Source organism: Nuphar pumila, chromosome 15, assembly GCF_984573655.1.
Source record: "Nuphar pumila chromosome 15, dmNupPumi1.hap1.1, whole genome shotgun sequence".
Classification (NCBI taxonomy): Eukaryota; Viridiplantae; Streptophyta; class Magnoliopsida; order Nymphaeales; family Nymphaeaceae; genus Nuphar; species Nuphar pumila.
In genome coordinates this window covers 74207316-74279404 of record NC_143263.1, presented here as the reverse complement: position 1 = coordinate 74279404, position 72089 = coordinate 74207316, and the positions used below count along the sequence as shown (strand labels likewise).

Sequence of the window (72089 nt, the reverse complement as noted above, 5' to 3'; positions counted from 1 at the left end):
ATCTTACTCACAGACATGCAATTAGTTGCAAGTTTAGTCTGACTTCGAAGATTTTCATAGTCAGAACCAAGACCTGCCAGAATTTTAAAAACCTTATCTTTCTCAAATCTTTTTTTATTCTCAAGGAGGTCACCGGTAGGAGGGCGATATTGATGCAGTTCATCCCACATCCCTCTAAGTGTTTCAATGTACACACTAAAAGGCTTGCTATAGATTTTTAGTTGAAGTTCATATACCATCGCAAAATTAAACTGCTCGTTATAAATCTCTTTAACCGCATCTCATATTTCTTTTGCGGTGTTCATAACAAAAAACTCTTGGCTATGGGTGGTTTCATCGAATTTAACCTCCAACTCATAACCATGTCATTCTCGGATTCTCACTTCTCATAGGCAGGATATGAAACTTTCGGCTTTACATTTTTTCCAATGATATATCCTAATTTGGATCTACCACTGAGAAAGTTTAATAGCTTTTGCCCAACTGAGGTAGTTGGTCTCAGAAAATAGCGAATTTGTGATTTTAAACAAATGATGTTGTTCAGAACAACCAACCTTACTGTCGACCGAACTTCCCGAAGAGTTGATATTGTTGCCAGTCATAATGCCTCTGTTTTCTTCCATAAGCGCCAACAATTATCGGCAACTTCAGAGAACCTTCTCTGATACCATGTCACAATTTGTAAATGGTGGAGTGCCACAATTTATGCACAACCCCTTGTTTCCACGTTGTGATTTGCAAGTGGTGCAGCATCACGATTTATATGCAACCCCGTAAAACCACATTACGATTTGCAACAAGATAGACACACCCATTACGTGGTTCGGCAATTATGCCTACATCCATAGACACTCAACTAATATTATTGCCTACGAGCCTGGTATATATAGGGTTTTCAGCCAACTTAAACAGGCAATCTTATCTTAATCGATAACAGAAAGGTAAGGAAGAACACAAAATCTACACTTGCTAAAAAGAAGGGACGTTTATCCATGCGATGACATGGAATGTCTGAGAGAGATCAAATTGCAGGAGTGTGCTATAACAAGAATGCCAGAGTCCATCGGGTCTTTGACCAACCTCTTAACATTAGATGCTACAGCTTGCAAGTCACTTGAGACTTTACCTGATTCTGTTGGAAATGCAAAGAATCTGAGGCAGCTTTTTTTAAGTTTTACAGCCATTGAAGAGGTGCCTGATTCCATTGTGTCATTGGAAAAGCTCGAGATATTATCAGTAGATGGTTGTGATAATCTCAAGGTTATAACTTCCTCCATTGGATTATTGAGAAATCTCAAGACTTTATCAGTCTCAAGGACACATTGGCATTACGGAACTCCCTGAAAGCCTTGGGAACTTGAGTAATTTGAGACGTTTGGATATAGATCTTAATCCTGAGCTCAACATGGTTCCTTCTAGTCTTTTTCAACTCAGGTCATTGGAGAGTTTGAGTGTTGTTGAATGTAACTGGCTGGAGGGGGTAAATGGGGATGATTTTGGTAATTTGTCTTCACTGAAAAGACTAAACTTAACTGGTAGTAATTTCTGCATCTTACCTTCAAGTTTGCATTGCCTTTCTCAACTTACGGAACTCATTTTATATGACTGCAAAAGGCTTCAGTTTGTCCCTAAACTTCCCACATCATTGATCAATCTTACTATAACAGACTGCGTTGCTTTGGAAATTTTCTCAGACGTCTCAAACTTGAGTTCCGTGCTAATATTGGATTCAGATGGATGCAAGATGCTTGCTGATATTCCTGGCCTTGAAAATTTGAAACGCTTAGAGCAGTTGAGCCTTAAACATTGTATCAGACTTTCTGATGCTCTAAGGAACAGTCTTAAGGTACATTTTCCTTGTAGAAAACAAAATTTTCACTTGTTTTACTCAAAATTTTCACTTATTTTACTTGAAACAATCTAATGGATTTACCGTACAGTTGCTTACTGATTAAATTCATGCTGGCATTCTTGTTCAGGAAGCAGACTTTGAACGCTTATCCCACTTCTCAATTTCCGGATGTATGAGGCTTTGTCAGTCTACAGATCCACAACTGTCTTTTGTTCTTCCTAAAATGTTCAAAAGCAGAATGCTTCACTTGAATTTGAATGGAAGCTTCAAAAGGGGGAAGCAAATAGCTGCTCATATTGAAGTCATGACAGAGCCATTGTCTTTGAGACCACATGGCAACATGCTCTTGAGATGGATGAGTACTGCAAAATTACATTTGAAGAGGACCATGAAATATATGGACACACAAGAAGTGGGCATATGATGATGCACATAAGAATGGAGGGGATGACAGGAGGTAATATCTTTGTTGACCATAAGCTGAGCTGAGTTTGAGAAAAAAAACTGACAGGTGTTCTGATCTGTAGTAGTAGCTGCAAGTTGTTCAGTAGACAGTGAAGGTAGTTGGTATGTTTTGATTGCATTTAGCAAGATACTAGTCATTATTGGATCCTGCATGTTCTGATACGGCCTAAAGCAAAATGCAGTTTGCAATGGGATATGGCCCAATGGCTTCTTCATACATTAAAATCTACTTCCAGCTTCTCCAGTATAAACTCCAGACCTGGCTCAACTTTTAATTGCTACTACTTGAATAGCTGCTACAGCTTCAGAATGTGTAAGATTGTAAAGCATGTCTACGTGATATTGAATAGGGATTCTCAAGTGGGCTCGATCTGGAAGCTGACTCATGTTATGAGATGTAGACAATGTTTGAATGTGATTTTACCAGGGTGTTACTGAATATGGTCAAACACAATTCATTTTACAGATTCTTATATGAACTTGTGGATTCTCTCGACTTCTAGCTGAGTTTCTTATTCAGTTGTCTGTGATCCTCCCATAAATTTGGATGCATATGATGGGACCTGACTTGAATTCTTTATTTCGATCTTATGTTTCAAAATGGATCTGGTTTCAGCTCAAACGAGATTGACCAATATTTCGTTAACTGCTTTCAACCACAATATAGCTGTCACAAAAATTCTTCATATTGTGAAAAAGTTATCATGATTTAATCACACTGTTTTGAGGAAATAATAAATTCACAACAATTCAAGATATGTCCTACTTTAAAGATATTGTGATTTCATTGCTATATTAATTCTTAAAAAAAAATATTCATAAAGGATGATCACTCGTTACCCTGTTTCTTCAGATTTTTTTCTCTTTTCTGTAATTAATTCTTCCTACCTTAATAACACTTTCTGCACTTAAAACATTTTATATTTTATGTTTTCAATAGGCTTTCATAGGTTTTACATATTTTCTTAAAATTTTAAATTCTAAACAGGCTTAAGTTTTTCCGTGGTCTTTTTGGGGCACGGAGATGGATTGTTTAGAGAGATTGGTACAATGTTGAGACTAGATCAGCAATCTCCAAGGCATAATCGGTTTGGTCATGGTAACAAGTAGGGCTGGTAAACGAGCTGAACATGTTGAGCTCAGGTTGTTCGCGCTTGGCTCATTAATTTTAGATGCAGGTCAGGTACATGTTCATGCTCATGGATTGCCTCCCGATTTTAAAAATTGAAACCAACTTTCTGATTGTAAGACCTCTCAAATTCATAAGTTTACTTCATGAAGTTTGCTAAAATGGAAGCATGTCTGTAGATAGAGAGTGCAAACCTACTCAAATTTGCAAAAACTATTGCAGACCCCCCAAGAATATAAAAACTAAAACACATGTTAAATATGATGACCTCCAAGTTTGCAAGTTTACTTTGTGAAGTTTTGCTAAAATGAAAGGAGATTCGCAAATAGAGAACGCCAACCTGCTCACATTCACAAAACTATGCTGCAAACCTCTAAAAAGTTAGAATTCTCAAATTAGATTGCAAACTTCCCCAAGTCCACAAGTTTACTTTTCAAAGTTTATTAAAATGGAAAGAGATTCCCATATAGAGAATGTGAACCTGGTCATATTCACAAAACTATCTTGCGAACCTCCAAACAGATGAAAATTTCAAACTACAGGAGATTCAAGTGTAAAAATGTGGACTTCTCGAAGTCTGCATGTTTATCACGTGAATGTTAACGTTAGGCAAAATGGTTCTAAATAAGTAGGGAATGAAAGGTTTTAGGCATGTGAAGAATTTTGACATATTTCCTATCATTTGAGAAAATAACGTGTTTTGACCTTGCAACAAGGATACTTTCATGGGCTCTGGATTGTGGTCATGCCATTACAAGTGACAAACATCCCTAGCCAAGAAGGTAGGAGCCCTTGTGCGCAAGAATCCTAATAGTTTCTCTCTAGAAAAAACAATATGCGACACAATCATGTTCTTGGACTTAAAACACTTGGTGGTGGATCCCATATTGCCACCAACATTGGGCCAGTTTCATCAACGCGACAATAGTGGGTCTGCCCCTTGTAAGAGTTTCACTCTATAAAGAATGGAAAATGATCGTATTGTACATTTTAATCTAGCATGTTTGAAAAATGCTTCATAAATTTTGAAATCTGTCAAATGTCAAATTTTGCAGGTTCATGACTTTTTTAAGGATTTTTACCTTTTTGATATACAAACTTGAAGAATTTTGCATGTCAAATACTCAATTTTTTTCATAAATCTGCATAACAACCTCTATTCTCGTATCTATATCTCAACCATCCAACATCAAAAACCAATATTTTCATAGCGGTTGAAAATCTAAGACATATATCTTGAACTTTATTGTTTTGAGTTAGAATCGAAAACCCTTCTAGGGTTCTCATTTATGAGATATAAAACAAGAACAAAAAATTATTCTACAGATTGTTACAATCAAAGAGTCTGTGTTCTAGAAAAAGTTTCTCCCCAATCATTTATCAAATGGGCATGATCTTATTGTCGTTGGAAAGCTAACATCTTAATCTTTCTCTGTTAGTTTTTATGTTTCTTCGAATTCTTGGTACAAGTATTCATAAAATAGCATAGAATCACTGAGATAGGCGCATATGCCCCTGTTTATCTTTTGTTTTAGGAATGTTCTTGGGCTTATATCTCAATGCTCATTCATCTTTTTGTAGTGAATGAAATATCATCAGAAAGATATTTTCTTTTAAAATCTTTTTTTTTGTATTTTTTATGGTTAAAAAATCAGTGTTAAGATAAAATATTGTTGATGTGTTTGCCGAAAATAGTCGCCAAAAATTTTGCCGAGGGAGGAAGGGTTGGGGACCATCGGTTAAGGAGCAGAAAAAACCCTCGGTTATGTGAAAACATGTGTGGGTTGTGTAGAAAAGGTTTTAAAAAATAAAACATCGCATTTAGTGTGGCAATTTTTGTACTGTAATGCCACAATTTTATCAAGTATAGACAAGATTTTGAAGATTTTTTCAACCAACAATGCAAAACTCTTGAAGATTTGTACTATAATGCCACGATTTTCTTATCTAAAAATGAATTTTGCATAACTGCATGTGAAATTTGTGAATTCCACAAACCTTTCACGAATTTCACAATGAACAACACAAAACTCTTGACGAAATTTACTGGTGGCACAATTTTCGTACTATAGAAGCAAAATTCCTTTTTAGATGCAAAAATTGTAGTACTATAATATGAAAATCATGACACCACTTGTAAATTTCGTTAAGAGTTTCATATTGTTGGTTGTGAAATTTCTGAAATGTTTACAAAATTTTTGAAAGGTTTGCGAAATTCACTAAGTCTCACATGCGGTGATGTGAAATTCCTTTTCAGAAGTGAAAATCATGATACTATAATTCAAAATTGCTACACTGTGCAGATTTCGTCAAGAGTATCATGTTGTTGGTTGCGAAATTCATGAAAATCGTGACACTAGAGAAAAGCATGGAACTATAGTATGCAAATTGCAACACTAAATGTGATATTTTGTTCCTTACAACCTTTTCTACGCAACTCAAGGCTATTTTAACATAACCTAGGGTTTCTTATGGTTCTCGATCGGTAGTTCCCAAACCTTTTCCTCCCTCAAAAAGATTTGTGGTGGCTATTTTTGGCAAAACACACATCGATGATACTTCATCTTGCCACTACTTTTTGACCCAGAAAATGAAAAAAGTCAAAAACACACTGAAAGTGATAAACTTTATTGATCCAACCGTATGCAAGGACCTAATGTACTTGTAACTTTTTTCTAATGGAAGACTCACCAAGGCATTGGTAGACACGAGTGCTACATACAATTTCATATCGCAGAAAGAAGCAGAATGGTTGGGACTATAGTGGGTGAAGAAGGAAAGCCACATAAAAGTGGTTAACTCTGAGGCAAAGGCTATCTATGGTGTTATTAGGGATGTGCCGATGTGAATTCATAACTGGGCAAGAAGAACCTCGTTATCAGTTGCACCCATGGATGATTTCAAAGTCATCCTCGAAATGGAATTCTTGATAAGCAATAAGGCAGTGTTGATGTCTCACCTCAACGCTGTTAGTTTTGAGGGTGAGAGTGAGCCCTACATGGTTGTTATGATACCGATGAAGCCTCATGAGTGCTTGGTGTCCGCGCTTTAGTTGAAAAGAGGCATGAAAAGTGGCGATGAGACTTTTCTCGTCACAATCGGTGCTACTGATGAGGTGAAAGAAGTTATCAATGTTACAGAGGTAGACCAATATTGAAGGAGTTTGATGATGTTAAGCCCGCTGAACTGCCAAAGAAGCTACCTCCAAGACGTGAGGTAGACCATCAGATCGAGATAGTGCTGGGTGCTCGGCCACCCGTAATGGCTCCATACCGTATGGGAATTCCTGAGCTATAAAAATTACGTAGACAATTGGATGATTTACTGGAAGTAGAGATCATCCAACCATTCAAAGCCCCCTTTGGGGCACCCATGCTATTTTAGGCAAAACAAGATGGGTTGAAGCGACTGTGTGTGGACTATAGGGCTTTAAACAAAATGACTATGAAAAATAAGTACTCGCTTCCCTTGTTCGTGGACTTGTTCGATCAGCTTGGTAAGGCAAAGGTCTTCTCTAAGTTAGACCTGAGATATGGCTACTAGCAAGTCAGAGTTGCAGAAGAGGATGAGCCAAAGACCACCTACGTGATGCGATATGGGGCATTTGAATTCCTTGTTATGCCATTCGACTTTACCAATGCCCCCTCCACCTTCTCAACCCTGATGAACAAGATTTTTTATCCACACCTGGACAAGTATGTCGTTGTGCACCTAGATGACATAGTGGTGTATAGTGACTTGATCGAACAATATATGCAGCATTTTCAGATTGTGATTCAAACTCTGAAGAACCACGAGCTGTATGTTAAAAAGAAGAAATGCATATTTGGTTAGAAGGAAGTACAGTTCCTTGGCCATAGCGTTAGAGGTGGTACACTGATGATGGACCACAAGAAGGTTGAGGCTATTCAAGCCTGGGAGCCACCTTCCAAGGTTCCCAAATTATGATCTTTCTTGGGGCTTGCAAACTACAATCGGCACTCCATCAAGGGTTGCTCATAAACTTTTGTTGCACTTACAAATTTATTGAAGAAAGACAGACCATGGTTATGGTCTAATGCATGTTAGAAGACTTTTAATGGGCTAAAGCATGCCCTAATAGAGGAATCAATGTTGAGGTTGCCCTACTATCGATAACCATTTGAAGTGCAGACTGACGCATCTGACTTCGCCATTGGAGGGGTGTTGCTCCAAGATGGACACCCCATCGCCTTTGAGAGCAGAAAGCTAAATGATGTCGAGCGTTGATATACCATGCATGAGCATGAGATGCTAGTAGTTGTGCACTACCTATGCACTGGAGACATTATCTTTTGGGATCAAAATTCGTTGTGGGCACTGATAATTTTGTGACAAGCTACTTTCAGACTCTGAAGAAGCTGAGTCCAAGGCAAGCACATTGGCAAGACTTCCTGGTAGAATTTGATATGGTTCTTGAGTATAAGTTTGGGAGGACCAATTTTGTCGCCGATGCCTTGAATCGAAAGGCGGAACTTGCGGCCTTGCTCATTTGGGATGATAGTGTGAGTCAACCCACGAGTGACCTTCTGGAGCAAGGTTGAGAAGCCTTGAAGAGTGACCCTACGACACGACAACTGATGACTTTGGTAAAAGGAGGAAAAGCGCAGAGATTTTGACTATAAGATGACTTTCTCTGCACAACGGGCAACCGCTTGTATATTCCTCGACAAGATATCATGCGAAGCCGCCTACTTCATGAGTACCACGATACCACTTGGGCGGGTCATCCGGGACAACAGAGAACAATGACATTGTTGGAACGTGCCTTCTATTGGCCATATATGCGTGATGATGTGGATGCATATATGCGGACTTGCTTGATTTGCCAACAAGAAAAACCTATCAATCAGATACCTGAAGGACTTCTAGAACCTCTACTCGTGCCAAGCCCTCCATGGGAGTGCTTAACTATGGACTTCATCTTGAGCTTGCCAAAAGTTCAAGGTTACAGTTCTATCTATGTGGTTGTAGACAGGTTCTTGAAGTATGCTACTTTCGTTCCTACCCCTGCCACCTGCTCGGTTGCCGACACGGCTAAACTGTTCATGCGAAATATAGTCAAGCATTAGGGAATCCTAGAGAGCATTGTCAACGATCGTGATGCCCATTTCACTTACAAATTTTGGCGAGAAGTGTTTTGCTTGATGTAAAAAAAATTGTATTTTAGCACAAGCTTTCACCCCCAAAACTGATAGTCAGAGAGAGAGGATCAATGACATGTTGGAGGAATACCAAAACACTTTGTCAGTGCCAACCAAAGAGATTGGGTCGATCTGTTCAATGCAGTTCGATTATGCTATAACTAGGGATGACAATACACCGGGGGGGGGGGACAGGTTCTCCACCCTAGTCCCGTCTCAAGATTAGAACCTCCATCCCCCGCACGGGGATGGATTTTAACCTCCACCCCCGCCTTCATCCCCATTTCATGTCCTCCATCCCTGGTTCAAATGGGGATGAAGTGTGGCGGGGCCCTGTTTCCTCATAGTCTATTGCCATCCTTTAGAAGGACTGGGGATGGGGCAGGCCGGGGCTATGCGGGGATCATGGTGGGGATGGGGCATGGTGGGGAAAAGTGTAAGTCCATCCCCGCCTCCACCCCCAAACGGGATGGATTTTAACCTTCATCCTTGCCTCCATCCTTGTTTCATACCCTTCATCCCCGATCCAAACAGGGCAAGGCGGGGCCCTGCTTTCCCCCGGTCTACTGCCATCCCTAGCTATAACCCCCAAAAAAGCGAGTCATCCAGCCATAGCCCATTCGAAGTTACAATCAGACAGCAGTTGCAGACTCCACATTTCCTTGTTGCGCGAGGGCGTAGAAAAAAGTCTTATGCATACCAGTTCGTCAGGAACTGGCAAGATCAAACATAATTGGCAAAGGCATATTTTAACAAGGCAATCAAGCACATGAAACAATGGGCCGACGTGAAGCGTTGACCAACATAATTTCGGGTAGGTGACAAGGTGCTGGAGAAGCGCTTTTGTGATCGCACAACTATCTTTCAAGGCCACCACTAAGGACTTATTCGCAAGTATGATGGCCTCTTTCACCATCATCTAGCGTGTGGGAAAATTGGCATACCGGTTGAACTTGCCAACAAACTTTCAAGTGCACCCAATATTCCATATATGCAACCTGAAGTCGTTCAATGAAGACGAAGGTGATCCTCAACGGGGTATGCCTCAACGTGCTCCTGTCATGCAGCACACACCTTCAACCATCAACACTTCAGGCAGAGAGCTAGAGATCAACATCAACCACTCCAACAACTACCATGGAGAAGTTAAAAAGTACTTAGTACAGTGAAAAAATTTGTTAGAATGTGAAGCCACTTGGGAGAAGGTCAGCAACATGTTCCAATATAGACAGCTCGTAGAAAACTATCATGAACAATTGGCATTGAGGACGGTGCCAACTTAGGTGGGGGAGCGTGTTTTAGACCATCACATTTTTCACTTTTTTGCTTTGATGTATATACCTCTTTGGCACTATTAAATGCTCCATTAAGCCTTACATCTAAGCACCCCGTGTATTCGGACCCTCTTTTCTCCAATTGATGTACTTTGCTTTTGAATATCTATAAAGAATCTTTTTGCATCCTTGCCTCTTTGTACTCTTTGTGATTATGTGGGCGTGCATCCTTATTTCAATTGGTGCGCATGTGTTGTGAGTTGCTTATGCGCTAAAAAGGCATGCTTTTAGTGTTTGTGGTTCACCAAAGCTACGTCACAGGGGCCTTCGCTTCTAAGCCTGTGACATGCATGATCCCATCAAAGAAGATAACCCCCAAATCACATTGAATAAAGAAAAAAAAAGGTTGATAAGAAGACCATTGCTACTATTCACTAATGATTGGATGATGCGGTGTTCCACAAAGTGTCAAATAAGCCTATAACTATGTCTTTATGGAAGAAATTTCATAATTTAGGGAAGGATCGTCAATGGCAGAGCATAGTGATTATTTTGAGTGCATTTTTCGCAATCACATCAATCAAATTTGATTTTACACTTAAAAGATAAATTAAAGTAGAGGATGTTAGCTTTCCAACACATAATTATATCTCAATCTTATAAGCAGATAAAAAGATATGGCCAAAAGAAGTTAACATATCGAGTTTGTTCAAAGATTGACGTTAGCCAGTCTTGAATTGCAGCTATAAGTAATAACACATAAATTATCGTTAGTAGCTCTTGACTATCGTTAGCAGTATATATGTGTCGTTATCACCATGTGTTGTTAGCAGTTTATTTGGTCCAAAAATGCATATTATTTGGAGACAATCTTTCTGAACCTTCCATCCTCATTAAATCTAGACCTCATTGTGGAACCCTTAGAAACCTATCTATCTATCTAATCATTATAGTTTTTGAGCTATTAAGTTAAAAAACCTCCAGCCACAGAGAAAGTCTATCCAACTATCAAAGAATCAGACTTGGCCACATCATTCATGAATAGAACTGGTTTTTGATTTTAAACCAAATTTTGATTTTGACATGAGGTTAATTTTCTGTCTGTACCTGATGGAGTTGGTAATTGTTAGAGGTTAGTTTGGATCAAGTAACTTAGTAGATTCAAATAATGGTTAGCCTTTTCATATGTTAATGGTTGGAAATGGACAAAAAGCCAACAATTTTTTTTTGAAAGGCATGCGGGGGTTAGACAGACCCCTACCAGTTATACAACTACACCATTGGGTTTTGAACCTGCAGTGTCCCAGCACAAAGTAACGTGCACTAGATGGATGTGATGAAATAACGTTTGATTATTCACTTCAAAACTAAATTCATACCAAAGAAGGGTCGGCCTTTGTTTGTTTAAAAGCTTTTGACTCCCTCTAGGAAATTTGGTTAGGCCACTAGGGATGGTAAATGAACCAGTGACTCTGGTCGATTCTTGTGTTCAGTTTCAAAAACTTTCAGTTGAATATTTTGATCAATAGAGAGTGATATGATTGATTCTACTGGATCTGAGTTATTGTTGGGAAGAATACTTTTGCATTTGGTTGAAGTTTGAAACGGGGTCTGTTCAACATATTATTAGTTTTTCTATAAAGAAGTGTTAAAGATCATTTTCTGAATTTGTTTTTGTTAAAAGAAAAAATAGAAAGGATGATCTACATCTGACTCAAAACGCACTCAAGCATAGGCAATAATTAAACCTTTGCTATTGTGTCTAAGGTTGGTAAACGTGCAAGTCATATTTGGGCTCATCTTGTTTACCAGTGGATTCAACTCGTGTTTGTGTTCAGCCTAGCCAGGCTCAAACTTCACTTATCCTTGAATGAGATGAGCCGAACATGAACTGGCTAGTGTAAAACCATTTCATTTTCTTTGTACATATAATATATATTTTGAGCATATTCTATACATTGAATGATTAAAAATACGAAATCATGTCTCACATTATTTAGAAAATATCATGACATTGTTTAGAAAAATTTTAAAAGCACATCTAACTTTTGACCTATTTACAAAACTTGTGCCTGAGTTAAAAAATAATTCTCAAAGACACGCCTCTCTATCATAACTGGCTTTTACCAAGTTTAAACCACGGTTTTGCATGATAAAATTACTCTACTATCTTTTTTAATTCCAGTAAAGTGAACTCTCCACCTTGAAGTCTTATTGCCAAAACCTAGATTGTGTCCCAATTGTCACCCATAGTAGGTATTTAAATTCAAATATGGGTTCACAAGTCCAGCCTACAAATCAGGAAGACAAATCGATCGAGCCAGCCTACAAATCAGGAAGACAAATCGAATTCAAATTCAAGCTTGAGTAGGTTCACAAGTCCAGTCTACAAATCAGCATAGTTGGGATAAACACACAATAAATGAAACGCTAAGGTATGTTGCGCATCACAGTAAAGTGCGTCAATTCATTCTTTTCAGTAGGGTAGATCTAAGGTTTGAAAAATGAACAAGTGCCCATGAACGTCGAGTCCAGCCATGGATGGAAGAAATGGAAAATAAAAAGGAGACAGTGATGGTGATAAACATGACGTTTTATGTATGATGAAAGATGGATGATGGTGATGGTGATATTGAATTTGGGACGTGTCCTCCACACATTTGTGATCCGTCGTGGAGATTGCTCAACCACAATGAAATGAATAAACAAATAATAAGGAAAATTACTTCAATGCCTCGTAGAGAGAAAGATAAGATATCACAATAATAGGCAGGTTGACTAGACAAATCAACCTGCACTGAACTTGAACATTGGGCCAAAGATAATGCCATCCCATGGGTCTCGGATCGTGATCTCCATGTCAAATGACAAATTGCAGCATCCCTATCCACAAAGGCAGGAGCACAAGATGAATCATAATTGACAATTGTGGTTTTGTGTGAAAGGTTTTAATTCTTTTTCTGGTAAATAAACCAAGCAGTTTGTGACTCTTCTCGGATTTTTTGTGTTCTGTTTCAAAAACTTTCAGTTGAATATTGTGATCAATTGATACTGATATGATTGATTCTATTGGATCAGAGTTATTCTTGGGAAGAATACTTTTGCATTCGGTTGAAGTTTGAATTGGGGTCTGTTCAACATATTATTAGTTTTTCTATAAAGAAGTGTTAAACGTCATTTTCTGAATTTGTTTTTGTTAAAAAAATTTAGAAAGGATGATCTTTATCTGACTCCACGTTGTTCGTTTCAATAGGACTTCTCCACAGTTCATGAAGTTGAATATAGGTCCTTGTCTACTCAATTAAGCCCGAATCTAACCTGTTTTTCATTTCTCTATGTCCAGTCATTTCTGATAGGTGAGTTGAAGATTGAAAACGGATCAAGCATCGTTAATGGGAACTGGGTTGTTGTCCCGCTTGAACGGGTCAGTGAGAATTGCTTACAGATTCATTTCTTGATTCTTTTTCTGGTCATTTCACATTTTAAGTTTCACATGTTCCTTAAAAAAACATATTTTCTGTTTTTTGCTTCATGATGTTTCTCATTTTTTTTCCATGAAGGACCGGAAAACCACCCTCGGGATCATAGACCTAGTCTGCCACGCTAAGCCTGCCATACTTACGGTCGCTTTCTCGACGGTGTAAAACTGTGGCACATCCCTTGCCAAGGGAGTTACCCAGCTTTGGCTGAGCAAGGGATAAGCAAGGGCTTACCTTTTTACTTTTATCCCTTGCCATCGTTAATGCAACTTTGGGTTGGTTTCATGATTTGAACATAACAGATTTGATAATCTTTGGTCAAGATTTCTCAAATTTGAGATTCAAATTTCATGCAAACCTCAACTGGAATGGCTTTTTATATGAACGCCAAAAACACTCAAAACACACTCAAGCATAGGCAATAATTAAACCTTTGCTATTGTAAGGCAGGTACGTAAACATGCAAGTCATATTTGGGCTCGCCTTGTTTACCAGTGGATTGAGCTTGTGTTTGTGTTCATCCTAGCCAAGCTCAAGCTTCGCTTATCCTCGAATGAGATGAGCCAACATGAGCTGGCTAGTGTAAAACCATTTCATTTTATTTGTACATAGAATATATATTTTTTGTATAATTTTTTCTACATGGAATATATATAGAGTTCATTTTGGTCTTGTACTGAGCACCCTTTGATTAAAGCTCTTTACGAATTACTAGTTGCCAACACCTTAGTCAGTAAGCGATGGAGGGAAGAAATGGAAAATAAAAAGGAGACAGCGATAGTGATAATCACGACGTTGTTTTATGTATGATGGAAGATGGATGATGTTGACGTTGATGATCCTGACGTCTCTTTTTGAAATGGTCTAAGATGCGTCTCCATTGCATAGAGGAGAATAAGTCAATATTGAATTGGGGACGTGTCCTCCACACATTAGTGATCTGTCGTGGAGATTGCTCAACCACAATGAAACGAATAAAAGAGAAGAGACATAACAAATAATAAGGAAAACTACTTGAATGCCTCGTAGAGAAAGATAAGATATCACAATAATAAGCAGGTTGACTAGACAAAACAACCTGCACTGAACTTGGACAATGGGCCAAAGATACTGTCATCCCATGGGTTTCGAATCTGATCGTTTCGATGTCAAATGACAAACTACAACATCCCTAGCCACAAAGGCAGGAGCCCAAGATGAATCATGATCCACAATTGTGATTTTGTGTGAAACCCAAGATGAATCATGATCCACAATTGTGGTTTTGTGTGAAAGGTTTTAATTCCCAAGATGAATCATGATCGACAATTGTGGTTTTGGACTACTGTAGATGTAGCAAATGTGTTTGTCCATTTTACTTAGAACTTTCCTAGTGGTTTTAAAACAAATTGGCTTGCTAATTCATGCTCAGGAGGCAAAGTTTGAATATTTATCTTACTTCTCAATTTTTGGGTGTTTGGACCTTTGCCAGTTTAAAGATCAATGGCTCCCTTTTATTGTTTCCCAAATATTCATATGCAACAGTCCTCAATCCCATGTGGTAAGTGGGGTCCTGTGTCAAGCTAATTAAAGGTCCAAGATGGAATCCCTCTGTCACATGGGGCAATTGTTGTTCTGGTAGGGGTCCGCCTAACCCAGCTTGCCTTTCCAAAAAGAATAAATAAAAAATCCTCAATTGCAGATAACTGGAAAATTCAAAGATAGGCAGGATCTAGCTGTTCATATTGAAGTGGTGATGGACAACCATTTGGTCTTCGAGACAACTTAGCCTTGAGCTTGATGAGTATTGCGTAGTCACACTTGAAGGGAAAGATGATATACTCATGCATATAGGTAAAGAATACAAGATGATACATGTATCAATCGATGACTCCATTATAACAAGAGGCAACATCTATATGACTAACTTGGAAAGTTTTTGAGGTTTTGCAAGGAAACCATGCTGCAGTGAAATGAAAATGCATCCTTGCTCATCAATGAACCTTAACAGGAAGAAGCTTGCAAGGGTTTAGATTTCAGATTGTGAACCTTCTGGATGGAATTCCGCCCTCCCCTTGGATGGACCCTAAGATGAAGCGAAGCTTACACCTATTAGCATTAGTTCATCTACCAATGAAACTCTTCTTTTATATATATCATCGTGCCATGAACTCCACTTTCCTAATGGGGTGTTTGTTACCCTCCCACCTAAGGAAAGCCTCTTTTCTATGAAAGGGCCACTTTGGAGGGAGAGTGCTTCCCCATTGGGGGAGGTATGAACCCATTTTTTAAAGTGAATCTTATCACATATTTCTCATTGAAAGAGACCCTATTTTTATAAAATAAACCTTCTTTCGTAGAAAAAGGGCATGAAACAAATGCCCCTTAATTGTTGATATTACCTACTTTAGCATAGTGGTTGTATTTTTTTTTTCTTATTTTACTCAGACTTTTGATTCACACTCGATGTTTTTGAGAAATGTACAAATTCAGTCTAGTGAAGAGCTGGTTTGATGATCAGGAGATGCAAATTAAACAAAAGAAAGATTTTGCCAAAACGGAGTTGCATGTTTCTTTCTAGGAGAAGGTGGTAATATACAACCTAGAACCAGGTTGGACTTTGGTTTTCAAATTTTAAACCCAATCGGATTTTGATAGGTGAGTTGGTAGATGGACTAACAGGTGCTTTGGTCATAGACTCACAAGTAGGGGTGTCAACCGGTCAGATTTGGTTCGGACCTAGGAGGAACCAGACTTGGACCCAATTTCTGAGTATAGTATCAGGTCCAGACCCGAGTTTAGTCAGGTCCTAACCTGAGTTTAATCATGTCCATTATGAGAGAAATCATACCCAGTCCTGATAAGAACTGCATGAATCAGATCCAGATCATACCCATTAAAATAATATATATTTTTATCATTTTTATATTAAAAAATTACAGGTCTTAATGGGAACTCGGGTCGGGCCTGGGTATGGAATAAAATTTCACACACTATACCCAAATTCCTGTATTAATCAGACTTTCGGGTCTTAATCGGGTCATTTTATTTTTCACAATACCCGGACCCTATGGGATTTGGTTCGGGACGGGTCTGGGTAGACCCGACACATTGGCAACCCTACTCACAAGTGGGATGAGCCATTATGCTTGCAAAAGTTCAAACCTGAGAAAGTTGGACCTTGGTTATAATCTTGTGACCAAAAGTGTGGATCACATTTACAACTTGCACTTTCTCATGTTTACAAGAACTGGAGGAAGTGTTGTGCTTGAGATTTGCATTCACATGATCTTGAGAAAATATAATTTTAATAGGGCATTACAAAAGTACCCATGCCGACATCTTAGGCTTAATTTGCAGTAACATGTCCAAATAAGCTAATCACGTCAAAACTGATAATGGATTCAGATTTGGTATTTTTTTTTTGAAAGGCAAGCCAGGGATCCTGGGCCTTTAGCTTGACACAGGACCCCTCTAATTACCACATGGGATACCACCTCGATGATCAGATTTGGTATTTATAATCTAGGCTTAAGACCGGATTTGATTAAGCCTGATATGTTCAAACATTTCTTTACTATAACCCTTTCGGACAAGTTTTTTATGCTTCCAGATTTGGATGTAAATCGATTTGGAGTTATGATTGAGGGTTAAAACGAGATCCATCTCATATTAATGGGTCTGATAGTGCGTAACTGAATCCGGGTCTGATAGTGCATAACTGAATCTTGGTCATCCACATCTCAAATTAATGGGTGTGGATCGATGAGCACTTCTCCGGCTATAAAGACCTCATTTGCTCCTGTTTATAAATAATAAAATAAAAAAATGCCTAGCTGGCAAACCATGTCAACAACCTCACAAAGGATTGAGTAATGTAGTGCAGAACTGAATCCGGGTCATCCACATCTCCGACAAACATAATTGAGTAATGTAGGAGTCACATGGAGTATGGGCAAAATTTTAATAATTGAAAACAATTTAGACAGACTGAATGAGAAATGAAGAGAGTTATTGTCCACAGCTGGTGACTGACAGATACCATATAGTAGGCCAGCCATTTGTCGGCGGGTCACCAGTCAGAAATAATTGATAAATGATATTAGTGATGGTAATAAAAAGCCCGACACTACAAACATAATTGAGAAATGTAGGAGTTACATGTACTATTTTATCAAGTCAAAGCATTTTTTTCATCTGTATCAGTCCAAATGGTCCCTCTCTCTCTCTCTCTCTCTCTCTCTCTCTCTCTATATATATATATATATATATATATATATATATGTTTTTTAAATTTTAAATAAAAAATCATTTGTTTAATAGATCTTATGATTGATTTATACAGAGGAAAATCGCTTCTGCTTGTTTTTGCTATTTTGGGGTTACTAGTATCGCAAGTAATGGTTAGTTTCAACGAAAAGAGTTGGAAAATAGGAAGGTTTAAGATAAAATATTTTTTTTATACGAAGGACTTGCATGATCCCGTCAAAGAAGATAACCCCCAAATCACATCGAATAAAGAATAAAAAAACCTTATTAAGAAGACCATTGCTACTATTCACTAAAGATTGGATGATGCAGTGTTCCACAAAGTGTCAAATAAGCCTATAACTGTCTTTACAGAAGAAAATTCATAATTTATAAGAGAAGAAAACAATAACAAATGAGATATTTCTCATTCAACAGCTACCAAACACGAATAGGACTCATTGGCACCCCTATCCTTGTCTAGTCAAATAAAGTTAGTGGGACCTATGGAAAGAAAAAGTAAAGTGGGGATTAGATATAGAAACAGAGTCGATCCAGTATGAAACTTTTATAAATTTTGGTTGTTTCTTCGGAACCCGATCTTACTATGTATTTAGTTGATCCTGATCCCATCCATTTTCATATCTAATGGAAAATGTCACTACAAAAGTGAGTACCGATTCCATAAGTTTTTGAGCCATGAATGATACCACCAGGGAATGAAGGATCTGGTGTTGAGAACTCGATGTTCAAGAAGACCTTGTTGCACCTCGTAGGAGATGTGACTCTCTGAAAAGACAGAATCGAGCTGACTGAAAAATACAGAAGAAGTAATGATAAGACTTTGAGAAAAAAAAAACATGATTTTTGAAGAAAGATGCAAGAAAAAAAAACAGGTTGGAAATTCGAGATCCAGAGGAAAGAAAGGATAGAAATCACTTGGAGTTTTGAAGAAAATAGAGAAATTTTCTGAAAATCGTTTTGGGTTTGAATAAAACAGGGATTTTAGACAATATATGAAAATAGATGGAAAAATTAGAATTTTTTTAAAATCGTCCAGTATTTTAGAAAACTTGTGGAAAATATAAAAAAAAGAAGCTAACATTCAATCACATCCTGTACAAACAAGTATGCACATACAATATTCCCTAAAAGCTTACTCTAAATGCACAAGTTTTGAAATAGTTGTTGGACCCTAATCCTAACTCTAAGGCTCAGATCATCTGTGTCCGATCATGTTATGTCGATATACTCAAGCCAAGGCTCGATGTACGTGACATACAATCAATTTCTCTGGTTCTAGGTTCATGTTTTCCAATATCCTTGAGCGCGTGCCGATATACTTTGAACTATGACCCTTGGTACATGGCAGAAGGGTTTTCACCCAAATAGGTAGCCCAGTTGTGAGTCTTTGTCCCAAACTATGGTTCTGGAAGAAAGCCCAACAACGTGGTGGCCAGGTAAAAGTAGGTGGGGTTGCTTCATAAATATGAGCACATGCAAGAAAACAAAGGGCTCTAAGACCTAAAGAAGTAGAGTTTTTAAAAAATTTGAAGAAGCAAACATTGTTTACATACAAATCCTAGATTGAGGAGTGTTGTATTTTGACCTAAGTCTATGTGAGCATGAAAATTTCTGCCCCAATATGGTCCTACCAAACCATACCTAGTCTTTATACAGTCCATGTCAGCTGGGTTTGAATCTAGGCTCTTAGGTTCACATGATATCATAAAATAAAAGCTGACATTCCATAGAACATGATTTTGATAACTTGAACAAAGCAGACCAATAGATTGATTAGGCGAAGACAGGTTCCATCACGGTTGTCAAACCTGTTATCATCGCAAAATTTTACTTTTGCAAGTCAAACTGACATTTGAAAAAAAAATTGAAAATAACTCACCTCCGTTTTAAAATGCGGGATAATTTAGACGAACGGGACTCGCCTGTCGATACGAGGTTCAACCATTCTTGGCGCCTTTACCAGGGGTAATTGAACCAAGGATCAATCAAATGCTTTGCTTTGCTCAACTTATCTAAATTGATGTTCTAATTCCTAAATGCACAAAAAATCGGGCATGTGCTATGAATTTTAGAAAATGCAGGTTTGAAAACACAATGTATGCTTCAGAGATTTAAAATACTTGAAGAATTCTTGGAAAATATGACACTTTGAAAATCGTGAGCCTTGTTGAAAGAATATTTCTGAAGAAATAGAAAATCGATTTCTGAAGAAATTCAAGTGTTTTTAAGAAAATCGATTTCTGAGGAATTTCAAATAACTTTGGAAAAACTTGATTTCTCTAAATTCAAACTTTGAAATAGAGAATATAAATTGGAAAATCGAATTTTGAACTTTGAAAAAGACTTTGGAAATCCCTTGAAAATTCAGAGTTTTGAGAAAATCATTTTCTGAGAAAAACTTAAAAAAAATTTGAGAAAACCAATTTCTCTGAATTGGAATTAGAATTTTCAAATTGAATGAAATGAATGAATGTGGATTTAAAAGTCATGATTTTGAGAAATTGAGAAAATATTTTGTATTCTTGAGAGATGCAGTGCATTTTGAAGTTAGCCTAAGAGTGTAGGCTGAATGTGGCTAATATGAAGATCATAAATTTGTGTCTCATTTGTATTCTGACTATGGCCAAAAATACGAATTCCACCGAGTTTGTCAAATCCCTAAGAGCTTGTGCACATGTCATTCGTATATACTATAGTGGATTTGTGAAAATATGCATGAATTAACATATATCAGATATTGAAATTTGCAGAATTAAACTATATGCAATGCTCCCAATTCTAAGCAGGAATTGAAATTCTTATTCGAAATTTAATTTCATTTACTTCACTAATTGATTTTAAATACAGAAAAATAAAGGAAATACATCTTTGAATGTCTCTGCAAAACTATAAAACTTGTTAGTGAAGATATTTTGGCTTTTCTAGATTTATCCAGTAATATTTGGAAATTACTGCATTTTGCTAGATATAAGCCTTATTCTATATTTTTCCTGATATAAATATAATAAAGAATAATGTAAAATTAAAGGAATAATAAAAATAAATAACTTTGAAATTCAGAATTTAGAGAAAATGATAAAAATACTTCTGAAAACAAGACTATGATCTTGAAATCAGGGTTTTTCAGAAAAATATTTTGTAAAAATGGGATTTTGAAATCCAAATAAAAATAAATCATACACAAGATGATATAATATGATTGAAAATGTGAAAAATCAAAGTTTGGAATTTCAAAATTGAGGTCAAATGACCAAAATGCCCCTGATAGCAAGACTATGGCCTTGAAATTAGGTTTTTCAGAAAATATTTTGGTAAAAACTTTGGGTTTAGGGTTTAAATAAAATCAAATAATAGCCAAATCGAATATGAGGCATCCTAGCACTATTCTAAACATGACAAAACCATAAAAACATGAACTTATACACAAAAAATCAGAAATATCATAAAAGTCATGATTTTGTGAGTGTTTCGGGATCCTCCAGGCACCTTGTTTTGCAATTCAACTCATCCAAGCATCAAATGATATTCAACATTGATAAAAATTAACATGTGAACTTGTTATAACCCTAAAATTAAATTGAAAACAGAAAGATCAAATTTTGACATAATTTCAATCCAAAAATTGCAAAAAACTCTAAAATATGCTATTTTTACCTACAAGCACGTACCCATTTTAGAGTGAGACCCAAATAAAGGGCCAATCTACCTTGAAAATTTATAAAATTTTATAGAAAAATAGTAGACAAAAAAAAAAAGAATATCCATTTTACGGATAGAAAAAATCATCTCCGGTTAGAGAGATATTGTTCCGGCAATATTTGATCAATTATAATGAATATAAAATCCATTAAAACAAATGCTTTCGGTTGAAAATATAGAGAAAAACAGCAGAATACATTAAAAAATTCTAGGATTTCAGCAATGAATAGTGGACACGCATATAAGGAACTTACCCTTTTACAGATTATTGATTGGATCTCTGGTTAGAGAGATACAATCAACACAAGTTGAGTTAGGGTTTTAACAAATCATAACGAGTTCTAAAACATGGATCTGACTTTATGATAGAGGAAAAATGTAAAACAGTCACAAAAAATTACAATAAAATTACAGTAAAAACTAGACTCTAACACGAAGTTATTGCAATTTACAGATTTTAAATCGGATCTCGGATGACAAAACTAACACAACTGCAAGTCATACCTGAACATGAATAATGATTTTTAATCAACAGGAATCCCGATTTGACTTGGTATTTTTTTAACAGAGTTTGTAAATCCCAAAACCTATGATTTTTTTACAGAGACTCACTGACATATCCTTGGACCATATATAAAAAAATCAGAAATTTCTAACAAATATTTAAATAGGAAACAACATGTTTTTTACAAAACTAGAATCAAAACACATAGAAATCTAATGAAACACTAAAAAAACATGATTTAATAATGGAAAACAATAAAAAATACCTAAACAGCCAAACAAAATTTATTTTAATGTTGAAACATATGCAATAAATATTAATATGATAAAAAATAAAAAGAAAACAGGGAATCCATGGCTGAAATTAATTTTACCTTTGAAATAATGAATTTAACCCATTTAACGGGTAAATCTCATGTTTCATCGGTTAAGAACATGAAAAACAGAAAGATAAATGATTCTAATGGATTAGAATCTCGAAAAACAGCACTAAATAAGGATAGATCATCTTCTTCAGTCAACCTTGGGGTTCTTGGATGAGAATCCATGGTTACAACCATGAAGCCAATGGTGAAATCCATGTTAAAACATGGAAAAATATTAAATAAAGCATGAAAAAGTTTATGAAAACCTTACCTTAGCTACAATGGAAGAAGGAGAGGTGCTGGAGAGAGGAGAGAGAAGCTCCAAGAATTAGGTGTGTGAAGAATAAGGGGTCGACCCCCTTGTGGACTCTTTATATAGAATTTTTTTTTTTAGGTTTTCTAAAGAGTTTTAAAAAAATTAGACTTCTAAAGGGGGAGGGGGGTGTTTTTTCTTAATTAGATTTGACCTTTTGACTTTCCTAATTAAGCCCCTAATTAACTTAAGACTTCTAAATGACTTAGAAAACCTCCAAATGTGGCGCCACCTAATGTGAGCCTACATTGGGTTTTTAAAGCCTAATTTTTTTAAACTTTGAAAATCACTAATTAAAAACTAAAATAAAACAGAATTTTGAAATCACTTTGGACTCTCCTAAACTGCTAACCTAACTAGGACACTGACTAACCTTAGTCTAACCCTGACCTTATCAAATGTGGCGCCACTCACTGTGGGCCCCACTTAAAATTTCAAAAAATGATTTTAAAACTTGAAAATGAGAGGTTTTTCAAAAATGATTTAAAAGTAGACTTGAAATTGAAAGTTTTGAAATGACACAGAGTTCTGACTAGGTCACAACTCCTCTAGATATGGCGCCAAACGAGTGGGCCCCACACCAGGGTTTTGAAAAATTTTAAATAAAGACTGAAGATAGCTTTGAAAAGGGGTTAAAATCAACAGATGAAATTCAAAGTTTTGAAAATAGAGTTCTAAGCGAACTGGAACTCTGGGCTAAAGTCTTGAAATTTTAGGACTCTGAGATTTGAGATTTTGAGAGTCAAATAAAGAATTTTTTGAAAGATTTCCTCAGAATTGGTAAAAATAAGTCAGAAAATACAGTCAGGGTTAGAGTCCTAACTCAATTAAAACTCTGAAATAGAGTTCTGAATCAACCAGGATTATGCAAAATGACCTAATTTTTAAAAAAACAAAGGGAAATGAATGAAAATAGAAGTAAAAATAAATTTCAGAACATACTCCTAACTAGATTAGGACTTTGGGACAGAGTCCTGATAGGACTGAAACTCTAGATATTTTTGGTATTTTCTGAAAAACAGATGAAATAACTTATGAAAATAGTGAAAATAATAACAAGTATTGAAATCAAACAGAGTTCTGATCCAACTGGGACTCTGGAGACAGAGTCCTAATTGAACTAGGACTCTCAGAATTTTGGATTTTCTGAGAAAACAAATGAGAGGATTTTGAAAACATGTGAGAATAAGGTGGAAATTAAAGTCTGGTTCAGAGTCCTAATTCGACTAGAACTCTGAGAATTTTTTATTTTCTAAGAAGCAAATGATAAGATTTAAACAAAACTTTTGAAAACCAGTGAAATTGAAGCGAGAAAATAAACTTTGGATACAATCCTAATTCGACTAGGACTCTAGAACAGAGTCCTGATTCGATCAAGACTCTGGGATAAAATCCCAGAATTTTAAAATTCTATGATAAAGGTGTTACCATTTTAAAATTTGGAAAGATAAATAAAGAGATTTTGGAAAGATTCTCTCAAAATTAAAATCAACGTCAGAGTCTTGATCCAATTGGGACTCTTTGAATAGAGTCTTGGTTTGACTAAAACTCTGAGTTCTTGACTTATTTCAAGAGATTTTGAAAGGTTTGATTGAAAATGGCTAAAATAGCCACAAAAGATAGAGTCTTAATCCGACTGAAACTCTAAAACGAAGTCCTAATCCGACTGAGATTCTTGAAAAAGAGTCTTGATCCAACTAGGACTCTAGGATTTTGGCCAAAATGAAAGATTTTGAAAGGTTTTCTCAAAAATAGGTAAAAAGGTTAGTAAAAGGTAGAGTTCTGATCCGACTAGGACTCTGAAAAAAGAGTCCTGATTCAACTAGGACTCTAAGATTTTGACTAAAATGATAGAAATATCCAAGGAATATGACCACAATTAGTTTAAAATTAGAATGGAGTTTTGAAAAGGCTAAAAAAGATAGAAAGACAGAGTCCTGATCCAACTAGGACTCTGAAATTTTTGAGAAATTTGATAAATGAAGAAATCCAGAAGCGACACCACTTAAATGGGTCTCATCTAAAAATTAAAATTAGTTGAAAATTGATTCTAAAATAAATCCAGATTGCTTTTCTTAAGAAAATGTCTTTGAAATAAGAAATGCAAAGCCCTGAGGGTTAACCAAATAGTAAATATTGTTTTAAAACGTAGGTTTTTGAAATAGATTTTGAAATAAATGTTTAAGCTCGAATCTAGATTTAATATTTTGAAAACAGGAGTTCTGGATCTCAAAAATGAGATAAAATGTGATAAAATGCTGAGAAATGTTGAGAAATAATGAGAAATGTCATGTGAAATAAAAACTTTGGAAAAAGGATTTTAGGTATTGGACCCCGATTGACAGTTGTACTAATTCAGAAAGTGGTAAAATTGATAAAAATGGGCAAAATGATTTAAGAAATGATTTTTGTCTCTATCTGGCCAGAGTGACACTGAAATTTGCATTTTAACTAGTTTGAACTAGAATGAACTGAATTCTAGGATTTCAGAACTCAAAGGGACTGACAAGACCCTGACTTAATTGAACTCTTAGACTAAATTGTCAAGAAATACTGTCATTTTTAGAGAAATTATGAGAAATGGTCACTGGAGTGAAGTGAGTTATGGACAAGAACTGAGTTTGAGCTGAAACTGGAGCACTTGAACTATTGGTGAGCTCAAGTTAGACTCAGGAAAATAAGATTGACTAGAAATTACTGATTCTGAGACAATTGACTTGGATTTGAGTGAGAAATGAACTCATTTTTAAAGAAATGGTCCCATTTTGGCAGGAATGGTCAGAAATGAAAATGATTTGCTCATTGTGAGCTCAGGTGAGCTGGAAATGACTGACATTCTAACTGTTCTGGACTTAAAAATGAGCTTAGTTGACTCTGACTGGAATGAGTCGAGGATGACCTAAGGGTAAAATGATAATTTAACTAGTAAAAAAATGAATAAAATAGTAAATTTCTAAAACAGACTCAGGTTGAACTCCTACACTGATCTACCAGGGTTGGCATCTACACAAGGGGGGTTGTCTGAGAATGGATGAGAGAAATTTGAGGTGTTTACAGACCTATGAAAAGAAAAAGTAAAGTGGGGATTAGATATAGAAACGGATTGAATCCAGTATGAAACTTTTATAAATTTTGGTTGTTCCTTCGGAACCGATCTTCCTATGTATTTTAGCTGATCTTGATCCCGTCCATTTCCATCCCTAATGGAGAATGTCACTGCAAAAGTGAGTACCGACTCCATAAGATTTTAAGTAATCACAACACATCCAAACCAAATACTTACCAGCCTTACCAAGTCTATGGCGCCAAAAGCTGTGGAAAACCAAATCTCTATTGCTTTCTTAAGGAACACCTAAAGGCCTTCTTGATTTACAATGATTTTGTGGTTCAACATAAACAAAACGGCTATAAGCTATGAATAAAACGGAAAATGATAACTGAAACAAAACAGCTATAAGCTATGATTAAAACGATAATAATAACTGAAGGTAATGTTCGTACTGTTTACATCATTGTTATTGATTATAATGTGATCCCTGCACATCCCTTGCATTATTGGTCTTATAAAAATACACTGTTTTTACTTTTATCCCTTGCTCTCGTTATTGCTCTAAATAACATCATGACATTATTTAGAAAATTTTCAAAAGCAGACCTAACTTTTGACCTATTTACGAAACTTGTGAATACATGTCTGAGTTAAAAATTAATTCTCAAAGACACGCCTCTCTAACAAAACTGGCTTTTACGAGAGGGTGGTGTATGTTCGCCTCCGATGATTCACTGAATCCCACGTCTGTGTTCGGGGGATCGAATGAGTGCCACGTATTCATGCACATGGGGCTCGTATTCCCGTGTATGTTGACATAACTTTGCATCGGACTCTGGTGCTGTTGCAAAGACTTAATCACCCTTGCTTTTCCTGCCCTGAAATGACGGTTCGAGGAAATGACAAAAATATCCTCCATTCAAAAGTTGTGAAACGATGGGTCGATAAAAAGACAAAAAAGTCCTCCATCTAGAAAGTTTGATGTTAACCATTGAAAGTGGAGACGTTCCCTATTCATTAAACTCCTGCGCCTTCTGCTGTAACAGTTGCTCCCATTATCAACCAAAACTTTGCCTTCGTCTCCAGTCTAGTTTTCCGCCTTGTTTTTTATCCTGTTGTACAACACATTGTCGCCTTCTCGTGCCTGCCTTGCGTTACAAAACATTCCAGTGTCTTCTCTTTATTTTTGCTGTCGTTAGGCATCATGGTAGAAAGCAATGATTCACAAACATTCCTTCCAGTGCCATTAAGGCAGCATGAGTAGCTTTTCATCTCATCATGCGATCGATGAAGAAGGCATGTCGTCATGTGTGCCATTAAGGCATTGTTTGGTTATTGCAGGTAGATCTTGTTCTTACGAAGGTTGGAAACTTATCGATATTTGTAAGACGCTGAGACCTATTGACAAGAATGCTTGTTTGCAGATGCTAGGAAGGGCCTTTACCCCATCAGGTATCCTACATTCATTCATCGTATGCATTGTATCTCAAACCGTTGTATTAGTAACAGACTCCCGTTTTTGTGAGATACATTTTTGTTAGTTAATATCGATTTGTTTGCTATTATGCTCAAGTTCTTCCTTATCGATTTGTAATTTATTGTGCGATATATTTATCGACCTTTTAGATAGTATGGTTTTGTATCGTCGAGTTGTAAGTTATTATGCTGAACTGCCGTATCGATTTTCAATATCTTACAAATCGCTATACATACGATATTTGTAAGACGTTGTGACCTATTGACAAGAATGCTTGTTTGCAGATGCTAGAAAGGGCCTCTACCCCATCAGGTATCCTACATTTATTCATCGTATGCATTGTATCTCAAACCGCTGTATTAGTAACAGACTCCCGTTTTTGTGAGATACATTTTTGTTAGTTAATATCGATTTGTTTGCTATTATGCTCAAGTTCTTCCTTATCGATTTGTAATTTATTGTGCGATATATTTATCGAACTTTTAGATAGTATGGTTTTGTATCGTTGAGTTGTAAGTTATTATGTTGAACTGCCGCATCGATTTTCAATATCTTACAAATCGCTATACATACATATCGTTTGTGTAAGATATTATATTTCATGTAATATGTATTTGTAAGATATTTGTACACAGACTTTGAAAACATGTGGATGCAGAAACACATCGTTACACGAATGGTGGGTCGATTTTCGCATGCATATCGCTGCTCTCTCAGCGACTTCTATTGAACTCGCTTTAGAGCCTCGTGGATATTATGAGAGTGTTATCGTCAACACACATGTACGACATGTGTATTTTATTGGCATGGTAAGCGATAAGTCGATGCTCAGTATAAGCAAACATCAAACTGCACTTGATTTGATACTGTCATGCATTAAATCGTTGCTTTGACTTGCTTAACCCTAGTGGTATCCGTTGTTATATGCATCCTGATTAAATCGTAGTAAAACTATGTTGCTTGCTAACGCAAATTGATATATTGCTTACAAAATATTCCACTGTCTTATTTTATTTGTCGTTGTTGTTAGGCATTATCGAAGAAAGCAATGATGCACAAACATTCCAACCAGTGCCATTAAGGCAGCGTGAGTAGCTTTTCATCTCATCATGCGATCGATGAAGAAGGCATGTCGTCATGTGTGCCATTAAGGCATTGTTTGGTTATTGCAGGTAGATCTTGTTCTTACGAAGGTTGGAAACTTATCGATATTTGTAAGACGCTGGGACCTATTGACAAGAATGCTTGTTTGCAGATGCTAGGAAGGGCCTCTACCCCATCAGGTATCCTACATTCATTCATCGTATGCATTGTATCTCAAACCGCTGTATTAGTTACAGACTCCCGTTTTGTTAGTTTATATCGATTTGTTTGCTATTTTGCTGCAAAACACAAATTGATATATTGCTTAAAACATTGTTGAGCTTATCATCAGGTTGTAATAAAGACGATGTAGCTGAATCCATCGAAAGATCTAGAGAATTGAATATCTATACTTCTGACGCAACTGAAGTATTGAACATCTGCACTAACAATGCACATGAAAAGAAGGGTGCAGGCATTAGACCCACTCTTGACTTGAATGTTCCAGCGGAAGAAATGCAATTCAATGATGAGTTAGACTACCATGACAGTGCACATAATAAAAGTGTAGGCCACGGGAATGTACACGGAAGTACACTTGACTTGAATGTTCCAGGAGAAGAAATGCAATTCAATAATGAGGTAGATTTTGATGACAGTGCACATAATAAAAGTGTAGGCCCCGGGAATGTACACGGAAGTACACTTGACTTGAATGTTCCAGGAGAAGAAATGCAATTCAATAATGAGGTAGATTTTGATACCGTAGGAACTGGGAATGTACATGGAATTACACGTGACTATGTTCCTGTAGAAGGAATGCAGTTTAATAACGAAGAAGATGTATATAAATTTTACAATGATTATGCCTTAAAAGTTGGCTTTAGTGTGAGAAGGTTTTCTTGGTCAAAAAATGCACAGGGTGTCTTGGTTAGAAAGACATATGTCTGTTCCAAGCAAGGTTGGAAGAAATCAATGGGAAATCCAACAAGGAGCATGCCAGAATCAAGATGTGGATGTCAGGCGAGATTGGTTTTGAGAAGACATCTGAATGGGAAATTTGTCGTGCGTACTTTAATCAGTGATCATAATCATAATTTATCTGCATCATTTATGACTGTTATGCTAAGGTCACATCGTAAAGTAACTGTAGCGCATGCTGCAATGGCTGAAATAGCCGATAGCGCCGGCATTGCACCAAGGAAGACATACAATTTGTTTACCCGCATAGATGGTGGTCGCGAAAATGTGCCATTCACTCCTTTGGATCTAAGAAACCACTTGAGAAGGAAGAGGACAGATAACATGAAGAACGGAGAAATATGTTGTTTGGTTCGCTACTTACAGAATAAATCAAGCAATGAACATGGTTTCTTTAGTGCAATTCAAGTGGACGAAGATGAATATGCTGTGAATATGTTTTGGGCAGATTCAAAGTCTAGAGTAGATTATGAATGCTTCAATGATGTGCTTGTGTTTGATACTACAGTAAAGATTAATACTGAACAGTGGCCATTTGCGTAGTTTGTAGGAGTGAACCATCACGCACAGAGTTGTATATTAGGCGGTGCTTTTGTGTATGACCAGACCAAGGAAAGCTTTGAGTGGTTGTTCAGAGTATTTACACAGGCAATGAACGGGAAGCATCCTGAAACTATACTTACAGATGGTGATCACGCAATTGCGGCTGCAGTGCTTCATGTGTGGCCAGATGCACATCATCGCCTATGTTTGTGGCATATCTTTCAAAATGCAGCAAAGAACATAGGACGCATATTTAATCAGAATACAGGGTTTGACAAAACGTTTACAAGGTGTGTACTTCATAGCGTAGACGAGGTCACATTTAAGTTAGATTGGGACAAAATGATTAAGACATACGACCTTACTGACTGTCTGTGGTTACAAAATTTATATGCAGAAAAAAAGAAGTGGGCATTGGCATATGGAAGACAATACTTTTGTGCAGGTATGATAAGCACACAAAGAGCCGAATCTATGCATGCCACCCTTAAGAAAACTCTGTATTCATGTTTAACAATGTTTCGTTTCATGGAACAATATGAATTATTTGTAGACGGTCTAAGACAAAATGAGCTTGAACATGACGTGAAATGCTTCAATACACGACCTCAAACTTTTGGCATGGAAATATTGATGCGACCTGCAGCTCTGTATACACTAACTGTATTTGAATGAATCAAGAAAGAGGTGTTGCATGTCATGAATTGCAAAATAGAAGGACTCGTGCAAACCGAGAATATGCACAAATACCAATTTTTTTGTCAGGGCGAAAAGCATCAGGAAAGGCAAGAAGCACATGTCACGTACAATGTTGACAACGGAAGGGTAGAATGTTCGTGCAAAATGTATGAATTCAAAGGCATTCTATGCTGTCATGCATTAAAGGCACTCAATCAAGAGAAGATACAAGAAATACCTGAGTCTTACGTAATGCGAAGATGGACCAGACGTGCGAAGATTGAAATGCTCGTTATGGACAATGCGAGTAAATCTGGTGTTGACGAGAAGTGCCACATAGCCTCACGTTACCAACAACTGTGTAGGTCATTCATGCATGTTGCTGATTTGGCATCGAGAAGTGAAGAAGGCTATGCATGTGTGAGAAAAGCTGCAACGGAGTTACTTGAAAACGTAGAGTTAATTCACATTAAGTCAGTTGCAGCGAATGAATACCAGACGAAGATAACGGGATCGAAAAGAGTTGGTCAAAATCATGTTTCGCTTGACACTCCTGAGAAGTTGCACCGAAGCGTAAACATTATCTTCAACAAGTCAGTAGTGAACGTTGTTGATTATGATGGACATATTCATGAAGCGAAGGGTATCAAAAGAAAACCTGCCTCTGATCGCAGTCGTTGGAGGGCAAAGGGTGCAGTAGAATTGGTTGGCAAGAAGAGGATTAAGAAACAACCAACCTGTAATAAAAAACAACAAGGCCCTTGCAATGAACAGGTATGTAAAACATTATATTGCTTCCCATTGCGAGAAGCTTGTCAAATAGCTAACTCGTGTAATGTCCATCATGCAGCAATACCATGCCGAAGTACCACCAAACGTTCAAACCTACATTCCTCCCGACCAGATTTTCGGCAACGATCGCTACAGTTTTACAAGTCTTTTGGTATGTAATCAATGTTGCGAGGAGGTATGCATTTCTTGTGAAACTTAATTCAGTGTCTAATATTTTCTCTTTCATGACAGGCTCTGATGCATTCGACAGATAGGTATGGGACACAGGAATCTCGTGTGGGCCATTAATTTAGTTGTTATGCCTCTTTGCATGCCCCGATCTCCACAATGCCGGATTTGTTTTTGAGTTTATAGTCATTTGTCACTGGCGACTTGCGGTCCGTGGTTGGATCTGCTTAAATCGATAGATAGCGATTTTTTGCTTTTGCAGGAAGTCGATTGATGACATCACTGTATGGCGATTTGTGATTATCGTTGATTAGCGATATGTGGCATCGCAGCGTAGTGATTTGAGTGTATTGTTTGAATGTCGATCAAAGCGGGATGACAAAGGTTGTTCAAGTAAGCTTTTTTCGGCCAATGAGCAAGGTTGCGTTTCATTTTATGATCTAAGTATGCTATCACCTGCGCGGTTAAAAGCCTACTTGGATCATAAAATGAAGCGCAACCTTGGTCAATGCCCCAAGAAAGCTTACTTGAACAACCTTTGTCATCGCACTTAGATCGACAGTCGAACAATACCCTCAAATCGCTATGCTGCGATGCCACATATCGCTAATCAATGATAACCACAAATCGCCATACAGTGATGTCATCAATCGACTTCCTGCAGAAGCAAAAAATCGCTATCTATCGATTTAAGCAAATCCAACCACGGACCGCAAGTCGTCAGTGACAAATGACTATAAACGCAAAAACAAATCCGGCATTGTGGAGATCGGGGCATGCAAAGAGGCATGACAACTAAATTAATGGCCCACACGAGAATACTGTGACACCTCCAATTGCCTTTTGAAATCATTATTGTTATCCTGTGAAATATTGTATCCATATATTGTAAATAAAAGGCTACTCAATGTGTGTTTTTAGATCTGTGGGGTTATTATCAACAAACGTTCATTATCAATTTATGCTAGTATTGTTTAACACCGCAAATCAGCGTTGACTAACACCATTTACAAAGGCCGAGTATTGCTGCACAAATCGCTAGTCAACGATAACCACAAATCGCCATGCAGCGAATATGAAGTCGAATTACTCAGTTACAACGGATAACAATAAATGTTTGATTTGTCGTACAGTATTCATTGATCATGTTGGTTGAGCAGTACATCTTTTAGGTCATAAATAGTCGCACGAGTACTAGAAGCTGTGTTTGTCTTCTACTTCGTGAACCAGCAACAATCAAATCGACGGTTCCTTCATAAACCAGGTGATTCGTCCTCCAACATACAAACTTACACAGACGAAGACAGCTACACGACCAACAATGGCGAATCATGGGTATATTGTCTACACATCGTCTACATTTTCATCAAAATCCGTCTGTTTCATGCCGTTTTTTGCGATTTGTGTTTTGTGTACTGTATAATGTAATTTCAATATCGTTCGTTGCAATGTCCGCATTCATTTCAGTCGAACATCCACCGATGAAGTTGGGCAAAAACTTAGTCAATCACTCCTGGAGGACATCAACAGAATGCAGAGTGAATTCGCACAATACAACATAATCAGTAATTTTGTTAGTATGAAACTAGTAGAAGTTGTCTATATACGTAAGTCATGTGTACGTCCGTTAACAACAACATATTTGCTGCAAACAGACTATATCCAATTTCGTCAGTTATATTAAAAGCAGTGCACCAAGCCAGATTGTAAGCGTCGTAAGCCCGTATTTCATGGTATATTGGTGTTATTTTATATTTTTTTTCGTTATTGATTTAGTCCAATTGATTCGTATGTTATCGTTAGTGTTAGCATTGTTTGGGTTTGCAGACTATCTTACGTTGTTTGCCATACTCTAGTGGATTTCAAGACGGCATACCTTATTGGGTTAACGGTAATCACTGCAGAGACCTTTTGTCAAGTGAAAAGGTAAGCAAACAAACCTACAATGCAATATTACAGCATAACAAGTGCTAACATCATTTTTTTGATCTATTTGCAGATATTGATTCCTACACTATGGCAATCTGAAAAGCATTGGGTCTTATACGTGATGGATTTACGCGAAAAACAACTATGGTGTTACAATTCGTTGGAAGTTGACAGTGGTTTACGGCTAGACATTTCCCATCTCGTACGTTTCAATATCTATGTGAGGAACAAGTCGTGTACTGGGGTCATGAATTTACTGTCGGTCGCATTATTCTCAGATCGGTTTCCTCAAAGCCATTTTGGGAGTCGATGCTAGCGAGTGGATCTATCGCACGGCATACAATGCTCCTTTACAAGATAATGGCGTTGATTGCGGGGTATTTGTAATGAAGTACATTGAAGCAATATACAATGGTGCAGAACCCTTTTTCGATGCTGTATGCCATTTCTTCGCCTCTGTTATTGGGGATTAAGTGCATGTCTATTGCTTCTACTTTACAATCTGTTTTTGCAGGTTGATATACCTGGATTCTGTGAAGAACTCTGCAAAAAATTGATGTCCTTTCTAATTGCGGAGGAGAAAGTGAAAGAGGCCTTGCGAGCATCTAAAAGGCTTGTGATTGATAAAAAATGTGCGCTCAACCGGCGTGGTTGACAGTCGATGAGTGAGACTGCGATGTATTTTAATGAACAAAGACTTCTAATGTTCGAAATGATAATATTCAACATCGCTATGAAATGTTGTATGCTTAAACATCGCTTTATTGCTGGCATATGAAAAAAGTGGTGAATAAGGGCCATTAATGTAGCTTTCGTATTTTACGAATAGTACAAAGCGATACGCTTAGTGGTCTACCGTCAACTATACTGCTACCACCATGAAAACTTGTGAAAGAATTTGAAAATTTCTTGAATTTTAAATGACGTTTCCTTCAATTATGATCTTGTAGACATGAAAAAAGTATAAATGGATACGACAACTGCGTCAAATACACAGGAATTATCGATTTCTCGGTTCCTTATTCGCGAAGCAAAGTGGAAGTGTGTGTTGTGTCATTCAAATATTAATGAAACGTCCTATCACCCTCCGGCAGTTTTCAAGTATATACGTCAGTTTCATTAAACCAAAAGCAAATCTTCATTAAAAATGCACTCCGCATTAATGAAATTGAACAATGTGGGGGCTATTCCAAATATTAATCAATGCGATTGGACTGAATTTTTCGATCTCAAATAAATCCAAAAGTACATACACACGCGTCCCAAGAAATCGCCTTAGGCGTACCTTACCTTAGGTTCAGCAATACAGCGATTTCTGAGAACAAACCTTTCTTATTGATACGTTCACTGAATGCGATTTTTAGAAATATCTATCTCCGTACAGTATTTTTCATTACTGAAGAACAACTTCTACCAGCATTGGTTATGCGCATACGACACAAAACTATTTTTGATTACGCATAAGAAATTGACTTAGGTATACATCAGTGTACATTTGCGTAGGTTCAGCAATACAGCAATTTCTGAGAACAAACCTTTCTTATTGATAAGGTCACGGAATGCGATTTTCAGAAAGATATTTCGTCGTACAATATTTTTCATTACTGAAGAACAACTTTTACCAGCATTGGTTATGCGTATACAACAATGGTGGAGCTCCTGCTGGCAATCCCCAGCGCGACTGCACCGACTGAGTTGTTGTTGAGGAGGAGGGCGAGAATGGTGATGGCGAAGCTCGTTAGGTTGTACAGACAGAACAATCGATATGTTTCACTTCACACATTTTGTCTGCCGTTCTTTTTAAACTCAAATCAATTGTTGGCATATTTCGTAGCGTATTTCTGGCATATGATCCTGCAACAAAACATGTAATGTGAAACCAATATATAATAGGAATAAACAATAACATCGGATACAAAGCTCATACAGCGTGGAAACAAAGTTCTTCTCCATTGTATATTGCTTCAATATGCTTTATTACGAAGATGCCACAGTCGACCCCATTACTTTGTAAAGGTGCATCGTCAGCACAGAGCAACATCCACTCGGCAATGTCGACACCAAGCCCGTTAAGGAATCCCGCCTGTGATAAAGGGATAATATATTACAGTCCGGTCCACCTCGAAAAGCTAAGATTCACCTATGGGCACAAGCATACCAAATGCATAGCGTCGCGTTCTACGCCAATGTGGCAGTCCAATGAGTTGTAGCACCATAGTTGTTTTTCCAGAAAATTCATCTCGTATAGGACCCAATGGGCGGGATTTTGCCAGAGTGTAGGAAGTAAAATCTGCGAATTGATAAAATAGTTTTTCATGTTAAGCAGACATATTGTGATGGGGATGTTACGACTAAACCTTGGAGAAGAGGTTTGTTCAATTACCTTTCCAAATTTTGAAATGTCTAGGCACTCATCATCATTGTTCCAACAAGGTAGTGCATCTCTGAATCTAATGCTGTATGGCTTTTGACGGACGTACATCTGTTGCACGAAATAGTAAGATTTAACCATCAAGAAACGTGAGTACATCATAAAAGCAAACAAAAAAACAACGGACCAGACATACCATGAAATAAGGGCTGATGATGCGAACTGTATTGCCCTTTGGGTTGCTCTAGATGTAATTGACAAAATCACACATTGTCTGGTTGCACAAATTTACGAACTTCAAAACATACAAACCGAAACGACCTATAAATTGATAGTGGTTAAATACTTACAAAATTACTGATAGTGTTCCCAACTACAAATTCATCTTGCATCTGCTCGATGTCATCTATGCACTCGTCAGGGCGTTGTCGCCCAACCTTGCCTATGGATGTTGAACTGTGTGCACCATGAGCGTGGTATTCAGGATTCGACATTGAAATTATTGTCTACAGTAAACAACAATAGTCCAAATACGACATGAAAAGGCAAATGTTGACTAAACCGCTCAGGCGTTACAAAAAATATACGTCTTAAGCGCTAATGTTGGTACTGTGGATATGGTTGTCTTCTTCGTTGGCGCCGTGCCTGGCCGTTTTGCTCCCATCGTCCTCTCCGTTGTCGCCGTGCCTGGTCGTTTTGCTCCCATCGTCCTCTCCGTTGGCGCCGTGCGTGGTCGTTTTGCTCCCACCGTCCTCTCGGTTGCCCCCGTGCCCGGTCGTAGTGCTTCCATCGTCTTTGGCGCCGTGCCAGGTCGTATTGGCCCAGTAGTCGTCTTCTTGGACGCCATGGCTGGTCGTACTGCTCCGATTGTCCCCTTCTTCGGCGCCATGCCTGGACGGAGATATCGATGGCACCTTTGCAACGCAGATACGGAAACGCCGTCCTCAGTCAAATACAAAGGTAAAGTCCTTTTTCGAAAACCCTTTTTCGAAAATCCTTTTTCGAAAACAGCCCGCTAATTAAATAATTACGTTTTAAATAAATAAAAATACGTCGTTTCACATGCCGCCCTTTTTCCGATAGCCGCCGCCAAATTAGATGATTGCTTTCGAAGTATTCAAAAATACGTCTTTCCACAAACCGCCCTTTTTTCGATAGAAATAATTAAAAATACGTCGTCTCACATGCCAGACTTTTTCGGAAACACCCCGAAAATTTAATTATTCACTTTTAAATAATAAAAAACCCGTCATTTGTCGGTCGCATTATAACAAGCTTTTAGGTATGAATAATCTTTCACGATTATTCTATTGATTATCGTATATGGATACATCGATATATTCATGCAACGACATACCATTTTTTTATCGCTATTGACTGTTATCATTTACTCCGTCAGAACTCGTTAAATTATTGTTCACGGCTTACATCGTCAATCCTTAATGCGATATTCTTTTGAGGCGGAGACAAATACAGCGATTGCTAAACAGAAATGATATATCTTAGCGATGCCAGAGAGGTTAGGCAATGCCACGATTTTTGAACAAACATCTATTTTCGATTAAAGTTTATTTATTACCGAGATCCACAGACGAAAAGATGTAATAATAAAGAATTAAACAATAAAAGAATGTCACGTTACTACAACTCATTATACAATTACAACAATAACATAGCGTGATAAAAATGAAAAACTACGATTTATTCCGAGGCACTTGACGAATCAAATGAAATATCATAGACTTGTCTCTCACTTTTTATTTGTGCACTGTCTATCCTGCGTGGCAGCTTCGTTGCGAGACCTTTATTAAGAAAACTGGTCATCATCTCTACCACTGAGTTCAATTGAATCCCGATAGTGCTTAGTTCTGTCCTTAATTTCTTATTCTCCCTCTCCATAACTTTGAACCTTGCGGCAGAGACAATGTTCTCTTTTAGTGCAAGTGTTCGCTCTTCCTCGCGCTTTCTTACTGAGGGCCCAGTCGTAGTAACCGGAGAGAGACGACGTTTTGGTTGTAGAGGCTGGGCTGCAACATGAGAAGGGGCAGTTGGGAGGCATGGGTTCACAATTTTTTCAATCTTCAGATTTCGCCGCATTGGTTCCCAATACCTTTCGAAATAGAAGGGATCAAATTGTCGTCCTTCACGTGGTTTCGAAATAGAAGAGATCAAACCACCTGAGTTCCAATTTAATAATTCGTCTCTGTAGCGATCGGGCCAATTCACGTTCCTGCCCCCACCACTATTCATCTTCCTTCTCACTTCCAAAGGCTTATTTGGGATAGACTGCCCCAAGCCAGATTGTAGAAGAACTCGACTACCTTGCTGCAACTCGGCATCAACATTGCAGAATAGCCACAAATCGCGGTAAGACAATCTAGCTGCCGCAGCAATAACGTTTTTGTCATCGTCCTCCCCATCTCCATAAGGTCTCCACAAAACCTGTACATTGGTAATTCTTTTTAATAATGAATGACAAATATATTAACATTTATTTACGCATGATATGGCAACAACGATATGTACTACGGAAGACAATCCTGCAGCGATGGATACTTAAGAATGCTGAACATTACAACGATTTATAATACTCAATGGTAAATGCTGACGCGATTGTAAACAATTTTAGAACGTTTACCTCATTTAGTTGCATCCCATCTAAAATGAACTTAGCATTATAAACTGCGATGTTTATTCTAGCCCAACGATCGATCTTTGGAAAACCACAAATCGAAGGGCCACAACGAGGACACAATGGGATAATATGTTCCAACGCCCAGGCCTAACAAAAACAATATTATTAGTAACACCACAACCTGAAATGAGATTGTTCTACAATTACTAAGTATGTAATCAACAAATACCTGAACAAATGGCCAAAATCCACCAACTGTTTTCGTACCGTTACTCGCACGGTGGAGTTGACTGTACAAGTGTGCGAGCATAGCGGCACCCCAGGCATAGTTGTCGACTTTGTCTAAGTCTGCCAGGTACTGCAGCCACATGGAACTTATTCTCGAACCAGAACAATCGGAAAATAATGTAAGACCAAAAAAATATAGAAGGAAGCCGCGCAACTCTTGGTTAGCTATTTCAGATGCACAAAAAATGAGACCTTCATTGATGTGGAATTTATTCCACCAGAAATACATTGACTCCATTCATCCATCGACATTCCTAACAGGGCCGTGCATTTCTCCCTTGCGTTATAGTTTGAATGCCGTAACAGGACAACACTGCCATCGCACTTAAGGCCAATGATCCTCGCCACATCTTTTAGAGTCATGGTGATCTCAAAAGAATCAAACTGGAATGTGTTCGTCTTATCATTCCATTTATTTACCAGGTGGGTCATGGTATTCCAGCAAGTTTCAAAATATTGCTGGTCCAAAAGGCCACCGAAGTGCATATTTCGTAATCGGTCCTTCTGATATGCACTCAGCTGACCATACCACGACAGAACTACAGGCCATTGACACCGACCTCCGAGCTTTTCACCTGGTGCTCTTCTTCTCCTGTGAACTCCCTGTAACACAAAATAACATATTATTCCTACCAATTATAATTTAGTTCCATTTGTACTTATCAATACTATTCTACTAACCGCTATAAATAATATTGGTTGCAGACAGACTATCACAGTAATCGCTATACATATTAATACCTAACACAGTAATCGCTATACCAAAATCGCTAAACATATTATTAAATCTTCACAGAGAACGGATATATTTACCTTGGTCGCTATTTTCTCCTGTTCTCCCTCCAACCTGGGACTTTCTGGTGGGTCCACTGCCACCAATTGATTTTCAATCTCAGTCTCTACCGGCTCCACCATCGCATGCCTTTCTCTCCCCTTCCTTTTCTCGGCCTCCTTCTCCATCCTTTCTCTATCATTCCTTTTCTCATCCTCCTTCTCCTTCCTTTCTCTTTCCATTTTCTCCTCCTCCTTCTTCTGTTTCCTTTGTCTCTCCCTATTCTCCTCCTCCTTTTTCTCCTTCTTTTCTCTCTCCCTTTTCTCCTCTTCCTTCCTCTGCTTCCTTTCTGTCTCCCTTTTCTGCTCCTGCATCCTTTCTCTCTCCTTTTTCGCTTCCTCCTCCTTCTCCTTTCTTTCTCTCTGCTTTTTCTCCTCATCCTTTTGCTTCCTTTCTCTCTGCCTTTTCGCCTCTTCCTCCTGCTTCTTCCTTAACCTTTCCTGCACTTCCTCCTCCTGCTTTTTTCTTTTCCTTTCCTTTTCTTCCTCCTCCTTCTCCTGCCACCGCCTTTCTTTCTCTTCCAGTTCTTGTTTCTTTCTTTCCTGCAATTCTTCCTCCTGCTTCTTCATTTCTCTTTCCTTCTCTTCTTCCTCCTCCTTCTCCTTCTCCTGCCTTTGCATTTCCTTAGCTTCCTCAAACTCCTTCTCCCTCATTCGCCTTTCCTTTTCTTCCTCATATTGAAGAATATTTTGTTCCTTCTCTTCCTCCTCCTTATTCATTTGCCTTCGCCTCTCCTCCTCTTCCTTCAGTAGCCTTGCCTTGTTTCGCATTGCACTACGCTCCAAGTCTCTCCTCTTACATTGTGCCGCAGTTTCATCCACTAAATATCTAACATACCTTTCAAACTCCTCCGCATTCTTCTTCCTCTTTTCCATCACCTGTGCGTTAATCCTCCGCCTTCTATTTATATTCTCATCAATATTTCTTGCCTTTGCTTTCTCTTCGTCATCCTTGTTCTGCATCTTCCGTTCTTCAGAGTTCTTCCTTTGGTTCGCAGCCTCGATATCTAATGGATAATCCTCCGCATAATACGATTCCAAGGCTTTTTTCCTATCTTTATCGTTCTCAATCTTAAGTATATTTTGGTATCTTTCAAAAACCTTAGATAGATGGGACTGGCGGATCACTTCTCTAATAGACAACCCATAGAACGACGGGGTATCTCTAATCTGATTAGGCGCAGACATTGCTAACCTGCACAACACATTACACGATCATCATGATTAGAAATCGTCGGAATATTTGTGTTCATAAGAAACAAATCGTTGTATAAGAAGCAAAGTTCAGATTGAAGAAAGAAACCTTACACGAAACTCACCGAAACGATGGGAATTTGGATATTCCAACTGTAGAGTAAGCAGTGGTAAGACGAAAACAGATGCTCTGGAACAAAGAGAAAGGATGCTCCGACGACTCCAGATGAAAGCAAAGAATCTCCGGTAGAGTGCTTAGAGCGAGAATGGATTGTTTCGAACTATTTGAATCCTACAACATAACGCTTGCTACATACGCAAACTCTGCAGAACGTTTTGGCGCGATAACGATGGAGGGTAGTTTTGTCCTTTTCACGAACCGACGGTTCAGTTTTCTAGAATGAGGGCATTTATGTCCGTTCGAAGAAGATGAAGCGAATGACGGTAAAGGATACTTAAGTCTTTGTTGCGGCACCAAATTACGATGTAGTATGATGCGGACTGTCATCGGGAACCATGCCGATCTCGATCATATACGTGGCGCTATTTGGAAGCCCCGAACATGAGATCTCAGTACCGGACCTGTTCGGGGGGGGGCATATAACCTGCTTTGGGCTTTTACCAAGTTTAAACTACGGTTTTGCATGACCTCTCCCCCTTGAATCAAGTGCCCCCATCACCCGAGTGGGATCGCGCACATGAATCAAGAGAAGGGATGGGGGTGGATTTAAGGTTTGAAAAATGAACAAGTACCCATGAACGTCGAGTCGACCCATGGAGGGAAGAAATGGAAAATAAAAAAGAGACAGTGATGGTGATGTTGATGACAAACTACAGCATCCGTAGCCACAAAGGCAGGAGCCCAAGATGAATCATGATCCACAATTGTGGTTTTGTGTGAAAGGTTTTAATTCCTTTTCTGATAAATATGGGCTCAGATTTTGTTAAATATGGTCCAATCAGATTGAGATCCGAAGATAGAGGTGGTTGATCTGACCATCGACTAGCATGAGGCGTCCGCCCTGTAAAAAGACAAACTTCTAGGCCCTCTATGGCTCTCTCCTCCATTATAAAACCCAGACGGTGAGTGGAAACTCAGTACATAGAGAAAGGATTTGTTTCCATTTCTCACCCTTTTCCTGTTATTGTGAGAGAGCATCCTGTTATTGTGAGAGAGCATTAGTTCTCGCTAACTGATACCAAGCAATGGAGGCAGAAAGCAGTGGAAGAGGAGAAGGGTCATCCTCATCAAGGGAGGACGGATGGGAGTTTGATGTATTCATAAGTTTTAGAGGATCCGACACCCGCAAGGGTTTCACTGGTCATCTCCATAAAGCCTTAGTAGACAAGGGTATCCGTGCCTTCTTAGACAGTGAGGACTTGGAGACGGGAGAGAGGGTGGATGAGCTGTTTGGGTACATCCGGAGATCTAGGCTGTTTGTGACCATCTTCTCCAAGGGCTATGCAGATTCGACATGGTGCTTGAAGGAGATCGCGAAGATCGTGGAGTGCAGAAGGCTGATCATTCCCGTCTTCTTTGATGTAGAACCAACCCATGTTCGTAATCAGACAGGACCTTTTGAATCAGCATTCACAACTTACCTGAATAACCAGAAATTGGAACAAAAGGAGGCCAATGGATGGATGTATGCGTTGAGGAGAGCTGGGGAAATTTTCGGGCTCAGAAGGCACCAAGAGAACAAAGACTTGGATCAGAAGGAGGTCAGTGAATGGAGGTACGCATTGAGGAAAGCTGGGGAAATTTCCGGGTATGATCTACAAACACACGCAAATGGGTGAGTACACTCTCTCTCTCTCTCTCTCTCTCTCTCTCTCTCTCTCAATGCCTTGCTGGTCAACGAGCCTACCACGTGGAGCCCTGTTCAGGTTAGGCTGGTTTTTGCTATATCGAATCAATCCCGAGCTTCTGACAAGTTGAGTGTTTAACAAAAAGTATTATTTCCATATTTTCTTGAGAAAAATATTATTCTCCACATGAATACATTAGAGAGATGGAACACCCACCGACTTGCTTCCACGCCGCATAAACCAACCTAGTGCGCTACCAATATATATATATATATATAATAATGAGTACGTTTTAAATGAAATATACTAGATTTTTTTAGTTTTATTTGTAAATTCTGACCGTACAGATGTGATCTATGTATTTGATCTTGTAGGGATTAACTCTTAAAGTGTTAGATTTCGACAGATGGATAGTTTTTATAACATTCAAAAAATCAGCGGTTCAAAATCTTTGTAAATTTTTTACACTCCAAATATCATATTTTCAATTAAAAACACATGATACAAGTCTGGATTCGACCATCCCCTACACATTTATGGGTTCGGAACTGCAAGAAAAAACACCAGAAGAGAACAAAACCCCATTTATAACGAATCCATCTCTCTCTCTCTCTCTCTCTCTCTCTCTCTCTCTCTCTCTCTCTCTCTCTCTATATATATATATATATATATATATATATATATATATATAGGGTAGCACACTAGGTTGATTTATAGCTGGAAAGAAAGTGGGTGTTGCATCCCTAATGTATTCATATGAAAAATAGTATTTTTCTCAAGAAAAATATGGAATATATATATACACGATGGAGTGGTTTTGACTATATATATATATACTTCATGATTGAATCTAATGATGCTAGTGGTTTTGACTCAATCTAACCTCATGTATTCAACATGCTCTATTTAGCATAAATCGACTATTAGATCATGTGTTTTTTGGCAAAAAAAATGTTTTTATTAGTCAAGAAAAATCAATATATTCATAGGCACTGATTTTTAGATCTCTGAAAATACCTTTGTATTATATATATAAAAGGAGAGAGAAAGAGAGACACCGGAGGTGGCCAATGGGCCAACTAATAGAGGTGGCTGAGAGAGAGATAGAGAGTGTTGGATAAAGGTAATAGATCCATTGTGTAGGGTCTCACAAATGGAAATTCGAAAGTCAGAAGATAGTGGGTGCATAAAAACACCATTTTTTAGGCCAAAAGTACATTTGAAGTGGATCTGATCATTTGGAGATAAAAAAGTCTATGTTTCATGAAATCCATCTTTTGGACAAAACCTCAAGAATACATTGGTCAAAATTGGGGTGTTCACCAAATAACATCCATATAGCTAGATTCAAGACAAAAGAACAAAAAACCAATGAAAATCATCCTTAGATCTATGTAAATCAAGTGTGGACCACCATAGAAGCAGTCATATATATATATATAGCCTATCGTCAGCCTACCAGCCTTTGAATGTTTTTTTTTCATGTTTTCCTTAAATGTGTGTGTACATGTGTTAACGTCAGCCTATCGTCTTGATTTTATACGAATTGACTTTTCCATCATCCAATTCCGACAAGCCGGTAGATTTTTATAATGTTTAAAAATAAACATTATAAGATTTTCATAAGTACTCAATGCTTAAAACTCATGTTTTTAATGAAAAATAATATCCAAATATCGACTCCTAGCAAATCAACCATGTTGAACACATGCCTCGCCAGATTTGTAAAAAACATGAAAAATCTTTTGGCTAGAAAAGTGGTAGCCAGCTGCCACTTTTGTTATATAATATAATCGATTGTAGGTACAAGCTAGTTGGAATATCACAATGTGGATTGTTTTGAGTCAATATAACCTCCTAGATGTGTTTAGCATGCTGGCATTAGAGGGGAACATCTCACGGATCAGAAAAAATATATTTTTTTAGTTAGGAAAGACTGGTGCATTTATAATGATTGATTTTTTCATCTACTGGAGAAACCTATACACATTGGATTTCAGAGATTCAAAAGTCAGTTCTCACTAAAAACATGTAGATCACATCCATAGGCTCACTTGGACCCAAAAATAAAAAAAAGTTGGTAAGTTGTCTGTAGATAGAAATGCCTGTAATATATATATATATATATATATATATATATATATATATATATAGAGAGAGAGAGAGAGAGAGTGAGTGGACGAGGAAACATCCAACAAAATATCGGAAGCGTGGTTGTGTACCGCACATAAAAAAAGGAACATTTAGCGGTGGTCTTTGACCAAATTAAAGACTTGGCCAGGCAAAAAGGTCTTTAGCGATGGTTGTGACCCCCTCTAATTAATTGTATTGCACAAAAAAATAGTGCCGTTGATCGTGCGGTGCCCTTGCTTCGGACGTAACAGTGGATGGAATGTTGTCCACTATTACCATATATATATATATATATATATATATGGGGTTACTAGAATATGAGAACTACCGGGTGAATCTAGATTTTCATGGACTTTTTATTCTTTTCACTAAAATCTAACCACACAGATGTGATCCACATGCTTGGATTTATAGTGACCAGCTCTTGACTCATCCAATTATGATGCATAAGCATAATTTTTTAAGTCATAAAAATCAGCGGATGAGAATTTTTATAAATATTCAGGTAACCAAAAATTATCTTTTTTGAAAAAATATACTATCCAACAGTTGATTCCTAGCAAATTCATCATGTCAGAACAACTGCGTGGTGAGATATGAAAAGAAGTGTTGGAAATGCTTAGTTCTCACAACATATATATAAGAAAGGGGGACTGTCCAGCCAATGGGAGGTCCAAAATCTACAACGGATGATAATCGATGGTGTTCGTTCTCTAACAATCAAGTTTTTCATCGATCAGACTTTACATATTGAATTTTTATCATTCATTTAGTGAGTGACATGTTTTGGATTGTGAGTTTTCAATGTTTAGATGTGTTTTTTAAAGTGCTAGAAATCAACAACCCACAATACTTTTTATTGTAATGTTTTAAATGCATTGTGAGCGGTCAATTTTCACATTTTGAAAAACATATTTATATGTCATAAAGTCTGTGTAAAGCATATTTCTTGCTAAATAAATTATAAAGAACTAATATATAAGGTCTGATCGATTAGATGCTCAATCCTTAGAGAAGGGGAGCAGTCCCAATCATCGTTGGTTGTAGATTTTGGACTTTCATTTGGTTGGACGGTCCCCCTTCCCTATATATAGCTAGGGCCACCAGTGTCATGAGCCTATTTCCTTCAATGTGTGAGCGCGGCGGGATGATCCCTCCTCACCGCCGCAAGCCTACTTGTCAGCTCGTTTGCCGGTCGCGGAAGCTTGTAATCAGAGTGCAAGAGAGCAAGAGAGAATTGAGGAAGAGAAATTACAATCACAAAAATTAATTACAACGAGGGTGAACAAAAGAAAGTTCAACGCATTTACTTTATTCACAATTTTGCCCGCAGGCTATTACAGTTCAAGTATACAAGCTGCCTCTTCGGGGTATTGATTCACCTGAACCGGGCAGCTTACATCAGACTCAACAAAAGCAAAACAGACTCTAAGTGCAACTGTACACTATAAGTCGCAAGGGAACATGTTCTCCCCTTCAAATCATGCACCGTCCTCAGCGCCATCTGTTTCGTGGTAAGCCCTGACTTCAGCCGGGTAGCGACTGTTCATTCGAAATACAGGCTCCCACATTGGTTCCGTTGTTTCCTCCCACTACACCAAGTATTTCTTCGTTTGCCCCAAGTAGTTAACCTTGTGGCGAAGGATCTGACTGTGGTGCTTCTCAGCCCGTTGTGTTGCCGGGGCCCTCTGCATAATGAGAGCGCGTTGTGGCACACTACGCTCTAGGTCTCCATCATCTGGATGAAACTGCTTGAGGTTGCACACGTGAAACATCGGGTGCACCTTGAAGTATGAGGGCAACTCCAGCTTGTATGCCAGCTTGCCCACCTTCTTTGTGATAGTGAAGGGTCCCTCATACTTTCTGAGTAGTCCGTGGTGCCGCCCGCGGAAGATGCCTGTGTGACCAGGATATAACTTCACCAACACTTTGTCCCCAACTTGGAACCCTGCGGGCCGACAGTGTTTGTCTGCCCACTACTTCATTCTCTTTACTGTTTTGTATAAGAATGCCTTCGCCAACTCATTCTGCTTGTGCCAGTCACAAACAAACTGGTAGGCGAAGGATGGCCTTCCCTTTTCTTGTGCAGCAAGAGTATGCGGGGTCAGTGGCTGCTGCCCCGTGGCTATCTCAAACAGACTGTGGCCTGAAGACTCGCTCTTCTGCAGATTATAACAAAATTGTGCCACATCAAGGAGCTTCACCCAATTTTTCTGATTGGCACTAATAAAGTGCCTAAGGTACTGCTCCAGTATCCCGTTGATGCACTTTGTCTGTCCATCTGTCTACGAATGAAAGCTTGTTGAAAACAACAAATTAGAGCCAAATTGCCAAAATACTTAACGCCAGAACTTGCCCGTGAAGTGAGCATCGCGATTACTCACAATGCTCTTTGGTATGCCCCAGTGCTTCACCACATGCTTTACGAACAACTCTGTAGGGCACTCCTTGGAAGCTGGAATGAAGGTGGCATACTTTGAGAAACGATCCACCACGACCAAAATAGAACTGAAGCCCTCTACCTTTGGCAGACTAACAATAAAGTCCATAGAGATGTTGTCCCAAGGACGTTCTAGAATTGGTAGAGGCTAAAGGAGACCGGCAACCTTCTGGTTTGTCCCATTATCTTGCTGACAGATAAGGCATGTTCGCACATACCCCTCAACATCGTCCCTCATCTACGACCAATAGTAGCAGCGCTCAAAGAGTGCTAAGGTCCGCTCCTGACTAGGATGGCTTACCCATAGTATATCATGGCACTCCTTAAGCAATTCTCGGTGGAGGCTTCCCCACCGCGGCACAAAGATGCGTCCCCCTTTTATGACGAGGAGGCCATCTTGTAGCCAAAATCGCCGAGTCTTCCCTGCCTACGCCAGAGAAACAAGGTATTGTGCTATCGGGTCCTACTACGTACCTTCACGGATGTGGCTCAGCAATGCGCCCTCCAAATGCACTTTGGAAGGCTCCGCACGCGCAACTGCCAATTCAGCCATGCGGCTCAGAGCATCCGCCACAACATTGGTCTTTCCAACCTTGTACTCCAATGCAAAGTCAAACTCAGCCAAAAACATCTGCCATCGAGCTTGTTTAGGCGTCAACTTCTTTTGCGTCTGAAAATAGCTCGTGGCCACATTGTTCGTCTTGACGACGAACTCAACACCCAAGAGGTAGTGTCGCCAGGTCCTGAGGCAATACACAATGGCGGTCATCTCACGTTCATGCACTATATAATGCCTTTCTGCATCTTTCAGCTTGCGACTCTCATATGCGATCAGATGGCCATCTTGCATAATAACTCCGCCAATGGCAAAGTCTGAGGCATTCGTGTGGACTTCAAAGGGTCTCGAATGATCAGACAGTTACAGCACTGACTCCCTCACTAAGGCTTTCTTCAAGCCATCGAAGGCATCTTGGTACGCTCCTGTCTAGAGCCATACCTGATTCTTCTTTAACAGATCTGTGAGGGGAGCAACAATAAGGGAATAACCTTCGATGAAACGTCGATAATAGTTTACCAAACCGAGAAATGATCGCAATTCTGGCACTTTGCTTGGCGGAACCCATTCCTGGATGACCCTTATCTTCTGCCCATCCATACGCAGCACACCACGCCCCACAACGTGGCCAAGGAAGCTAATCTCCCCCTGCCCAAAGAGACACTTCTCTCATTTGGCACATAGGTCATTCTCCTTCAGCACCTGAAACACTGTTCACAAGTGCCCGACATGTTCCTCCATGTTGCTGCTGTAAATCACGATATCATCCAGGTAGACTACCATGAACTTGTCTAAGTAAGGGTAGAAAATTTGGTTCATTAAAGTCGTGAACGTGGCTGGAGAATTTGTCAGCCCGAATGGCATTACTAGAAATTCGTAAGCACCATAGCGAGTGACACAAGTTGTCTTCGGCTCATCACCTTCAGCAATCCTCACCTGCCAGTAACCCGATCGCAGATCTAGCTTGGAAAAGATACGGGCACTGCCTAGCTGATCGAACAAGTCCACTATCAATGGCAATGGGTACTTGTTCTTCATTGTGACCTTGTTCAAAGCACGGTAATCCACACATAACCGTTTAGTGCCATCATGTTTCATCTAAAAAAGGATTGGGGCACCAAATGGGGCTTTTGATGGATGAATAATGTCTGCGTCCAACATCTCGTCTAGCTGTCTGCGTAGCTCCTTCAGCTCAGTTGGCCCCATACGGTATGGAACCATTGCGGGCGGCTTCGCTCCCGGGGTCAACTCAATCCTGTGGTCGACCTCACGTCTTGGCGGAAGACGCTTTGGCAATTCCGGAGGCATCACCCCCCGGAACTCCTCCAATAGTGGGGCTAGGGTCAGCGGCACTGCTGCTTCTACCTTCCTTTCTTCTGTGCGCACTGCCGCTAAGAATGTTTGCTTCCCATGCTTGGCACCCTTCTTCAGTTGCATTGTCGATAACACTGAAAACGTGCCTTTCTGCATAAGGCACTGCACTATGTGGGACAGGTCTGACCCCATGATCGTCAACATGTTAAACTTTGGCAGCATCATAACATTCTGGCTTCGCAGAAACTTCATACCCAGAATCACCTTGAAATCATCGAGGGGCACCATAGAGAAGTTGGCTTTGCCGACCCAACTCCCCACTTGAGTAGCCACATCTCTTGCTTCACCAAGGATGGGCTTGGCCTCAGAGTTTACTGTTTTGATGGTCCTCTGCTTTGAACCAGTTTTCAAGCGCAACTGCTCTGCCTCTTCCTGCGAGACAAAGTTGTGTGTGGCCCCGGAGTCTATCGTTGCTGAAGTAGACTTAGCATTCATATTGACTTCTACGTACATAAGTTTCTTACTGACCTGCATGTTTTTAGCTACGCAACTTTTAACTGCGTTAATTGATCGCATGACCCTCATACTTGGTTGCATGGTCTCAGTCTCACTGCATTCAGTATCGCTGCATTCTTCCTGTGCAGCATTGGCTTGCCCGTCGTCTTTTACAAGGCGCTTTGGGCATTGCCTGGCGATATGTCTATCACCACAGAACCAACACGTCACAACCGCACCCTTGTTGTTGTTGTTATGCCTTGTGAAGTTTTGTTTCTTTTCAGATTGATGGCGTGTCGATGCCTCACCTTTATCATCGCGTCGCTCATCTTTTTTGCATCCGTGGTCAAGCTTCTTCCCGACTTTGGTTGAGGGAGTGAAAGGCTTGCGCTGAGTGTCAACTAAGCGTTCGGCTGCCACATATGCATCTTCTAAAGTACGGGTGTTGCTCCTTTCCACTTCAGACTATGCCCATGGCTGAAGTCCCACAATGAACCAATTGAGCATGTCGTCTTCTGGCATGTTAGGTATCTCCAGCTTAAGCTTCTAGAACGTTCTGACATAGTCTTGTAATGAACCAGTGTGTTTGAGCTCACGAACCATTCGGTATGCCTGCCTCAGCGCATTTCTTGGCATGAAGTAGTTGTGCAACTCCATTTTGAAGTCATCAAAGGTGTCTATCACACATTGACCCATTTCCATGTTGAAGTCACCAAGCGATAGCATCTCTATCAAGTAAGACCGTTGCAGCCTTAATCCTCAAATCTTCAAGGGTCACATTCTGAATATCCAAGTAGTCTTCTACTTTGAACAAGAAGTTCTCAATGGCCTTGCTGTCACGAGAACCATTGAATTTTGCGGGTCTTGGCACATCAATCCTTGATGGCCTCTCACCATTTCTGCCATTTAGGGTCACCGTCTGCTGCAACGTACGGTTCTTCAACTGAAGTTCCCCTACTTCAGTCTGCAAGTCGGTCACTGTAGTCATTAACGAAGTGACCTGCCCTATTAGTAAGTTTACCTGCTCTTGCAAGCTCGCCACCACATCATTTATTGAATAATTCACATGCGCGTGAAATTGCTTCCTCATGCGAAGTCACCTCTTCCACCAGCTTGTTAACAGTTGCAGCCAACTCTTCTTGGCCCTGAGGTGAACCAATCTCTTCAGCTTCAACAACTGTCTTGCCTTTGGTGTTGCACAAGTTTTGATAAGGCGCCACAATGTTTTGCTTACAAATCGCAGCATGTCGGCATGTTTGTCGACACCGACTCCGGAGTCCCTTCCCCAACACGAGAACGGGCTCTGGTACCACTTGTCACGGGCCTATTTCCTTCAATGGGCCAGCGCGGTGCGACGGTCCCTCCTCACCGCCGCAAGCCTACTTGTCAGCTAGCTTGCCGGTCGCGAAAGCTTGTAATCAGAGTGCAAAAGAGCAAGAGAGAATTGAGGGAGAGAAATTGCAATCACAAGAAGCAATCACAACGAGGGTGAACAAAAGAAAGTTCAACGCATTTACTTCATTCACAATTTTGCCTGCAGGCTATTACAGTTCAAGTATACGGGCTGCCCTTTTGGGGTATTGATTCATTTGAACTGGGCAGCTTACATCAGACTCAACAAAAGCAAAACAGACTCTAAGCGCAACTGTACACTGTAAGTTGCAAGGGAACAACCAGAATGTGAGAATTAAAGTGAACCGATATTTTCACATTGCATTTTGTTATCTTTTTTTTTTCTTGAAACCGACCACACGGATGTAATCAACACACTTGGTTTTAAAAGGATAGTTTCTTATATCATCATATTACTATGTATAAGCAAGATTTTTATGTCTTGAAAATCAATGACTCAAAATTTTAGTAAATATTTACCAATGCAAAATCTTGCTTTTTCATCGACAGAACATGATCTGATAGCCAACACCTACCAAAGGGAGTTGCTGAACATATTCACAAGTTTGGATTTGTAGAAAAAGGTTGAAAATACTAGTTCACATTGTGATTCTCATATTTTCATATATATATATATATATATATATATATATATGTGTGTGTGTGTGTGTGTGAGGGGTGGGGTGGGGTGGGGTGGGGTGGGGAGAGAGGTTACGGAAAAGCATTGAGGGCCCTTGTGACTAAGGAAAAATGTTACCGGCATGCCTGATTTTATAGGAATCGACTCTTGGATCATTCGATTTTGACACACAGGTAAGTTTTAATAAGGTTTAAAAACCAATGATCTATGATTTTTATAAACATTCAAGACTTAAGAGTCATGTTTCTTATCCAAAAAAACATTATCCTAAGTGTCCTTTCCAAGCAAATTGTCCATGCCAAAGACATCTTTAGGGTCAGATTTACAAAAAAAAACACGAAAATGTGTGTTGTGGCAATAGATCATAAAAGTGGTAGGCAGCTACAATATATATATATATATATAGGTGTTATGTTTAATTTGTAAAATGCATCGCCGTGGTGGTGGTGGTAGAGATGTTGAAATGGTGATGGTGGTATGGTCTATAAGGTTGGGTTGAGAAAAGCAACGACAGTGATAGGGGTAAATGTGGGATGCAAGTAGCGGTGGCAGTAGTGGATGTGGGGATGAGAGTGGCTGAAGAGGTTTTTGAGATAGTGGTAGTAGACTGACAGTATTTGTGCTAAAGGGAGATAGGGGCGGCCGTGGTGTTAGTGTTGGAGCCACTGGTGGTTTTAACAGTGTTGGGGTTAGAGCAGTGGTGGTATTATTGTTAATTATTAAATATCAAGGCAGGGGAAGTGATGATGGTTAAAAAAAGGCGAGGAGGAGTAGCCTTCCTCCTATGGTAGGTGTAAATAAATAATTAGAAATGGATACCATTGGAGATAGGGATGGTGGAAGAGCTGAACAAGTTGAACAGAAGGTGCGCTCATGCTTGGCTTGTTTTTGTGGTGATCAGCTGAGATGAGTTGGAGTTCATGGAGAGTATAAGTTAAGGGAGCCGAGTATGAGTTGGTTTATTTACAAAAGAAATTCATTTTTGAAATTGAAAATAGTAGAATTGGAGTCTAAACCTACTGAGCCAAGCTCAAACAGGCTCATTCATAAAAGAATGCATTGTTTTAAAGTTGAAAGCATTTATTCCTATTAGCATTAGCTGAATAAACCCTCCCTCTCACTGCCCAATATGGAGTCTGATTGATTTTCTTCTCGTAATGTTATTGACAGGGACGAGGTGAAGCTGATGGAGCTTATTGTGGAAAGGATATTAGATGAAGTAGACAAGGCCCCTCTCCATGTGGTCAAGTATCCTGTTGGTCTTGATTCTCGAATAGCTGATTTGATGCAACTGTTGGAAATTGAAAAGGTTTCCTCATCGATCGAAAAGGAAATTGAAGCTCATGACTCCAAAAAAAAGGAAAAGCTTTCCTCATCCGTCAAAAGGGAAATTGAAGCTGATGACTCCGAAAAAAAGGAAAAGGTTTTCTCATCCGTCAAGAAGGAAATTGAAGCTGATGACTCCAAAAAAAAGGAAAAGGTTTTCTCATCCGTCATGAAGGAAGAAGCTGATGACGTCCGAATGATTGGGATATGGGGAAAGGGCGGCATCGGAAAGACGACCCTTGCCAAAGCTGTCTACAATATTTTGCTTTCTAGCTTTGATGCCTGTGCCTTCATTGAAAATGTTAGGGAGGAAGCGAATCAAGCCAATGGACTCATCCGCTTGCAAGAACAGCTGCTTCGTTATCTCCTCAACGAAAAATATATAAGTTTCAGGAGCATTGGTGAAGGTGTCGCGCAAATAAAAAAACGACTTCGTTATAAGAAAGTGCTTCTGGTTATTGATGACGTTGATCATGAAAGCCAAATTGGTGCACTAGCAGGTAGCCGGGATTGGTTTCGTACTGGAAGTAGAATAATCTTCACTTCAAGAGATAAGTGGGTATTATCTCTAGCTGGAGACAATCTAGATGGTATCTATAATCTTGAACAGCTGAATGACGAACAATCCCTCCAACTCTTTTGTTGGCATGCATTTGGGGACAGTGAGCCAACAATAGAGTATGCCAAGTTAGCAGAGGAAATTGCATCTATTGCTGGTGGGCTACCCTTGTGCCTTGCAGTATTTGGGTCACATTTCTTTCATATAGGAAAACTTGAAGAACGGAGAAAGATGTTAGAAATGATGAGAAAAGTTCAACATAAAGAAGTTCATGAAAGGTTAAAAATAAGCTACGATGGGCTTGCAAAAAGAGAAAAAGTCATATTTTTGGACATAGCATGTTTTTTTATTGGGAAAGGCAAAGAGAATGCAATTCTTATGTGGGAGGATTTTGATGAGCTCTGCCCTGAAGATGCTATCAATGTCTTAGAACGCAAGTCGCTGATTAGTATAAATGAACATACAGGTGAATTTCAAATGCATGACCAAATTCGAGAGATGGGAAGACAAATCGTGATAGATGAGGGCACTACAAAACCTGGGAAGCGGAGCCGGTTGTGGGAAGACCATGTGACATTGAGGGTTCTAAAAAACATGCAAGTAAGTAACTTTCCTTTATCTTTTTTTTCTGAAGTTTTTATTCAAGATTTTGAGTCTACTTTGTACATATTCAACTAAGAAACAGGGGTTCAGTTGAGTCAGTAGCTTGATATGAGACGTTGACCTATATAGCATATCACATGGTTAAAAGTCAGCCGTCTTCGAGTTAAAAATGTATAAAACCAAAGCATATACATTCAACTCTTGTTAATTAAAAATAACCATTCGTGGTAGGGATTGGTTCTTGGAACGTTCATTTTGACATGTCGACATGTTAAAATTGACACCACATGTAATTTTTTTCGTTGGGAAAACAAATACATGGTTGGTTTGCGTATTCTAATCACTGTGTGCGCATTTCTTTTTGAAAAAAAACAAAATTAAAGTCACTGAGTACGAGTAGGGCTGATTTGGCTTTTTCATTTTAGGGAACAAATAATATTGAAGGCATCGTTCTCCATCTAACAGAGGGCACCATCAGATTGAACACAGAGCAATTTAAAGAGATGCATAATCTCAGACTACTTCATATGAGCTGTGCCACACTTGAAGGACAATATCGTCATTTTCCTAAGACAATAAAATGGTTGGAGTGGAGTGAATGTTCCTTGGAGTCATTGCCAATAGGACTTGATCTCCAGGAAGTTGTTATCCTGGACCTATCTTTTGGCAACATTACCGAAATTTGGAATCAACAAAGATCAGGTGACATGATGGATCCGTCTCCAAACATTTCTTCTGAGGAATGGTTTCCTGAGATTAGTTATCCATATAACTTCGACAGATTAAGAGTCCTCAATCTGGAGTCATGCAACAATCTCATCACTACTAAAGATTTTACTAGCATGCCCAATCTTGTGAAGTTGATATTGGATGGATGTGATAAGCTGGCTCAAGTTCATGAATCGATTGGCCATCTTAGGAGCTTGGCTTACTTGAGTATGCGAGGTTGCAGAGGTGTGATGAAACTACCCGATAGTGTTTGCCATCTGAGTTGTCTAGAAACACTTGACCTTGATGGATGCTCCAAAATTTCATCTTTGCCTGAACGATTGGGACATTTGACATCACTAAAATCCCTCATCCTTGGTTGGACTGTCCTAAGGTTTTTGCCCGATAGTGTTTGCCAACTGAGTTCTCTTCAAACACTTGACCTTGTTAGATGCTCCCAAATTTCATCTTTGCCTGAAGGGTTGGGACATTTGACATCACTAAAATCCCTCATCCTTATTGGATGCTCCAAAATAAGAAGAATTCCAGAATCCATCGGGGATTTGACCAACCTCCAAATACTCGATGCGAGTGATTGCGATAAATTAAAGGCTTTGCCAAGTTCGATTGGCCACGCAAAGAATTTGCTAAAGCTCTATTTAAGTCATACTGGAATTGGAGAGGTGCCCAATTCAATTGGATCATTGAGAAATCTCCAGCAATTACATATAAATGGTTGCGGTGGTATTACGGGACTCCCTGATGCCTTTGGAAGCCTTGCAAGTTTGAGGGTGCTGAAAATGGGTAATCACGATCTCAAAGTGTTGCCTCCTAGTTTTTTCCATCTGCACTCGTTGGAGGAATTGATTGACTTGGACTGTAACTGGTTACAGGGGAGAGAAAGGATTGATTTTGGTAATCTGTCTTCATTAACTACATTAAAGATCCATGGGTTTAATGTTCGCAGCCTACCAGAAAGTTTGGATAGCTGCCCTCGACTCCAAATACTAGAACTAATTGACTGCCAAAGGCTGCAGTCTATCCCTCCATTTCCGCCGTCACTGTTTTCTCTCTACACAAGTGGTTGCTGGGATTTGAGAACAATCTCAGATGTCTCGAATTTGAGAGCCTTGACGATATTACGTTTCGAAGGTTGCAAAAAACTTGTGGATGTTCCAGGCCTTGAAAATTTGAAACGCCTGAGAGAGTTGTATCTTGTAGGATGGAGAAACCTTCCCGATGCTCTGTGGGACAGAATAAAGGTAATAACTTCCTTGGCATTTGGAAAAGAAAAAACAGTCCCGTATTGGTTTTACTTGAAACATGTGGGGGTGTTACTCATTGATTTCCTCATTTTTTGTTCAGGAGGCAAGTTTTGAACATTTGACAGCGTTCGCAATTTCAGGAAGCCTGAGGCTTTCTCCATCCGAGCGCAAAAGGATGTCTTTCGTCGTTCCCAAAGGGTTGAACCTAAGAATGGTTGAAGTTAGGATAAGGGGACACTTCGATTATGATCCAGAACCAATTGGGCATATTGAATTCGTAGAGGATGGCCGTTCGATCTTTCAGACTACCGTGAGGTGCGTTCGTAGCATTTTCAAATTAGGAGAGGAGGATGAGAATGAGATAAGGAGGGTAATAGGGAATGGAAATGAATACTACGTGATGATGCATCTCCCAGACGACAATGGCCCCATGAAAGGCGGTCTTCTCACTGTTGGCATCTCTGCTGATACAGATATATTTGGATATTGGGTGTAATGTATGATTGAACACTTTTAAGTGTGCTGCTACACCTGACCCATCATCTATGGAGGACAGCCTGTGAGATGTGGGTCCTACAGTCTGATGGTGGACGATGAGGTGTAGCAGCATACTAAAAGTTCACAATCACGTTGCACCCCTATTCTGCAGTTCATCAATGATCGACTCTACTGGGGCCAGTATCTTGTATTTTCGCGTCAGGTTCGGTATTACATTCTTGTTGTGCAACATGAGTGCACCTGTCCCGAACTCTCAACAGACGAGCCCTCTCTAATTAGGATAAATGGCAATTCTAATATGTTACTGCATGTACTTTGGAACAGGATAGATAACGGTTGGGTCTGTTCTGTTTTGGAATTTAGTTAGATTCCCTCAGAATTTTGCCCAAATATAAACTAATTTGAATTGGTGTGCTTGGTTGTAGTTACAGGCCTATATGCGCCATCAGATTGGTGAGTATATCATTAGTAATGAATCTTGTTATCGGGACTTTCTGGGCCTAGGAAAATTTCATTGACAAATAGGAAATCTTGTTTGTTTAATAAAAAGATTCAAGAGATTTTTCCATACATTTTAATTTAAACACATAAACTAGGAAGCATCTTTAGTTCATGAAACTTTGCCTTATTTTCGTTGCCTTTTGTCAAATTATGTGGCTGGTAGTTGCCCGTTCTCACCATTTCTTCTGATGTTTATGACATGAAGGTCATAGTTGGCCACCATTTTAGTTCATTGTCTCCTCTTTAGTCCCCTTTGCCTTGTTTCTTTTTTTTAGCCACTAGGCTAGCCCTCTTAAGTTCACACCTAACCTAGCTAAGTCCTTAGTTTTAACCCAACTTCTTAGCTCACTCTCTCTCCTCTAAGACCCAGCATGGTTTTGCTTAAGACTAGGTTTGACCAAACTCACTACTATGTTCAGACCTAGCTCACTCGGCTTTACCTTCTTCCACCAAAGTTAGGTTCCGCCTAACTTAACTCAGCCCAACAAGACTCGATTCTGCCAACCTTCATCAACTAAGTTGCGCACTTGGAAGAATCATTGAAGTTATCCTTGTATTTTCAAAGAAAATTCTCCTGGATTATTTTGGAAATTTTTTGCTTCTCTCAAATAGCGTTCAAAGGTAGGATCTTTTTTGTCAAATGCTCCTAAAGAGTACAATATTCGATATGTGTAATTAAATTTATTCAATTATTTCCTTTGAATATTTGCTCATCATGACTTCTAGAAATAATTGATTGGTCAATCATATTTTCCAAGAAGTATGGGTATTTTATTAATATTTTATAAGTAATGAGTGATTATCAATAAAATAAATATTCTTAAGGGAAAATGAAGTATTTTCAAAGAGATAAATATTTTCAAAGCATTCACTTTACAGAAAAATAACACCTTGAAAAATTAAATGAATTTTCAAATAAATATTTCACAAGTATCTTGTAAGGTAAGAAATGCCATATAAAGATTTTTAAAAGAACTAATCCTCAAAGAAATAAACATTTGGCGAATATCCCTTGTGAAAATAATTATCATTGATTCATATAAACTCTATCCATACTCATAATTCACAAAGAGTCTTTTGCATAAACTACATGAATAGTTCAATAATACTGAGTTTGGATATATAAAACCTTGAGGGCCATAGTAACGACATTTATTTATAAGCATACAGTTGGCTCCAAGAATAAAGCCAAGGTTCAAGAAACCTCTGGAATTAAACCTAAAATACTCATAGTGTGTGAAAATTACAAAAGTTGGGATCCGCCTAAATAGATGAAGTGCTCATAAAGGGCAAAAGAGTTAGAACAATACTAAAATATAAAATAATCCATACACACACATAAAGGGGCATCCGCCTTCACAGGCGCAGTCTCGTATATATAGAGCTATAAGTAAATAGAAGAGAACATATAATTGTGTCATAAAGCATTGGCTACCCAATTGAGATATGCAAGTCATCAATGCCTTGGAATGCTCATAAGAGGCAGACACAGTAATAAAACACTTACAATTACGAAAAACTCTTTAGGCATACCTTGAAGAGTTTGAAATAAAAAAATTTAAATTTTTATGTAAAAATCTTCAGTCAAGGGTTTTGGGGCATGACAATATAGGCCAACAATAGGCATGTTTGCTAACCAGTATACCTTTTATGTAAAAGTGAAAGCATGATGCATTTTTGGGGGGCAGTATTAGTTAGGCGAATTTCAAGTTCAAAAAAAAAAATAGACTATTACCTCTTAGCACGATTAGTTGGTGTTCCAATCAATCATTGCTTTGTGTGTGTGTGTGTACGCATAGGCAGACGAACCTAGGATGCCATGGAGCCAATCACATGGCCAATGTTTTAAGTGGGGACCACATTCAACTCCCCATGATTGGCGGGCCCCTTTTGCATCCCTACTTTACAGGCCCTAGCTAGAAAGTTGGGCCACATTTACGTGCTCTGGTCTAATTTTTGGATTGGACCTAAACTTTGGCCTATCTGCACCTTGGAAATGGTTTGGTTCCTCACGTAAACATGAAAGAATTCATTGATAGAGCCTGACCTTATGAGAACCCACTTGCAAAACTCAGGAACTCTTGTCATGAATTGGCAAGGACGTCAATTGGTCGGACATCTAAACCAAATCCAAATACTATTAGTCGGATTGGGTAGCTAAATCTGGATTCAGGTTTGGTATTGAGTTTTTCATTGAAACCCGACCTGAATCTGATTAAAATCTAAATCCAACTAAAACCAGAACCTGAGTAAGTGAAAATATTGGGTTTCAATCCCATGGATGTCACTCCTTGAGTAAGCCAAAGCTTGGTGACGAAGGGGTAAGCCCTCGAAGTTTTGCACCGACAGGACAATGATCGTATGTATACGGCAGGCTTACCCATCTCGACTAGGTATATATGCTTGGGGTGGTTTTTTTGAGTAAAAATAAAAAAAAGTATATTTTAAATATATTTACAAGTATTTTTTTGATCTATTTTTTTTCATCCAATGTTATTGACAATTCATTTGCATTATATTTTCCAGAATCCTGTGCAAAATTATGACAGTTAGAAGAATCTCAAGTATCATTTTTATGACAAGTTCTCCAAGTGCAATATCATCATTGACAATTCAATTGCATTATATTTTCCACAATACCGTACATATTCTTAACGTTCGAAAGAATCTTATGTAGCATTTTTCTGTCAAGTTCTCCAAGTTGTGCAATATCATTACTCATGATTCAGTTGCATTATAATTTTCAATTCTCGATAATATGAATTTACCTTTTTTTTTAAACTTTATTTGTTCACTGGGTGCACTAGGTGCACTCCAAGTTATGCAAATACCATCACTCACAATTATTATTTTCAACTGTCAAAATGAATTTACCTTCTTTAATTTGTCCTACCATCAGATCATCAACAATATTTAATGGACATTAAAAACTTGTATCGATGCAAGATGCAAAGATTCCAAGTCAATAGAATTAACATAGGTCATTTGGAAGGAGCAAATGCACAAGCACTTTACGAAGAAGCTACGTTATCTTTGATGTATTTGTGATACCTTCAATCCAAATTCTCAAAATTTGTTCTTACTTTAACAATCAAGGAGTAATGCATAAGTAACTTTATGAAGAAATTATGTTATCTTTAACGTATTTATGAAAACTTCAATCCATTTTCTCAAACTTTGTTCTTGCTTTCATAATCCCCAAAGCACTACCACTGTTTTGCACCTACATATTTTCAAGCTCAATATGTAAAAATTATTCCCATCTTGATTGAATTTACTTTATTTCAAAAAAAAAAAATACTTGGCTGAGTCAAAATGGCAAAATGTGAAAGAGCAAAAATAAAAACTTAGATTTCGAAGGGCTTTTCCATGTTTTCCTAAATCTGACCATACAGATGTGTTGTACATGCTTGATTTTATAGGGATTGACTCTTGCATCATCCAATTTCGATACACATGTTTGTTTTTATAATGTTTAAAATATTGACAGTCTAAGATTTTTCTTAAATATTCAAGGCTTAAAAAGTTATGTTTTTTATCGAAAAAAACATGATCAAAGTTTTGTTTCCTAGTAAAACATGAGAAAAACTCTTCAAAAACAGAATTAGGTAGAAAAGTGGTTAGCAACTACCACCTTCTATATATATATATATATATATATATATAGGGAAGGAGGAGTGTCCAACCAAAGGAGGGTCCAAAATCTACAACCAACGATGAATGAATGACTCTCCTCCAATGCTTGAGAATCTCATCGAACCTCATATATTTGGTTTTTATAATTTATTTAGTACACATATAGACATGTTTTTCAAAACATAAAAAATCGACAGCTCAATGCATTTAAAACTTTACAATACCAAGTATTGTGTGGGCAGTTGATTTTTAGAGTTTTAAAAAATGCATCTAAACATCTAAGATTCATAATCCAAAACATGTCCCTCATTAAATGAATGATAAAAATCCAATATGTAAAGTCCACTTGATTAAAAACTAGATCATTAAAGAAGGAACATCGTCGTTTATAGAATTTTGGGCCTTCCTTTGGTTATATATATATATATATATATATATATATATATATATATATATATATATATATATATATATATATATATATATATATATATATATATATATATATATATATATATATGAGAGAGAGAGATGGCCTGGTGGAAAATGGTGTTTGCAGTGGGATATGGCTTAATGGTCTATCAGATGCTATTTCTAGCTTCTTTAGTTTATGCTCCAAACCGAGCTTAAATTTTAACTGCTACTACATGAATAACTGTGTTGGCTTCAGACGATATAAGATTGTATGATCATGCATATATTTCAAGGTGAATTAACATTAAAATATGCATGATTTTATGAAAAAAATGTTTTAAAAACCCAAGTTTATGCTAGTTTTCGTTAAATGAGCTAAAATGATTTCAAAACAGAAAATGTATGAAAAATAGCTTTATTTGTATATTTTAGTACATATTTTAATGTTTGATATTAACATAGTAGTTTAGTTTTAGTTTTCATTAAAAATAAAAATAAAAATAAAAAATTAGAGAAAAATAATTTTATATTGTTAATAAAATCATTTTAGTTGTTTGTTTTTTTTAGAAAAGGAAAAAATAAAATATAAATATAAATAGTTAGAGTAGTTTTAATTTTTTTCAAATGAGTTTCTTTGTAAATAAATAAGTTTTGTTTTCAAAATTTTTAACTTTTGAAAATTTCTAAACAAACCGGTTTTACACGATTTGTGTTTTTTTTGAAAAACTGAAAATAAAACAAACCGGTTCAAACCGGTTTGCTTTTTGTAAAAACTAAAAAAAATAAAACTGAAAAGAGTTACAAACCGGTTCAAGCCGGTTTGGGCTCTTTAAAACCCAAAAACAGAAGAAAAAAAAGGTGTCTCTCATCATGTGCGCCATTGTCTCTCTTTCCCCCTCTATTTCAAATCTTTTCCCTCTCTCTGCTCTTCCGAATCCTTTTCCCATTCTTTTCCCTCTTTTCTCCCCTACTTTTCTCTTCTCATCCTCGATCCGGTGGCAGACTTCTTCAGTCGGCAGCAGCGCACGAGGTAGAGGCCGCCACTCTTTTCTAACCCTTCTGTTCACGGTAAGTTTTCTGAATCTACTTCTTCTTCTTCTTCTTCTTCTTCTTCTTCTTCTTTTCATTCAGATTCTTCATCTGTTTCTTCTTTTCATTCAATCGTTATTGATTCTGTGTGAAAAACAAAAAAAAACAAAAAAAAGGAAAAACAGAAAAAAGAAAAGAAAAACGAGAAAAAAAATGTGCATCAGATTTTAATTTCTGCAATAATCGCACTTCTTGTTTCATTTCATTGAAATTTCTTGTAAATTCTTGTTCGTTTACATCGGATTTCCATTTCAGTCATCGATTTTTATGTTTTCATTTCCTGATTCAATTTTAATTTCCTGTTTGAAATTCATACGCATGTTAGATGTTTTGTATCCCTTGATTTTCTTGTGTTGCATCTTTAATTTCCTGTTCTTTTGTTTTGAATTTCTTGTTCTTCCTTTAATTTTCTATTTTTTTACAGCATCGTTTGATTCCTGTTTTCTGTTTCAATATTTTGTCTGATGTTGTTTTAATTTTCATACTCGGTTTCAATTTCTAATTTCCTATGTTAGTTTTGTATTCACGTTGTTTTCAAGTTTGTCTTTACATTTGGTAATTTCCTGTGGCTGCATTTCGATTTATTGATTTCCTGTTGTGTGTTTGAGTAATAGTAGATTTATATTTTAATTCTTGTATTTTTTTCTCTGATTTCCAATTTCATGTTTTCTTCTTTAAAACTCTTATTTCCATTCTTTTTATTCATGATTCTTGTTTCTTTCTTTTATTTCATTTCTTGTTTTCAATTTCTCTTGTTTTTTGTTCATTTTTTCTGTTTTGCATTTAATATTTTCTGTATTGTTTTCATTTTCAATTCTTGTTTTCTTCCTTGATTTCTTGTCATTCAATTAATTTCCATTTCGTTTTCTTGTTTTTGTTAAGTAAGTATTAGTTGTTAGTTATGTAAATTGTTAGTTAATTGCTTCGCTTCGTAATTAGTTAGTTAGTAGTAGATTTAATTAGAATTAGTTTTCATTGTAATTAGTCGGTTAGATTGCTTTTCTGATTTCTTTCATATTTCTAGAATTTAATTAGTATTTTTCAGTATATGTGTTATTTCTACCTCTGGTACTACTCGTGTTCATTTGAATTGTGCAGGATAGCACAGGAGTGGAGCGGAAGTGATTACATGACACGAAGTACGAAAAGTAGAGCTTCTTTTTACTTTTCAGTTTAGAATTAGGAATTTAATTGGGTTTGTAAATATTGCACTTTACGCCCTCTGCGAAGGGTATTCATTTGTTGTAATAGTTAGTTGTTTTTACCTTTCTTGAACATTTTACATTTTAATAATTCGGCAATAAAAAATAGTTTAGAATTGTGTGTTTGAATACGAAATATTCTCGTTCCCTGAGTTCGACCCGATCTCATTCACTAGTGAGAACCAGTTTTTATTATTTGATGTCTGGTTTTCACATGTTTTACATATAAAAATCTTTTCAAAATTACAACGATTTAAAAAACGACATCAAATTTTTGGTTCCGTTGCCGGGGAACAGCGTAATATTAGTATTCACTTTATTGCCTAGTGTTTGTTTGTATTTAGGTTTAGAACCATGTATGTGCATATCTTAGAGACGAGCTTACTTTTCTGCACAACCCACCTACTAGGATCCCCTTAGAGGTGACTGTGTACGATTGGTACCGTACACATCGATTTCATATTTCTTTTGCATAATCTATGTTATGTGTAACTGCGTGGTGTTTGTTTAGTTTTTGTTGTTTTTAGTTTACTCGCTTTGTGGTTTGCGTGGTTTGGCCACTTAGTGCGTTAGTTAGGTAGAAAACTCAAAGTTAGGACGTGTGCTACACCGGTTTACTCCAAGGTGTACGCAATGGCTGACGATCATCATTTGATCCATCCTTTGAGGGAGTACTTTATGCCAAATACGTATACTCCCGCCTCCTGCATCACGAGACCTGATGTAGGAGCGAGCCATTTTGAGATTAAGGCCAGTGTGATTCAAATGTTACCATCGTTTTATGGCCTTAGCAATGAAGACCCATATCGTCATCTCGATGAATTCCTTGAGATTTTCTCGACTGTGCAAATCAATAACTTTGGAGACGATGCTATGAGGTTGACTTTGTTTTCGTTCTCTCTCAAAGATAAAGCCAAACACTGGCTAAAATCTCTTAAGACGGTTCGTATTACTACTTGGGAAGGAATGCAGTGCGAATTTCTCAAAAAGTACTTCCCAATTGGTAAAACGAATCAGTTTCGTAAAGCTATAACCAGTTTTTCTCAAATTGAGGGAGAACAGTTTCACGAGTCTTGGGAGAGATTGAAAGATCTTCTCCGCAAGTGTCCCCATCACTAGGTGCCTCGTTGGCAGTTGGTACAGTATTTTTATGACGAGCTTACTGAGAAGCACCGTCAAATGGTTGATTCATCTTGTGGGGGCACTTTTATGCTCAAGAGTGAGGACGAGGCGTGGTCTCTATTCGAGACCTTGAGTTAAAACACGATGCATCATACCTTGTCTTCACGGCTCGATAGGACTACATCTCTGTCTAGTGGTCCTAGGAAAGTTGGGATTTCCGAAGTTGGATCCGAGTTAGAATTGCGTACCAAGGTTGACCAGTTGACTAGGAAGTTAGATCAATTCCTAGCCAATTCTTCGAGAAGTCCAGTTGAAAGAGTGTGCGAGCTATGTGCTAGCCCTGCACATTGTGTTTCAGATTGTCCGGCAGCGCCATTATATCCTGAATTCGTTCAGGAGCAGGTGAATGCTGCCCAAGGTTTCGCTAAACCCATGCCTGATTCATTTACATCATCATATAACCCAGGTTGGTGAAACCAGTCTATTCCCCTATCCCATCAGCCCTCTCAGACACAGTATAGACACAGTAACCCTTTACAAGGTTACTCGCATCCCATTTTTCCACAGGTTCATTCCCCAGCCCAACCTGCTTATACTCAGCCTCATTCTCATGAGCCTTCACCTAGTCAATTCTTCCAAGATAGGATATTACAAGTTTTGAGTTCCTATACGCAGTCAATAGCCAAGCTAGAGACTCAAACGGGACAATTGGTTGAGACCTTCAGTAGGCAAAGCCAGGAGAACCTTCATAGTCAGTCTGTTGTCACATCCAAGGAAGAGGATTCCGTGTCATTTGACTTGCAACACACTGCTTCACATCATGAGCAGGTTAAATCTGTTACATCCCTTCAGTATGGGAAGGCGTGTCACTCCACTCAGGAATCGACTCATGAGCCCCATATCATTTCTACTGACGAGTCGATCTCCATGATAACTCAACAGAAGGGGCCAAGCACACAGCATGCATTATCATCATATATTCATAAAGCCCCATTCTCTCAGCTTTTAGGATCACCGATTGTTTTCAGTAAGCAAGATGTACAGATGCAGAAGGTGCTTGACCAAGTCAAACCTGATCATATTCACCACTTGTATGAAGTTGCATTCATTGATAGTCGGTCGGTCCTAGACTCTCATTTCTTGACCAGTCTCTCAGATGAGACTAATCTCCATTCTTCATGTCGAGAGAGATTTGATACTACATTTAGAGGTAGGCGGGATGGAAACACAGTGCGCAGTGTCACAGATGACACTCTTTTCTTTATAGAGCCTGACTTCATGTCCATTGATCTCATGGACGATGAAGGTTTTTCCAGGGATCCGTCTGACTGGGGCGTGAAACTTAGCGCTTGATGGGAGGCAACCCATATTTTGTACAGTATTACATTCGCTTTTAGTATTTTATACAGTATTACAATATTACATTCGCTTTTAGGATTTGTAGATTTTCTTTGGTTTTATTTTTCGTTTTCTATGAGTTTTATGTTTTGTCATGTATACATTACATTCATTACCTTCATAGAATGTGCATTTTTAATTCATGTCAGGTCATTCTACTCTTTTCCCTCATTTATTTCCTCTCATGCGCATTCACGTAGTTTCATATATGCATGGGGGAGTGCCACTGAGACAGTGTCATTCAAGCATGGGGGAGGGTGTAGTTTGCACACCTTGATATTTTTGTTCACGTTCTTGCACATGTTTACACATCTCTCATGAAAAGTAGATTTTTAAAGTAAGAGTTTGAACTTATATGAATGTTATTTTAGATCTGATGTTTTTAGAGGATTTTTAAGCCCCACGAAATTTTTTTTCTGACATGGATCTAAAAATTCTGGTTGTTTATGCGGATTTCGAAGAAATGATGATAGATACATGTTAGAATTTATTTTGAATCGCAAATATGAATATGCACAGTTGTATTTTTGAAAAACTAAGCAAATGAACAAAAGTGTAAAAATGAGCTCAAAATAGAAAAAAAGAAGCATGTGTTAGGTTGTTTGGATAATTCCACAATCCTTAGTAGATGGAACTTAGATGTAAGTTGAAACTTTTAATTCCATTTCGAAAAGGTGAGTGGAAAACTTTGTGATCCTAAGTAGCTGAGAACAGATACAAGTTGAAATATTTGACTCTCATGTTATAAACGTGAATGAAGGAAGTCACTTTTATGTTTTAGTTGATATCTTTTGGTATGTATTGAAAAAGTATAGAAGATATTGACTTTGCACAAGGCATAAAAGCAGACCACACGCAAGCTATAAGAGAAGAATGAATGCGCAAAAAGAAAAAGCGTGAAAAATGAAAAAAAAATGAAGAAAAGAGCTTAAAAAGAAAGAAAAGTTCAATGCTTAGAAGTGTGATTGAGAAAACCTGTGTAGAAAACATATGAGTGGGGATAAGTAAATAATAATATGTTTTTATTGGATTTTCTAAGAATAAAACATAAATAATTATGATATTTAGAAAAGTGAAAGAAATTCTTTTTTTGTGGTGGTATATAAAAGATTCTAATTATATTGTGATTTTGAAAAAACAGAAAATATTTGTGAAAATAAAGTCTTTAATTACCTACTACTTATGAGGATGTGTAATATTTTGCATACATGACAGAGATGTTTGTGGGTAGCATCACTGCAAACCCTCACGAGACCTTACTCATCCACTGGGGTAACCCAAGGGTTGAAAGAGCTTGTTGCATGAGCTAAATGCAACCGTGATTCCTACGAAAGTGAGTTAGGTGATAGTTTTCATTTCATACATTTGTCTAGTTTGCTCGAGGACTAGCAAAACATAAGCATGGGGGTATTTGATCATGCATATATTTCAAGGTGAATTAACATTAAAATATGCATGATTTTATGAAAAAAATGTTTTATAAACCCAAGTTTATGCTAGTTTTCGTTAAATGAGCTAAAATGATTTCGAAACAGAAAATGTATGAAAAATAGCTTTATTTGTATATTTTAGTACATATTTTAATGTTTGATATTAACATAGTAGTTTAGTTTTAGTTTTCATTAAAAATAAAAATAAAAATAAAAAATTAGAGAAAAATAGTTTTATATTGTTAATAAAATCATTTTAGTTGTTTGTTTTTTTTAGAAAAGGAAAAAATAAAATATAAATATAAATAGTTAGAGTAGTTTTAATTTTTTTCAAATGAGTTTCTTTGTAAATAAATAAGTTTTGTTTTCAAAAATTTTAACTTTTGAAAATTTCTAAACAAACCGGTTTTACACGGTTTGTGTTTTTTTTGAAAAACTGAAAATAAAACAAACTGGTTCAAACCGGTTTGCTTTTTGTAAAAACTAAAAAAAATAAAACTGAAAAGAGTTACAAATCGGTTCAAGCCGGTTTGAGCTCTTTAAAACCCAAAAACAGAAGAAAAAAAAGGCGTCTCTCATCCTGTGCGCCATTGTCTCTCTTTCCTCCTCTATTTCAAATCTTTTCCCTCTCTCTGCTCTTCCGGATCCTTTTCCCATTCTTTTCCCTCTCTTCTCCCCTACCTTTCTCTTCTCATCCTCGATCCGGTGGCAGACTTCTTCAGTCGACAGCAGCGCACGAGGTGGAGGCCGCCACTCTTTTCTAACCCTTCTGTTCACGGTAAGTTTTCTGAATCTACTTCTTCTTCTTTTCATTCAGATTCTTTATTTATTTCTTCTTTTCATTCAATCGTTATTGATTCTGTGTGAAAAACAAAAAAAAACAAAAAAAAAGAAAAAACAGAAAAACAGAAAAAAGAAAAGAAAAATGAGAAAAAAATGTGCACCCGGTATTCTATATATGCAACTTGAAGCCATTCCACGTGTGGGAAACTTGGCGTACCGGCTGGACTTGCCAGCAAAATTTCAAGTGCACCCGGTATTCCATATATGCAACTTGAAGCCATTCCACGAAGATGAAGGAGATCCTCAACGGAGCATGCCTCAACGTGCTCCGATCCCGCAGCGAACACCTTCAACAGTTAGTCTACCAGACAGAGATCCATATATCATCCTCAATCATTCCAACAACTATCTAGAGGAAGTCAAAAAGTACTTAGTGCAGTGGAAATGATTGCCAGAATATGAAGCCACGTGGGAGAAAGCCAGCAGCATGTTTCAGCATCGACAGCTTGTAGAAGGCTACCATGAACAATTGGCGTCGAGGACAGCGCCAACTTAGGCGGGGGAGCGTATTCCGGACCGCCATGTTTTTCACCTTTTTGCTATGATGTATATACCTCTTTGGCACTCTAGAGTGCCCCACAAGGCCTTATGGCCTAAGAACCCCGTGTATTCGGACCCTCTCTTCCCCTCTTGATGTACTTTGCTTTCAAGTATCTATAAAGAAGTTTTTTGCATCTCTCTCTCTTTGTGCTTGTGCATACGCGTACTCTTGCTTCCGCTCGTGCACGTGTGTTGTGCGCTTAAAAGGCCTGCCTTCAGTGTGTGTGATTGCCCGAAGCTACGTCACGGGGGCCTTCGCTTCCCAGCCCGTGACACTGGGGTTAGGCAGAAGTTATTAGTTTGTTTAATTGTCTTGTGGCTTTATTGACAGGGACGAGGTGAAGCTGATTGAGCTTATTGTGGAAAGGATATTAGATAGTAGACAAGGCCCCTCTCAATGTGGTCAAGTATCCTGTTGGTCTTGATTCTCGAATAGCTGATTTGATGCAACTGTTGGAAATTGAAAAGGTTTCCTCATCGGTCGAAAAGGAAATTGAAGCTCATGACTCCAAAAAAAAGGAAAAGCTTTCCTCATCCGTCAAAAGGGAAATTAAAACTGATGACTCCGAAAAAAAGGAAAAGGTTTTCTCATCCGTCAAGAAGGAAATTGAAGCTGATGACTCCAAAAAAAAGGAAAAGGTTCTCTCATCCGTCATGAAGGAAGAAGCTGATGACGTCCGAATGATTGGGATATGGGGAAAGGGCGGCATCGGAAAGACAACCCTTGCCAAAGCTGTCTACAATATTTTGCTTTCCAGCTTTGATGCCTGTACCTTCATTGAAAATGTTAGGGAGGAAGCGAATCAAGCGAATGGACTCATCCGCTTGCAAGAACAGCTGCTTCGTCATGTCCTCAAGGAAAAATATATAAGATTCAGGAGCATTGGTGAAGGTGTCGAGAAAATCAAAAAACGACTTCGTAATAAGAAAGTGCTTCTGGTTATTGATGACGTTGATCATGAAAGCCAAATTGGTGCACTAGCACGTAACCGGGATTGGTTTCGTACTGGAAGTATAATCATCATAACTTCAAGAAATAAGAGTGCATTATCTCTAGCTGGAGACAATCTAGATGGTATCTATAATCTTAAAGAGCTGAATCACGAACAATCCCTCCAACTCTTTTGTTGGCATGCATTTGGGAAAAGTGGGCCAACAATAGAGTATGCCAAGTTAGCAGAGGAAATTGCATCTATTGCTGGTGGGCTACCCTTGTGCCTTGCAGTATTTGGGTCACATTTCTTTCATATAGGAAAACCTGAAGAACGGAGAAAGATGTTAGAAAAGATGAGAAAAGTTCAACATAAAGAAGTCCATAAAAGGTTAAAAATAAGCTACGATGGGCTTGCAAAAAGAGAACAAATCATATTTTTGGACATAGCATGTTTTTTTATTGGGAAAGGCAAAGAAAATGCAATTCTTATGTGGGAGGATTTCGATGAGCTCTGCCCTGAAGATGCTATCAATGTCTTAGAACGCAAGTCGCTGATTAGTATAAATGAACATACAGGTGAATTTCAAATGCATGACCAAATTCGAGAGATGGGAAGACAAATCGTGATAGATGAGGGCACTACAAAACCTGGGAATCGGAGCCGGTTGTGGGAAGACCATGTGACATTGAGGGTTCTTAAAAACATGCAAGTAACTTTTTTTTTTTTTCTTAAGTTTTTATTCAAGATTTTGAGTCTACTTTGTACATATTCAACTAAGAAACAGGGGGTTCAGTTGAGTCAGTAGCTTGATATGAGACGTTGACCTATATAGCATATCACATGGTTAAAAGTCAGCTGTCTTCGAGTTAAAAATGTATAAAACCAAAGCATATACATTCAACTCTTGTTAATTAAAAATAACCATTCGTGGTAGGGATTGGTTCTTGGAACGTTCATTTTGACATGTCGACATGTTAAAATTGACACCACATGTAATTTTTTTCGTTGGGAAAACAAATACATGGTTGGTTTGCGTATTCTAATCACTGTGTGAGCATTTCTTTTTGAAAAAAAACAAAATTAAAGTCACTGAGTACGAGTAGGGCTGATTTGGCTTTTTCATTTTAGGGAACAAATAATATTGAAGGCATCGTTCTCCATCTAACAGAGGGCACCATCAGATTGAACACAGAGCAATTTAAAGAGATGCATAATCTCAGACTACTTCATATGAGCTGTGCCACACTCGAAGGACAATATCATCATTTTCCTAAGACGGTAAAATGGTTGGAGTGGAGGCGATGTCCCTTGAAGTCATTGCCCATAGGATTTGATCTCCAGGAAGTTGTTATGCTCGACCTATCTTTTGGCAACATTACCCAAATTTGGAATCAACAAAGATCAGGTGACATGATGGATCCGTCTCCAAACATTTCTTCTGAGGAATGGTTTCCTGAGATTAGCTATCCATATAACTTCGACAGATTAAGAGTCCTTAATCTGGAGTCATGCAACAATCTCATCACCACTACAGATTTTACTAGCATGCCCAATCTTGTGAAGTTGATATTGGATGGATGTGTTGGGCTGGCTGAAGTTCATGAATCGATTGGCCATCTTAGGAGCTTGGCTTACTTGAGTATGCGAGGTTGCAGCCGTGTGATGAAACTACCCGATAGTGTTTGTCAATTGAGTTCTTTAGAAACACTTGACCTTGGTGGATGCTCCGAAATTTCATCTTTGCCTGAAGGGTTGGGACATTTGACATCACTAAAATCCCTCATCCTTGGTTGGACTGGCCTAAGGTTTTTGCCCGACAGTGTTTGCCAACTGAGTTCTCTTCAAACACTTGACCTTGATGGATGCTCCCAAATTTCATCTTTGCCTGAAGGGTTGGGACATTTGACATCACTAAAATCCCTCATCCTTCGTAGAACTGGCATAATGTTTTTGCCCGACAGTGTTTGCCAACTGAGTTCTCTTCAAACACTTGACCTTGATGGATGCTCCCAAATTTCATCTTTGCCTGAAGGGTTGGGACATTTGACATCACTGAAATCCCTCATCCTTGTTAGATGCTCCAAAATAAGAAGAATTCCAGAATCCATTGGGCATTTGACGAACCTCCAAATACTCGATGCAACTGATTGCCATCAATTAGAGGCTTTGCCAAGTTCGATTGGCCACGCAAAGAATTTGCTAAAGCTCTATTTAAGTCGTACTGGAATTGGAGAGGTGCCCAATTCAATTGGATCATTGAGCAATCTCCAGCAATTACATATAAATGGTTGCGGTGGTATTACGGGACTCCCTGATGCCTTTGGAAGCCTTGCAAGTTTGAGGGTGCTGAAAATGGGTAATCACAATCTCGAAGTGCTGCCTCCTAGTTTTTTCCATCTTCACTCGTTGGAGGAATTGATTGACTTGGGCTGTAACTGGTTACAGGGGAGAGAAAGGATTGATTTTAGTAATCTGTCTTCATTAACTACATTAATGATCCAAGGGGAAAATGTTTGCAGCCTACCAGAAAGTTTGGATAGGTGCCCTCGACTCCAGATACTACAACTAATTGACTGCCAAAGTCTGCAGTCTATACCTCCACTTCCGCCGTCACTGTTTTGTCTCTACGCAAGTGGTTGCTGGGATTTGAGAACAACCTCAGATGTCTCGAATTTGAGAGACTTGAGGATATTATGTATTGAAGGTTGCAAGAAACTTGTGGATGTTCC

The 72089-nt window shown here is 38.2% G+C and overlaps 1 protein-coding gene across 4 annotated transcripts; it reads left to right on the top strand.

Annotated features, from left to right (window-relative positions):
• Nucleotides 1-41485: 41485 nt before the first annotated feature.
• Nucleotides 41486-63213, top strand: LOC149815617 (TMV resistance protein N-like). Of its 4 annotated transcripts, XM_089989519.1 has the most exons (5): nt 41486-42308; nt 52462-53776; nt 54205-55749; nt 55853-56067; nt 62989-63213. In XM_089989519.1, the coding sequence occupies exons 1-5, from the start codon at nt 41719-41721 to the stop codon at nt 63065-63067; spliced, it is 3744 nt and encodes a 1247-aa protein (XP_089845645.1). In that variant the 5' UTR covers nt 41486-41718; the 3' UTR covers nt 63068-63213. The 4 variants fall into 4 exon arrangements, with proteins under 4 accessions (XP_089845645.1, XP_089845644.1, XP_089845646.1 ...); XM_089989518.1 differs by lacking the exon at nt 62989-63213 and having other exon boundaries at nt 55853-56674; XM_089989520.1 differs by lacking the exons at nt 41486-42308; nt 62989-63213 and adding an exon at nt 42338-42399 and having other exon boundaries at nt 55853-56674.
• The last annotated feature ends 8876 nt before the right edge of the window (nt 63214-72089 follow it).

Excerpts from the sequence above, each read along its gene's own strand:
- LOC149815617 (XM_089989518.1), top strand. The coding sequence starts at position 41,719 with ATGGAGGCAGAAAGCAGTGGAAGAGGAGAAGGGTCATCCTCATCAAGG. Across the intron at positions 53,777-54,204 it reads GGGTTCTAAAAAACATGCAA|GGAACAAATAATATTGAAGG; the intron begins GTAAGTAACTTT and ends TTTTCATTTTAG. Across the intron at positions 55,750-55,852 it reads CTCTGTGGGACAGAATAAAG|GAGGCAAGTTTTGAACATTT; the intron begins GTAATAACTTCC and ends TTTTTTGTTCAG.